This window comes from Desmodus rotundus, chromosome 10, assembly GCF_022682495.2.
Source record: "Desmodus rotundus isolate HL8 chromosome 10, HLdesRot8A.1, whole genome shotgun sequence".
NCBI lineage: Eukaryota > Metazoa > Chordata > Mammalia > Chiroptera > Phyllostomidae > Desmodus > Desmodus rotundus.
In genome coordinates, this window is record NC_071396.1 from 43,612,726 (window position 1) to 43,684,814 (window position 72,089).

Consider the following 72,089-nt stretch of genomic DNA (forward strand, 5'->3'; position numbering starts at 1 on the left):
CTTTTTTTAATAAAATTTTTAGGCACCAGGAACCCTTCTTAGTAAGTATCTTCTATCTTGGTATACATACCAGGAAGATGCCTGGAGAAGGAAGAGTGTGGTTATCAATGAGGAGAGGAAGTATAGGATTTCCAAAGGACATGCAGAAATGCTTGAGGATGAACTGATACGTTCTTTATCCCAAATTCAGTAATGGTTTCCCATATCTATACATATATCAAAAATTATGAATTGTGTACCTTAAATATGAACAATTTATTTTTTATTTTCAATTATACCTCAATAATCTGTTAAAAATAAATTCAGTTGATTGAAAGACTAAACAGAAAGAAAGTAAAGTTTTAACATTTAAATAAGCAAAATAAAAATATTTTTATCATTTTAGGATTTTCATGGGCACGAACAACAGTGGGGTGGTTGCGGGGCGTGAGGGAAGTGGGTGGTGGTGAAAGAGGGTCTGGAGGGATAAATGGTAATGGAAAAAATACAATAATATAGAACCTCTTAAAATAAAAATAAATAAATATGCAAAATACAATCACAAAAATGAAAGCTGGAAATTTTGACTATATTGTATTTTAAAGTATTGAACAGAAGTCACAATAAAGCACAGACTGAAAAAACAGAGCTTGTTTCTAGGATAAAGAAGTTCTACAATGAACTGAAAAAGTAAACAAAACCTCACTGGGAAATAGCACAGGATGGAAGTAGGCAATTCACAGAACAGGAATCAAAAGTGGTTTATTAAAGATACGGCAGCAGCCTAAGTGTGCGTTGACAGATTATTGGATAAAGAAAGTGTGGTACATATACGCAGTGGAATATTACTCAGCCATAAAAAGGACACGTGGACCCACTAAGAGAAATAAGTCAGATAGACATAAACTGATGGTTGCCAGATGGGAGGGGGGTGGGGGGATGGGTGAAAAGATGAAAGGATTGAGAAGTACACATTGGTAGTTGCAAAATAGTCATGGGGATGTAAAGAACAGCATAGGGAATATAGTCAATAATATTGTAGTAACTCTGCACGGGGCCAGGTGGGTACTAGACTTGTGGGGAGGATCATGTCACAAGTTATGTAAATGTCTAACCACTATGATGTACACCTGAAACTAATATGAAATATTATTGAGCCCTGGCTGGTGTGGCTCAGTGGCTTGAGCGCCAACCTGTGAAGCAAGGGGTCGCTGGTTCAATTTCCAGTCAGGGCACAGGCCTGGGTTGTGGGCCAGGTCCCCAGCAGAGGGCGTGCTAGAGGCAACCACACACTGATAGTTCTCTCCCTCTCTTTCTCCTTCCCTTCCCCTCTAAAAATAAATAAAAATCTTTAAAAAAGTAAAATAAAATATTATTGAACACCAACTGAAGAATTAAAAAGTAAAATCACACAATTCATAATAAAAAAATTAGAAAGTGCTTAGTAAAATGCTAAAAAGATGCTCCTCCTAACTGGCAACCATGGGAATGGAAATTAAAATGGTCATGAGTTACTGTTTACACAAAAGAGACTGATAAGAATTTTATAAAATTAAACAATGGCAAAGAAGTGGAGACACATGAAATGTGCATGTTGCTGGTGATTGGTTTAATTATTTTTGTCTTACAGGTACATCTTTTAAACGTGAAGCCCTACATTCTTTACAGCCTAGCAAATCCACTACCAGGTATGTACCCTAAGAAACTCCAGCCTGGGTGCAGAGGAGAAAGCGTTGTGTTTTCCTTTGCAGCATTTGCTTTGCAATGTTGAAAATTGTAAGAGCGCTAACTGCCTATCAAATGGGAATAAATATATCTTTCTTATAATGTGTTAAAGTTATTAAATCAGTGGTTCTTAAGCAGGGCAGTTTTGCCAGCCAGGTGACATTTGGCAATGTCTGGAGACATATTGTTTGTCACAACTGGACATGAAGATGTTCCATTGCTATGGGTACCAATAAGAGTGAGCATCTTTTCACTGGATAGAGGCCAGGGTTGCTGCTAAACACCCCACAATGTATGGGCCATCCCCCAGAGCAAAGAATTCTTCAGCCGAAATGTTAATGATGTCAAAGTTGAGAAACTCTGGTTCAGATGAACAAGCTACATTTATATGTGTCAACATGACTGTAACACAAAAGCATAATACTAAACACAAGAGACTAATGGCAGAAATATATAGATAATATTATATATAAATTTCAAAAACTTCAAATTTATGTATCATTTATGATCACGTGTTTGTTATAACTTACTAAAAACATGGAAATGATACACATTGACGTTCGAAGTGGCTTACTCTGAGGAAAGTGGGAGAGAGAAAGGACATTTAGCTATTTGTTTATTTAAAAATACATTTCTGTAGCAAATATGACAGTATATTAATTTGTGTTAAATATAGTGGTAAGTCCTTAGAATATTTTTATAAATTGCCTGTATGATTATTAGTTTTGAAATCTTTATCATACCATTGCTGTTGTTAAAATTAAAAACCAACTCATTGAATTCATGAGTTAATTTTTTAAAAACTCTAAGGGGAATAAAACAAAAAAGAGATTAAAACAGAATGAAAAGAGAAAATTTTTATTCAATACTCAACAGTAAAATCATTAAATAAAACCAAGATTATCTCTTTAGAAAAATGTAAATAAAGTCTTGTTAAACTTAATCAAGAAAAAAGGAGAAATGATAAACTAATCATAGCTGTGCAAAGGGAATAGAACGCCAAGAGAGAGATTACAGTAATAAAAACACCTGCCCCAAAAATGAAAGGGCAAAGAACATGAACAATTAGCAAAAGAGAAGGTACATGTGCTGCGATGTCCCCTCAACGATGGAACAAGAATAATGCCAGTAAACTGCAACCTGCCTCCAATAAATAATCGAAAGATGTATACGAAGCAATGAAATATTATATAGTCATTACAATGGTACAATGGTTAGGGATAGGCTTTTTAGTACAGGGAACATACTTATAATAAAAACAGCAAATACAGCATGATCTTAGGTATTTAAAATAATTATGTACAAAAAATTCAAAAGCAAACATGCCTAACTGCTAACTAGGTTTACCTGCACTTGACAGGACTGTAAGTATTTTCCCCTCTGTCTCTATAGAAGCCCTCGTGTGCTGAATGTTTTACTATATTGAAAACTGTTTTTGCCACAGGAACACACTGATAACAGAAATCTCTCCTACGTGTGCGTTGAAAATGAACTTACTGGTAATCAAATAATCTGTAGTTATTCTAGTTATAGTTAATCTATAGTTATAGTTAATCTAATAACTGTAGCTTATTTGATTACTAAATTTGTTTATGCATCAAGGAAACAAAAAGGGCCCCCGAGATACTAGATTGCCTATTTTCAGTTAATACCATTAATTCGCAACATATATGCACCACTGACTGGATCCGTCACCTTTATGATTCTGGGGAATATGACCTTGAAAGATGTTGCTTTACATCTTGAATAAAACTAAGACTTGTTTGGTAAGATTTAAAAAACAAAACAAAACGTATTTTAAGCTATATCATCAATCCTGCCTATGCAACGTAAAGCCTTACATTTTATTCTCAATTATAAAATGATTAAACCGATTACAGCGTGTTATTTTAGGGAAGGACTTGTGTGGCTCAAACTCATCAAGTGTGATGCAGATGCTCATCTGTGAAATTATGTCCCTAAATTAACAACAAAATACGTGACGTTCACTACAAAATATAATTAGTAGGAATGATGGAAAGTTCATCTTTGAGGACATTTTTTTGTCCGCTTGTGTTGAGCAGGAAAATGGGCACCGGTGCTCTGTGGGACAGACTTAAGAACCCCGTCACTGACATAAGACTCCTCCTACTCGGTGAGGCCAGGGCTGCAAGGAGCTGCGCGTCCCCGCTGGAGACCACGGGCGTGGAGGCTACAGAGAGCTGCTGAGCTGGGAGCCGGGCGGCCCTACCGATTCCACACTGAAGCTCCACAGTCCTGAGAAACAGGGGTGGGCAGCAGACAAAAATAGTGCTCCTGTGTGGCAAATCCAGCGTGGCTTACTGGAGTATACGACCAACCTATCATCATTCATTCTGGAAGGTTGCCCATCATTAAAAACTGTTGTTAAAAGAGCATTTCCTAATTTACTGGGACTCACAATCAGTGACATGAACGCCGGCATCTGTTCAAAGCCAGGCAACCGTTTGCTCCTTCCAAAAGTGTTTCTCCTTGATCTTTTGGCCCTGCTTTTTCTTGATTCTTTTATCTTATTATTAAACTGTATTAGTTTCCTTTACTGTACCCTCTTTTTCTGGCAACCTAATAATATGTATGCCCCTCCCCCAATAAAAAGCTCCCCTCTGCTCCCCTCCTCTTCCTCTCTTCCCCTACCCTCTTTTCACCTCTGCAGACTTAGGAGTATTTGCTGCGCCTTTACAATATTTCCAAACATTTTTCTAAGTGCTTTATAGGTACCATCAATTTTATTCCTGCATTTAAGGCTCCCAACAATCTTTTGAGCTAAATATTATTATCTCCTCCCTTTTAAGTGAAGAAACTGAGGCACAAAGAGATGAACTTACTTCCAGGGTTGAATGAATGGCTGGTTACAAGTGATAGAGAATAATCTGCAAATATAATGCACTAAGAAAATAAATCACATAAATCGAATATGAATTATAAATAGTACAGCATAAAGGTGACAAGGCAGGTTTTCAGCTTTTCTTTTTCAAGGTATGCGATGCGTGTCTCCCAGCATGTGTGTTCCAGCAGTGTGTCGAGCTGGTCACAGAGACCCATTCACGGGTCCTAGGCAACTCCAGTCCCTTGTTAAGACTGCAAACAGAGGTTGCTAGACACATGGGCCATCAGTGAGAAGAGACTGACTAACCTGTGGACCAGACAGTTTTCATCTTTCATCCCCTTTCCATTCTTGCCCTCATTTGCCACTGAGCTCGTTGGAGGGAGTAAATGAGTGAACGTCTTGCCAGGTTGAGGACATTTGTGTGCCATCTCCCTTGGTGCTGCTGAAGTCCAACCCCTTTGTGGTGACCATGAGACAGTGTTACTAGTAATAATACAACACTCCTACATCCATAAGTTAAGCGCCTTTGGAATGATGAGTGTCTGCTACTTAATAATCAGGCAGTTCAGAAGTTCTTCATTGAAAGGCGGTTTAATTGGGTGAGCTATGATGCGAAGTTTCCAAAATCCCATCCGGGGATGGATCTGGGGCCAAAACACACACACACACAGAATAAATGGGTAGATCTCACATCTAAAAACACACACGTAGTAAACGGAATTCAGATTAACATAGTTCAGAATACATCACTTGTTTGTTAATGGGAATTTGTCCTTCAATGATTCTCACTGAAATTACACATTTAAAAACAATTGTGTCCCAGAATCAGAATTAGTCATTGGTGTAAATGTTTTGACTAGAGCCTCTGTTGAAATCTGCAATGGCCCATTGAGAATTCCTCACGAAAAATCAATATTTAATGGCTTTGCGAGTCTTGTCCATGGTTTTGGCCTTTGATTGGTCTCCGACGGCATCTCCCCAGCTGAGAGCCACAGGGACCACTGGGTACCATAGCAAATATAATTTCAGACTTTACATTATTTCTAATGTTTGGACACTAATTAAGTTTTGAATTTTTATTCTGTTTGATTGTAAGTATTTACCCTCATAGCTCAGTTAAGCTCAGATGACTTGCACTGTAGAAGAATAAAAAACAAAAAAAGTATAAAATTTTCAGTGCTATTTCATAAAAAAGCAAAGTATTTAGGAATAAGTAGTCTTTTGTCATGAAACTGCTAATTACATTTTAAAGAAAGCCACCAATTTTTATTCAGCGTTGTCAATTCTCTTTTAAAATACATGGAAACGTAACCCTGGCTGGTGTGGGTGTGGCTCAGTTGATTGGAGCGTGATCCCGTAGACCAAACTGTTGCAGGTTTGATTCCCAGTCAGGGCACATACCCAGGTTGCAGGTTAAATCCCCCGGTTGGGGCGCATATGAGAAGGCTACCAGTCGATGTTTCTTTCTCACATTGATGTTTTCTCTCTCTCTCTCTCTCAGTCTCTGAAAGCAATGAAAAAAATGTCCTCAGGTGATCTATCTATCTATCTATCTTTGGATTAAATAGCCACCTAAGAGGAAATACAAACAATAAAAAAACATAAAATATGTAGAAATGTATAGTATTATGTTAACAAAAAAATTACTAATTATTTATAGCACTCTATAGTTTATAAAAGAATTTAATATTATCTCTTGTACAAGAGAGTTTAACAATAAGAATCATACCCAAGATTTAAAACCAGGAAATTGTTTTTTACAAGTTAACAAATATAATCTCTGCTATATGAAAGCTATTTTTGTATATTGCATATCATAACCTGACATAAATACATTTCAAATATATTAATTGTTCCATCTAAATGATACAACTTTTGGATAAGATTTCTCATGCTGTGTCACATTAGTGAACAGAAGTTAAGCTTTGTATTATATGTTAACATAGCTCATGCCATACCCGTCTAATTACCATTAGAACCACTCCTGTATTCATTATGCCCAGCTCAAGGCATTGCGTGTGGCTTTCGTCCTTTGACTTCCAGATGGGTGGTACTAAACACCTCTCTTCTACAGCCTTCTCCGACCAGGCTGTTCTTGGGGTACCAGTTCTGGCATTGCCATCTTGCTTGGCCTATGAAGATAGAGTCCTGCTGGAAAAAACTGAAAAATACATTGGAGCCACAGAAAACCTCTTTTGTGGTGGGAATGGTAACATCTGTTCTGGATTTTTTTTTAGGCACGGACATTTTTTTTATGCATAGGATCCATGTTGGGGACAGAAGAAGTTTAGGAAAAATCTTGACCTTATCCGGAGGTGTTCCCGCAGCCTATCCACAGGAAGAAGCAATCTCGCACCTCAGTAAGAAAAATTAGTCTTTTCCATTTTAATTTTTAAGGAAATTTCCTTCGCTTTCTACACCTTGTGGTTAAAGTATATTAAACACTAATGTAGAATGTCTACACTTCACCACTTGGCAGAGATCTCAACATTCACTTGCCTTGATGTAATTTCTGTAAAATACTCTTGAAAATGTTCTTTAGTAGAGTTAACCTAGAAGATGTGCTCACCATTTGTTCATCCAGATTGTTTCCCATGACAGGCAAGATGAAGTTAACGCCCTTGATTATGGCACAGCAAGACCTTCCTTTGGAATTTCCCAGTTTCATCTCTGAAAACTATTCTCAGCTAAAATAACATGCTCAAGTTATTTTGGCACATAGTTGTATACAGAATGTTATCTTTTCCTGGCATAGTATTTCTCGTTTTTATAAGATGTGAACCTAGGAACTTGGGTCCAGAAAACTGCTCTATTCAAGCAGGCTTTCCCCAAATGGCAGCGCAGATAGCAAAGGACAGCTCCTGGGAAACAACGTCTCTTCAGCACCCTTGAACTCTCCGTCAGCTGCTGCATTCACTCTTCCCTGCGCCCAGAAGAGTTTCTGACTGGCTTTACCTGAACTGTGCCCGCTTCTGGCCTGAGCCTGTAGGAACAGGGTGCTCCCATGTGATGGTGATTCTCTCGTTGGAGATACAAGACGGTAATTGGCTCTTCTAACCAGGGGAAAGAAGAGCAGTTCTCGTAGGAATAAGGGAATCCTCTTACGTGAAAACTATGAAGTGGAGGCTGGACACCCCAAAACATTTGTCTACTCTCTGCAAACATCCCTCAGGGGCCAAGGAATAATACCCTCTATATGTCCCCACTGAAGCATGTAAGGCAGTCACTTGTGCTCCCGAGATGCCTGTGGAGCATGTTTAACCACACACTTGTCGGAGCACAGTGTGCTAGCTTGTGTTCCGCTCTGTCTCCAGTAATTGCTGGGTGACAGAGGACACACCTTAGCCATTGCTGCGCGCCTGATGCATCACAGTGTTCACTACACGGCGAGCCCTGAAACCGTTCCTCGTTTAGTCACGTGATGAACACGAATCCTGTCTGCTGCTGCTCTCGCATAAGTTCAGAAGGACACATGCAAGATCAATTACTTGAGCTCTGCAAAAAGAATTCTTTGTAGAAATATGGTTTAAATAGGATTGTTTTGGCTTTAAGCAATAGATGATAGGAAAAATATTTCTTTATCTTCTGTGGAATGCTCCTGATTGCACAACCATTGTGTTGACCAATGTCCTTACTTAAAAACTTATTTAAAAGTGTATTTAAAATCTGACAGAGAAAATTACTCTTTAGAACCATGATTAACACAAAATATGTCTCTCCTTATCATCTGGTATATTTCCTTCTGCTGGATAATGAGAATTCAGTAATGTCTGCTTCCATTTCGACTATCAAGATAAAAATAGATAAAGTTTAAACCTAAATTGCCTTAGCCTAGTTTAGGCATTTTTTTCTGATGTAATGGTTTCCTATTCTGGTTCTCCATGTTATTATGTATAAAAATCACCTCAGAAACTTATCAGAATTCATGTTTCTAGACCCCACTCCCTGAGACAAATAATTATTACTTTGCATATTTTGAACTTTGATTCATTTGGATATTGGTAAATAAATAGGCACATTTTAATTCCTAAGATGTTCACTGAGAGTATAGGAACAAAGCACATTTCCAACCAAAGGGACAGAGAAGGAAGGATGAAGGACATGATTCAACCAGTCTAAAAGAAGGCAAGAAAAGAAAGACAAAGAGAAATAGATCTCCTGTGAGTGCATGGAAAGAGAGAACTCTCGGCATCTGAAAAGTTTCCCCTAGAGGACCGAGCTGAGTGTTAAGCAGAGATAACAGCGCATGCATTTGAAATATGAAGGAGGGAGTTCAGGTCAAGATGGCCGCATAGATAAATGCAGTATGCAGACCCTCCCACAACCACATCAGAATTCCAGCTAAGCTGCAGAACAGCCGTCATTGAGAACCCCCTGAAATCTAGCTGAATAGAAGTCCTATAATGAAGGATATAAAGAAGAAGCCACATCAGCACTGGTTGGAGGGGTGGAGATGGGGAAGGGGCTGCTCCCACACCCACACGCGGCGGATAAAAATCAGGAGGGCTATCTTGGCAGCAGAGGTCCCCCTGAGGAGTGAGGGATCCCAGCCCCACACCTGCCCCCAGCAAGCCCTGGGTTCCAGTGCCAGGAAGAGAAGTCCCCATAACTTCTGTCTGTAAAAACCAGCGGAGATTGTGATTGAGTGAGATGGGGGCTTCTAGAGTCCCAGGAAGTTCCTCCTAAAGGGCCTGCGCACAGACTTACTCTGACTCACTGGCCCTGAGCTCCAGTGCTGGGATAACAGCTCAAAGGCACCAGGGACACAGGGAGGAAATCACTTGTCTGATGTCAGCGCTGGAGGTGCAGACTTCTCCTAGACATCAGTTCTGACAGACTATTGTCCCTTTGCTGAGCCTTCCCCCAGACAGAGCTGGTAGGTGGGTGCCATGTCTGAGTCTCCCAACAACCTGGTCAACACTGTTCACCCCACCCTGGTGACTCCCTGACACCCCACCCCACCCAACTTTCTGGCCCCCAAAGCCATTTCCAATGGCTTTTCTATATAAACAGGCTGATTTGGCTCATGCTGCAGACCTCCCTAAAATCTCTCAAACAAGCAGCATTTGGCCTCTGAGTACCCCAGGCCCCAGCCCTGCACTAGAGGCAGCCAGCCTCAGTTCCCAGCTTGGGCTCTCCTGGGCACCTCCAAGCCCGGCACAAGTAGCAGCCACCTGCAGATCGCTCTGTGACTCATACTGGCTGACCTTGGGCAGGGCACAGGCGGTGGCTGACGTTGGTCTACACCTCCCAGGAGGCCCCAAATCCATGGCACCTGGCGGATGGCTGTCTGCATTTTGTTTTTCTCACTTCACAGTTTATCCCGGAAATCACTGTTACTAGGGGATACACCTTTCTCACCTATCCTTTTTTAAAGCTTCATCCCACCCTATGTTGTAGATGTACCATAATTTGTCCCTGTTATGTGGGCATGTAGGTCGTTTCTGTCTAACATGTTGCAGTTACAAATGACACTACTATGCAACATCCCTTGCATATGTGTTTCCATATTGCTGAAGGTATAACTTAAAGGTAAATTCCTGAAACGAGGGTGAAAAACTAAATGTACATTAAGAGTTTTATAGGTTTTACAAATTATCCTCTCCATACCAGTTAAAATATTTTGCACTCCCACCAGTAATGTGTGAGAATATTTGTTTTCCCACAGATTTGCCAAGAGTGCGCTGTCAGACTTCTCTCTTCTTTTCAGTCTGATAGGTTAGAAAAGGTATTTCAGTGTTTTAATTTTTATTCTATTGTTAGAATTGCAAACTGATGCAATTGAAATGCCATTCATATGTTTAAACAGTGTTTTGACTTTCTGATGAGTTGTCTCTGTGCTTTTCCCCATTTTTAAAAAGGAATTTTGGTTGGGACTGCTTTGGCTGTTCTTTTTTCTGTTAGATATCTTGTCCTTTTCTCTTGATTTTTGGAAATTATTTGTATAGTAGAGATAACAACCATATAAACAAATGATTTTTTTCAAATTGTCATTTATCTTTTGATCATTTTTAGTGTTTTGTTGTCATGAAAAAGTTTTGATTTTTATGATGTTAGATTTAGCTTTTGCTATACTGGATCTGGATTGATAATTATAGTGAGATTTCCTACACTCAGGTTATATTAATTCAGCTATGTTTACTTTTAATATTGGTATAATTTCATTTTTTACACCAGCTGATCTATTTGGATTTTGTTCATGTATATGATGCTAGGTAGCCAAATTTATCTTTTAGTAATTTTCTATATAGGAAAGATACACCAGAAATTAATAAAATAGTTTAATTACACAGAGTGTGTGAAAATAAGAGGAAAAAGGGGACTAAGTTACACCTTTATGAGTAAATATTTTAAAATATCTTTAGACCTGTGTTAATGCTTTATATGTTTTAAAATATAATTCTATCAGCAGCTTTGAGGAAAAACACAAAATATTTATATAAGAGAAACAAATTACCCTAAGTGTATATCAAAAAAATAATATAACCAGACAGAAGTGAAAATAAAAAGTACTAATTCAAGTAAAAATGGTACTTGACTCTATACCTTCATACTAAAGGCAAAAATAAGGGTAAATAAATCTTGAACTTGACTTAGTAAGGATGTGTTTTTGGTTAGTGACAGGCACGTATAGACGTATATGTAGGTATTACAGGGTTGAGTACGTGAGTGACTACCTTCGTGTTGTGTTCGAGGCACTGACTGGGAGAGGGCGACACACACAGGGGATGTGGGATGCCAGGCAAGAAGTGCGGTGCTGTCTGGCGTTAGCGTTATCAGCGTAAACTTAGGATATACTTCTACATATATTTCCTCTGTGTGATGACAGAGTTTGGAAAAATGACATCCATTTGCTTTCAGAACTTAGATTTTAAACCTCATTCCACACTAAAAATAGCCAGAGCTTGTTAGAGAAATGGCTGATTACAAGGCTAAGGCAAGAAGAAAGCAATCTGAGTTCTCAAAAATGAATAGGACTTCAACATTCGAAAATCAATAATGTAACCCATCACATCAACAGGCTGAGAAAGAAAAATCACGCGATCCTATCAATAGATGCAGAAAAAAATTTGACAAAATCCCATACCCACTTATGATAAAAACTCTGAGTAAACTAAGAATAGAGGGAAATTTCCTTAATTTGATAAAGGCAATCTACAAAAAATATTACAGTTAACATCATACTTAATAGTGAGAAACTCCAAGGTTTTCCTTTAAGATCAGGTACAAGGTAAGGGTGTCCCTTCTCACCACTCCTTTTAAACATTATACTGGGGAGTTGTAGCTAATTCAAAAAGAGAAATAAAAAAGGAGAGGAGAGGAGAGGAAAGGAGAGAAGAAAAAAATACAGATTGGAACGAAGAAATAAAACTTTGTTCACAGATGACATGATCATCTATGTGGAAAATAGAAATAGATTTTAAAAATCATTGCATCTCATCAGCAATAATAGCAAGATTGTGGGATACAAAATTAATACATAAAAGTCAGTCACTTTCTCGCATACTAGCAATGAACAAATGGAATGTGAATATAAAAATACAATGCCATTTACATTAGCATCCCCCCAAATTAAGTACTTTGTATAAATCTAGGAAAATAAGTATAAAATCTAGATGAGGAAAACTACAAAAGTCTGATGAATAAAATAGAAGAGAGCCAAATAAATGGAAAGATGTCCCATGTTCATGGAGCGGAAGACTCAAAATGGTCAAGATGTGAATTATTCCCAACTTGATCTATAGGGTGAACACGAACCTCATCAAAACCCCGGTTTGAATATCGACAAACCGCTTCTAAAGTTTGTATGGAGAGGCGACAGACCCAGAGTAGCCAAACAATGTTGGAGAGAAGAGCAGTCTTGCTTTTGAGGACAGTTACCTTTGCATAACAGCTCTGTGGGAGAAGAAAATTGTGTTGCTCACCTTCATACCCTTATGTTCTGATTTTTAATTTCTGCAATTTTTTAAGTGTTTTAACTGTGGTGTATTAAGTTTGATGTTCCCTTTATGGCATTATTTTAGCAAAGAATTGTAAATTAGCATATCTTTTAAGCAGTATTCCTACTTGGCTTTTATGCAAAATAAATCTGGTCACCATAATTATAAATCCTTAAGTAATGTAATCGGGATAGTTTTCAGTTAATCTTTTTTTAATGCTTCGTAAATGTGAATTGGAAAAATTACAGTATCCTGTTTTGAACTAACAACTTCATATCTCGGTGGTTTTTAAACTTCAGCGTGCAGCAGAATCACCTGGAGGGCTTGTCAGATCACGTCACAGGGCCCAGCCCCAGAGGTTCTGACTCGGTCTCTCTGTGAGTCCAGTCTGCATTGCTAACCAATTCCCAGGTCATGCTGATGCTGTTGGTCTGGGGACCACAGTTTGAGAACCAGTGCCCACCTGTTTTTGGATTCAGATACACTTGGTTCCTTTCCCAGAGCCATTGAACTGCAGAGGTCATGTGTTAGATTGGAGGTCATGCAACCCGAGTTCTGCCCTCTGGTGTGCTCAGGCTGTCGCGTTCACAGTCTCATCATCTACATAAAAAGAGGTTGTGGCCCTGCCTGGGGTGGTTCACCTGGTTGGGCATCATCCCACAAAGTGAAAGATCGTCAGTTCGATTCCCAGTCTGGGCACATGCCTGAGTTGCCAATTCAGTCCCCTGGTCGGGGCACTTATGAGAGCAACCGACTGATGTTTCTCTCTTATATTGGAAAGATAACCCTTCTCTTTCTCCCTCCCTTCCCCTCTCTTAAAAAAAAAAAAAAAGGTTTGGTCCAGTGGTCTCTAAGGTCATTTCAAGTCTAGTATGAGCTCTTTCTCTTAGGATTTAGTATCAAAAGTCAGTGAATTTTCTTATCCCTTGATATTAGCTAATATGTCATTTGCCAATATGAGTTCATAGAAACTTGATCAACATCTAATAGACTTGTGAAAATAAAGAGCCAGTAGAAATTCCATATCTAGAATTTTATTATTTTTTCCATAAATTATTGATCAAAATTAGACATTTATAGAAATGCACTTAGACATTTATTAAAGGCCAACTTTAAATGTTTAGGGGATAGGCAATACATTATGTATGGTGTGAGAGTTCACTCTATCTAAAAGTCTGTCAGGTAACTTTGACGCTGGCAGCAGTTCCTAACACGGAGTTCTCACCTGGGCATTGACAAATGTGACAGTGAGCCCAGGTTCAAGAAGTTTTCTAGACCTCGGAGACGAGCAGCTGACTTGCAAAGGCAAAAAGATTGTTTGGCTCTCCCATGGAGTAAAATCGCATAGGTGACCCGAAGGCAGCAGCCCAGGGTCAGGTTTTGCAGCCTGGCTTCACCTCCATTTGGGTTCCTTAGTGCAAATGAGCCTGGAGCCTTTGTCCTCTAAGTGGGACAAAGTCACTCTAGAGGGGACAGAATGTACAACTGAAATGGTGTATGTGGGAATGTTTCTGCGAACAGTTTGTATTACCTCAGAATCATGCTCTCTAAGGGTCTGTTAGCATCTTTATGTCTAGCGATGCCACCAGGAGAAGACGAACACAGGGTCCCCACAGAGGTCTGATAAATGATGAGAGCGGAAGCCAGACCCTTAGCCGTTTATTTCCAGCTTTGCGGCTTAGGCGTTTCAGCTTGCAATCTTACTAATGCCCTTCGGTGATTAAAAGCATTGCGGGGAATAAAGATGGCTTGAGACAAGGGAGTTCAGAATATTGATCCTTCTTTAACCATATTTTCTGGCTCCCGCCGTGTTTTTGGTACCAGGCCTGATAAATTCACTGCACGGGGTTGACATGGATGTTGTGTGTGACCGTGACTGCTTGCAGTCACGTTTCAGCATTATTAGGAAAGAGAATATTTTATCCAGTGAGTAGTAATTCTCTCCAGAGGAGCGCCAAAATTTTTTAAATACTAATTTATGAGAAAAACACAGCATAGTAAAATTTTCACTCTTAAAAAAATACATTAAATTATTTTGTGTATCCGACACCCAAAGTATAAAAGAAAACACAATTCCGCAAGTTGTTTTTAGAGCCTCTGATTGGTTCAGAACAAGCTGTTAAGAAAACAGAAGAATGAGCTCAGCATCTCGACGTCAGATTTGGCACACAGCCTCAGATCGCTCTGAGGTGGGCAGTCCGCTGACTGGTGCTTCTGTGTTCTTCTCTTCAGGCCAGATTTCATTCAGCCCTAGAAAAAGGAAAAGTGTTCCTCTGGCTCCTGGCACTGTCCATGGAACTGCCAGGTTTGGAGCTCATTTTCCTGTGCATTTTAACCCAATGCACAGAGAAAGTTTAAGTCACACCGAGCGTGTTGTATGTGTGTGCATTGTGTGTGTGAGTGTATATGAGTATGCGTGTATTTGTATATATGTGCAAATGTGTGTGTATGTATGTATTTATGCTGTGTGTGTGAGTATGTATGTACGTGTGTGTGTGTGTGTGTGTGTATGTGTGTCTGAAGGAAGGACTGGCCTCCCCCGGCCGTAGATGAGCTACTGCTGAGGCAGCATCTGGAGATCTCTGTAGCTCATAGAGGACAACCAGCTGCCGCTGCTCAGTAATGTGTCAGAACCCAGAGGAGCTTAGTATATATGGCAGGTGTCACACTAATAACTCTTAAGACAAAAAGTTCTAGTGCTCATTAAGCACACAGAGTGTCCCATCTTTTCCAAATAAAGTCTGGATGTGTGTTAGGGTCACAGAGAGAAAAAAAGCTGTAAAAATGTAGGTTCCACTTATCACTTCCAGTAAAGCCTTTTCTCTTTAGCCTTCTGCATCGGTCACAGCCTTAACTTTCCTGAGCTGGTGTAGGCTGCTCAGGTCCCTGGGGCACATGCTGACATGTACGCAAACCCATGTGCAGGAGTAGGCTGGGCCATGCCCTATAGAAAAGAGTGAAGCACTCAGAGCAAGGTAGCTGGGCCAGCACAAACACGGGTGTGCTAGAAGCTCGTGGTGATTCCTGGACATACAAGGTGTTTAACGTGTCAATTCATGGATCTATATTTAGGAATATTTGCCACGATCTAAAGGAAAAAAATCTATCTCCCACGGAACCACGGTGGAGGTCACCTCTGCTCACATTGTGTGGGGTAAGCAGTGCAGATACCGTCTCCCAAATCTTGTGCTTGTTTAACAATCCGGGGAGGGAATAGTGGGGAGGAGAGGGGTCTATAGGAGCTACTACTATAAAGGACACAAGGACAAAATCAAGGGGGAGGGTAGAGGTGGGGGAGGGAGGTGGGACTGGCTGGGGTGGGGTGGAGGGAAGGGGAGAAAATGCAGACAATTGTAACTGAATAAAAATAAATAAATAAATTTAAAAAATAAAATAAATAAAATAAAATAATGAATCTGGGTCAGCGCCCTCTTCCAATCAATTTCCGAGCACCCCAGCAGTCTCTTTACTGACAGCCTGGTGGCCTCGCTCCTGGTAAGCCCCCATCCGAGATCTTTCCCACTGAGAGTGTTAGCCTCGGGTTAACTTCATCACGAGCGCTAATTGTGTAAAAGTAGGATATGTTGTCTTACTTCATGAACTGCGGTTCACAAGATTTTCTCACTTCTCCCCTAGTAGGAGAATTCCTTCACTTTATGTATGGCAGCCTGGCTTTACTGAAAAAACATATGCACTGAAATTTTGCTAGATTATGAGTAAATATCATGGAACCAGCTAAATATAGTTAAGCTACTTGTAAGTTAGTTGGGCTATCACAGTTTTTAAAGCTTTCAACATTCTCTTTCAAGCACTCCTTAACAGTCTTGTCTTTCTTATTTTGTAAACCCCTCCGTTTGGTCCCAACTTCTGGAATTCCAACTCTCTATTTATTACTCTATATGTCTGCCCCAGTGTTGAATTTAATCTATGAAAATTATGGTGTGGTTCTGACCAGTGTGGCTCAGTTGGTTGGGCTTCTGGCAAAGCAAAAGGTCCCTGGTTCGATTCCCAGTCAGGGCACATGCCTGGGTTGCAGATTTGGTTCCCAGTCAGGGTGTGTGTGGGAGGCAACAGATCGATGTTTCTCTCTCATGTTGATGTTTCTCTTCCTCTCTTTCTCCCTCTCTTCCCCTCTCTCCAAAAAATAAATAAATCTTTTTTTAAAAAAAAAAGAAAATTATGTTGTAAAATAGATGAATTTTTCCTGAACCAGAATATGGTATATCAATATTTTATAGTTTGTAGTGTCTTGAATATCTTTTTTCAGATTTATTCCATAGTATTTCATATTTTATAAATGATATTACTTTTCATTTCAATTTCTGAATTTTTGTTGTTAAATAAATGCAATTGCTTTTTTTTTAATATTGATCTTATATCCTGCAAGTGTATCAAATCGCTCATCCAATAGCTTTTTTCTGTCAATTCTAATGCACTTTCCGCACAGCAGTCCTGTTGCTGCTGGGTCGGAGGTGTAATGGGACGGTTTACAGGTGGACTGTGACATTCCTGAAGCGTTGGTTGTCTTTAAACATGCGGAGCTGAAGCTAAGTCACAGCAGTGTGATTAAGGGCAAGCAGTTCCGATAACCTGGAGCCGAGGAAGTACATGTGGCGTGCTAGTAAGAGGCAGGTTAGGAAGTTTTCAGAAGGCCTTGATTACCAGCCTAAGAAGCATATGCCACAGATATTCCTTTAAAAATGAATGTGTGAGGCATTGTAATATTTTAGGCAATTCAAGTCTGTTATTTGTTTAAAATTGTTTCGGGCCTTTGGAGATGACTGTGGTAGATTAAATAACTTCTAATGTGAGGAAACAGGGAAAATGACTCTCACTCACGGACCCTCTAGTGGACATGGAGATACTTCATTCACTCTCCCTTGACGCGAGTGATCTGTGTCAGGGGTAGGGTCTACTGTGAGATAAAGTGACATGCACAGGCACTGTCATCTGTCCTCGTCACTTTTACTCACTTTACTAACAAGTTACTAACTTTTACTAACTTGAGCACCCCCCCAAGTGGGGTTCTAGCCAGATAACGATGGAGGGGTGCTGAGTCAAAGGGGTGCTCCTTTTGACTTTGCGGTGCATCTGTGAAGCGACAACAGGGGTCCCTGTGCGTTACCATTTTCAAACTGCAGCTTGAGCTCTGTCTGCTGTCTCCCCCCACTCCAATTATTACTCTATGTATAGATGGAAACGTAAACCCGTTAGCACACAACAAGCAGTTCCGGGCTTAGCACGTCAGGACTCCGGAACCCAGGTTCTTTGTATGGATTTGGCGTGTGACGTGTCATTATTTTGTCACTGTCGCAGAGGAGGCAGCTCGGGTTTTTCTCTTGGTCTGAGAAGTCCTATTTGTTTTTCTCTCGAGAAAGACTCTCTCCCCTGTCCTGGCATTTCGGGAGTGGGTCAGAAGTGGCAAGTACTTGAGAAAAGGGGTTCTTTGGGCGAGGGCCAGGTGAGAGTGTACACGCTGCTTGCCTTTGGAACAAGATCTCGCGTCTGCAGCACCCCTGCACTCACAGAGGCTGAGCTATTACCGTGCTATGAAGAGCGTCTTTGGCTTTCGTGCAGTTGTTAGAACGACTCTGTTTTGAAATACCAACAGCTCCTTCCTTTGCATTCGTGAGCACCCTGCTGTGGGAACACATTTCTTCCCTCCAGGTGCTGCCACTGCCTCTCTGTCAGCCAGCATTTATTGGAATATATGCCAAGTATTATGAAAATGATATTACATATAGTATCTACATCACTTTATTAGTATAAGAAGTTACACCAAATCTTAGCAACTTAAAACAATGAACATTTGTCGTCTCAACTTGCTGAGGGTCAGGGATCCGGGAGCCATTTGGCTGCGTGTTTCTGGCTTCAGATAGGTCTCTCTTGTTTGGAATAAAGCTCTCAGCGGAGCGGAAGTCCTTTGCAGGCTGGAGGATCAGCTTCCAAACTCACACACGTAGCTGGGTATCTGACTTTATTAGATACATACTGTTAATGTTCCGTATTATACATAAGGAGACCAAGGTCCAATGAGGAACTCAACTCAAATCCAATGCCATTGCCTTTGTTTTAACCACTGTGGTTAAAACTGCGGGTGATTGGAGAAGAGAATTTGGAGTATTTACAACAATTATTTCTTTTGTTAAAGAAAACATCTAAATTTATTTTTTTTAAAGAGGACTTTGCTCCTTCATTCATCTGAGACATTATTTGGGTACTGCTGAGTCTTTACTATTTGTATTTATTTATTTTATCCTGAATGCATACATGAGGTATTCTGGATCAAAGATAGATTTCTTATGAAATACCTCACAATGAATAATAAGTGAGCCCTTCTCCCTTTGCCCTGATCCCCGCCTGCAGAGGGGCAAGATGAGACCCAAGTCTGTCGTCTTCCACAAGTGGCCGGATTCGCTCATCACAAGGGAGGAGAGAAATGACTTTTCTGGATTTAAAAGTGGTAGGAGATAGATGTCCACTCATTTCATGAAAAGGTCTCCTTCTTACCCCAGTGCTTTGGTAAATAAATAAAATCTTTCCAGAAGCCAGAGACTGTCTCTAAGTTCCTGGACTTCATTCCTTCTTGAAATAAAAACCCTGAGAAAGATAGCAGTTCCGGTCTTCCTGGCACATTGGGGGATTAACATAAGTACCTAGTCTAGGTGGTAGTCATCAGCCCTCTTGTCAAAATAATAGTTTTATTATCCTTTGAGTCAGAACAGTTTACTAGACAGATGGCCATAGATCACATCCTCAAGGCGTGTGAAAAGTCTCGGGGGGCTGTGGCTTCTCCTGGAATGCGGAAGAAGCGAGGGCAATTTTAGTTCCCCAGACAGGCTTCTCTCTTTCCTAAACGTCTTTGTTTTTCCCCCTGAAGTTGTTTGTTTCTTTTTTCTTTTTCTGATAAAAGGTAGCTCTTTTTTAAGGACCTATCGATTTCCACTTACCTATCACTTTATATATCCGAATTATTTGAGGCATATCTGGGTCAAGTGCATCTTTTATCATCAAAGCAGTCCACCAAATTTTTGCGCATTAGTCACTTAAATATTTGTTATTAATTAAGATGGTTGATAACAATATCTCTAAAGTGACTTCCTGATCTGTAACATTGTGGCTTAATCCCATTTTGTAAATAATAGCAATAAACTAGCAAACGTTTATTTGCCACTGACTATGTGCCAGGCACTGTTCCGAGCTGAGATGTGAACCCAGGCACTTAGGCTCGAGTTTGCAAGCTCCTAACTATTATACGAGTTATATGTGACTCACTGTTTCACAGACAGACATTTTGCACCTTCCATAAGCCAAGCATTGTTTTAGGCACTGTGGATATGTCATCGAACAAAATATTCAAAGCTTCAAACTTCATGGAACTTATTTCCTGGTTAATGCTAGAGTAGGGCAGGTGGGAAACAAAAATTAAGCCAATAAACATGTATCATACCATGTTAGATTGATAAGTACTACGGGAAAAATTGGACAACAAAGTGGAGGCCAGAAGGAGCTGCTGTTCAGAGCCGCCAGGGAAGTCTTCACTAAGACATGTTTGAAGTGCAAGTTGCTACCCAAGTGGCAGAAAGCAACTTTAAAAAAAAAAACATAGAATAGAATAGACTAAAATCAATTGGAAAGGAAGATAGTAGAGTTTATTGCATGAAACAAACATAGTTTCCATCTTTATTGCAAACAGCGTCGCTGTGATTGGCCTTGTAAAGGCCGGTGAGCCAGGCGTGCAGACACATCGATAGGACGCATCGTGACCGGGGAACTTGCCGGCTCACGGGGCACATAGATGTCCATCCTCGGTGTTTGAAGCTTCTGGTGTGAGCTCACCTGCTTGCTACAGTGTATCTGTAGCTCCAAAACCGCCCCTTGCCGTGTTCTCCTGGTCGTCTGTGGGTGCGTGCCGAGGGACAGGACATTCGAGTGGCCTGACGTGGATGTTCCCGGCTGTGGCTGAACAAGGCAATGCTCCGCCTTCTTGTTTCAGCTCGTACCCTGGAAACAAGTGTCCTTTTGAGATCTGTTTAGTGCCACCTTTTTTGTTTTTCATGTTTGCGCTTTTGCTGTTTAAAAGGGCTTCCAAGCCTCACGCCGAAGTGCTGACTAGTGTCCTAAGCACCTAGAGGCTGTGCTGTGCCTTACGGAGAAAATACGTGTTAGATAAATAAGCTTCGTTCGGGCGTAAGTTATAGTGCTATTGGCTGTGAGTTCAATGTTAATGAACCAACAATATATATTAAACAAGGTGTCTTTAAAGGTAAAAACACACAAAACAAGTTTATGTATCGACCAGACGAACACTGTGACCAGAGGCTTGCAGAAACCCAACTCCGTGCTTCCCCTGGGAGCAAAGACTGGTTTATTACCTGCCGATTCAAGGTTCGCAGCAACTTACAGACCGTGACTACCACAAGTAAGTGAGAATTGTCCATATTTACAATTGGGATTTTAACAAAGCTTCTAAGATGTCACAGCAATTTACACACTAACCAGTGATGTACGAGTGGTGACTTAGTCCCACTTCACCCACAGTGTATGCAAGGAAACTTTTAAATACTTGTCAGATAAGTTCCAAAAAGTATCTTACTGTTACTTTAACTTTGTGTCCTTAACTATTTGCGTATGTGTAATTGTGTGTGTGTACGTGCCAAGGACGTGTGTGTGGGAAGGGTTTGCACATGTCCTTTCCCGTGCTAAACATTACACTGTTTCTGTTTTTCTTGTGGAGTTCCCAGGGCAATTTATGTACTGATGAAAATTATCCTTCTACTATCCTATTGGTGGGCGATATTTTTCTCAATATATCATTTATCTTTTAACTTGAAGGTTTTTGCTTGTTTGTGTGTTTAACCGTTAAAAACTCTTTAAGCTATTGCATGGTGAAGTTTACTACTCTTTTCCTTTCTGGTTTATGTGCTTTGCTTAGAAAGACCTTCTCTAATGTGAAAAGAAATTCTAAAGGGTCTTCCATGTTTTCTTCTAGTCCTTTCAAATCTCAGTGTTTAATACTAAAGTATTTGATTCATCTGGAATTTGTTGAGTGGTAGTTCCAGCTTTACTTTTTTTCCTCTCTATTTTAAATGGCTAGCTGGTTGAAACACCCATTTGAAAAGCAAATCCGTTTTCTCCATTAGTTTGAAGTGCCATTCCGGCATCACATATTAAATTCCTGCATATACTGAAATCTATTAGTTTTGTTCAGCATATTTCCAATTTTGTAAATTGTACTTACACAAAAAAGGAGAGACCAAAACAAAAAACCATTGACATATTTACACCAAATAAATGAGTTGGGCCCTAAGTACTGAGCCTAATTGGGCTTCCTTGTGTTCTTATCTAAACGTTTTAACCTATCATTTCTGGGGGAGGTTCTGAAACCTGTGAACAATTAGGATCAGATGATGCTTCAGTCCTTAGGGCTCTCGGCTGGAAGTGAATCAGAAGTGTCTTAAATTTGCTCATGTAAACTCCGTAAACTCCCTAATTTTGTAAATGCCTCTAACAGGACCCTGTGCAGTGGAGCAGCTCAACACCAGCGTTCTAGTGTAATATTCAAGGGCTTTGCAAAGTGTTCCCTTTCCCTCCTTAAAGCTCACGTTCTTTGGAAATGGTGGTTTCTTACTTAAAAATCCACACCAACCTCCAGGGCAAATAATAGCCTACTAAGCGTAACAGACCCCACACGTCCCTATGACTCTGCAAATTAGTGGTTTCAGAGAGAGAGAACCACTGCCATGGTCAGGAAGCCCCAATTAGCCCTCTCTGCCGGCCTGATTGAAAGCCAGGTCCATGGGGAAGCGACAGAAGTTAGCGATGCTGAGCACTAATAGTGCTGACCCCGCTGACAACCCTCCACATTTAAAAATAATTGGGTACTTTATATTCAGTTTTTATGTGGCATTAAAGGCTCACAGCTCCTTAAGTAGGTAAGTGACACCATTCTTGGGGGACATTTAAGGGTTACCCTTCATACTTACCGAACCCCAGAACCCAACCACAAAGGCAATAGTACCAGAAGATCTTATGGAAGGTTTCACAGAGAGGCTTCCTCAGCTGAGGTTGGCAATGTTGTAATTCATTTTTGCTGAGAGCTATGGTCTTGGAGGTAAGTCCATTTTTTCCATCCGCTTACTGATCTCTGTTTTCACCAGCAAATGAAACTGGACCGAAAGCAGGTCATCAGCCCAAGTAGGCTCTCTGATAATTAGTGGGGTCTCTTTTCACACACTTAACAACTCTTTTTTTCAAGAGTGAACTTTTTTAGCAGATCCTGGTTGATTCTGCACCAGGTTTGATGGACCTGAATTCCAGGTACACACCAACCCTTCTCAGTTGGAGACCTGTGGTTCCTTGGGATTTTGTTAGGGCAGTGTCTTCACTGGACCTAGGATCCTACATATCAGAAGGCATTACATATTCCTCTTTCTTCATTCCGTTCATTTGGGCCTTCTCTTGGGCTGGTAGCTGCTGGAAGTATTTGGTGTCAAGGGCATTTGATGAATCTATGTAATGACTGAGATGCTGTGTTTCAATTTCTCGGAACATTGGATAGAGAAATGTCATGTTTTATGAGACATGAAGTAGAAAGAAATGAATGCCGTGAAAAGTCAGAGAAAGTACGATGGGAACCCAGGGGACAGAAACGGCTCATTCAGGCTGGGGGGCTGGGGCCAGAGCCCACTGTTGTGGAAGTCTTCCAGTCACAGAAGATACAAAGAAGCTGTAGACAGGTCCTCGATGCAAAATCTGCGTCTTTTTGTGAGATCAGAGTTTAGCTCAGCTGATGAAAGAGCTTCCACTCAAAGCCCTTCGGGCCAGCCATCATCACCTCTGGCTCTTCTGCTGCTGTGGCTGAACAAGGATGGGCCTTTCCTAAGAGCTGGCTATGACAAACATTGTTTTACATCCCGAACTGGTCAAAAGCTGCGCTCCGACCCCAGTCCCGATGATTGCGGTGTGTGTGTGCCATCCTCGACCGGCAGTGGCTGGCAGCGGCTGGCAGCAGGGCTGCTGCAGGGGGTGGACAGGTAAGGGCTCGGGAGCAGCTCCGAGCTCTTGGCATTCTTTGACAATGATGCGGAAATGTTCCAGGGAAGTGAATGTTTTTAGAGATTGAAGGCTACATCTATTAAGGATTACAGTGAAGAGGTCTCACTCATCTCTGTCTTACAAGAAGAAATGTGTCTTTTAGGAAAAATTATAGTGTAAATTTTCAAACATACACAAAGCAGAGGGAGGCGAGACTAATGACTCCCCAGGCGGCCGTCACCCCCAGGAGAGGGCTCCGCGATGGTGATGTAAGCACACTTCATCTCACTGTCTCCCTCTGCAGAAAGACAGATTCTGAATGAAAAACGGAGTGATGCTGGGACAGAAATGCACTCTGTAGTATTCTGGCTAAGAAGTCCACTTTAATTTCAAAGGTTAGTTATGATGGAATCGCTTGTACAAAATTCCTCCTGTATTCAATATGAAGATGCATGATGTCTGCTGAATCTGAATGAATGGCTGACTCCATTCTTCCATTTACACATTTAAAAGTTTTAAGCATATGGAATTAAATGTATCTCATTCTCAATTCTTGCAGCACGTTTGTCGAGTTGTCATTAGGCCACAAGTGAATTTCATCAAAGGACAAACAGGCGGTGCGCGGACTTCCCACTCCGGCAGCGTGTGCTGTCCTCTCTGAGTTATTCTGCGGTCAGATCCACAGACTCCCTCATCCTCCTTTCCTCTCGTTTCCCTCTGGGCTTTCAAATTCACAGTCCCTCATTCATCAAGGAAGAACTTTGTCAAGATGAGGAATTTAATTCAAAACAATCTATTTTGTACCCTTTGCCATTTCTCTGAAAATATCTGGAAGAGCTAGTAATGAAATCTCCGGAAGGCACTGGATGTTGGCAGTTTTACCTCTTGCCCGAAGTGGGAGTTTGCGGCCTGTGGGAATTTACGCCTGTTGGCCAGGACAGCCACCGTGCCGTGTTATGTGCAACCGCAGGTGTCTGCAGACAAAGGCCAGGGGGTTCCAGGGCTCAGCCCTTTTGAAGCAGGACTCAGAGGACAAAAGGAGAATGAAAATGGAAGGAGCACCGCCCTCAGGCCACCTCTCCCAGGAAAGGGCCAGGTGGGGGAGTCAGCAGGGTCCTGTCCCCAGGGTCAGCTCTGCAGATGGCGCGCCATAGTAGACTCAGGCCTCAGACTGGAAGCTGGCCTGCGGCAGGTTGTGTCAGCTGTCCTGCGTGGGTGGGCTGTGGACTGAGGCTTTTCTGGCCCCAGAAGGACAGGAGCGCTGAGTCTGGCCTATGCTGTCCCACAAACAGGGTCTAAGAAAAGCAGGGGTTTCTGGTGCTCTTAAAGGAATCTTAGGCAACGTTGACGTGCTGAGGCACATGTTAGGCACATTTTGGGCAGCTTCAGAAACCCGCTATCGGTTTTTCTGATCAGGTTAACAAATCTATATATTAAAAAGCTATAAATAAAATTTACAGTTCACCTAACCACAATGCAGCAAGCTAAACTCTTAATGTTTGGAAAATTCTACAAGTGTCTGAAAAAAAGTAGGATAGTCATTCAGTTCCAGAGCCCCGTAGGAATGAGAATGTGTTTGAATAGGGCTACTTTTAGGATAATGTCATTCAAATCCTCTTTTTAAACTATGAACAATGGAGGGAAAGCAAGAGCTGCCAGCAGCAATTATACATCTTAGGATGCCATCTTTTTCATTGTTTCCTCCCTTTAGAGTTGGAGAATGGGAGAGAGAGAATTCCTTTTAACAATAGCTCCACGAAATGTCTTCTGAGAGCCCAAAGAAACCCTTGTTTTCACAGGAGAGTTCGTCTCAGGTCTCAGAGCTGCGCACCCTCTGGTGACTCCTGCCCACCGACCACGTGCCCCCTTAGCAGAGCTAAAACCTGTCCAGAAGTTGGGGCCACTCTTGAGAAGCCAAGCTTCTTTTGATTGCTGGACTGAATATGAGAATAATTCTGCCATCACGGAATTGACTGACAGGAGTTTGCTTTTTTTCTCCCCAAGCGTTTCTGTGTTTGTGGGTTTTTGGAAGAGCACAATTTAGAGACTCACATGCGAGGCCTCGATTCTGCTACCGGAGAGAAGAGGAGAGGATTCGTCTGGCTCTGTCCCCCTGAGACCCCGGCGTTCTCATACCACGGAGCCGTTGAAACGGTTAGATCCTGCCAGAGGTGATCTCTTCCCGAGGAGGTTTCAGGTTGGTGAATAAATGAGAATCAGTTTTGCCGTCCAAGTTTCAAGTTCTTGAATACATCATATTTTTAGAGCCTGAAGAAAAATGGCAACCAGGTCTCCTCTTTCCTGAAGCAGTTTTTATAGCAGAAGGCTTTTTTCCCCTGCAGTATTTTAATATAAGTGTGTGTTTGGGAGTGAGAAAAAGCAGGCAAGGAAAATCATACAAATAATTGTTCAGAAGGTGTCATCTACCATATATTCAAGCACAGGCCCTGTTTTTGGAGCCATTCTCTTGTTTCACTAATTACTAGAAAAATATGGTAAGACAGGTGAGTCTGCTGATGGAGTTTAAATGGAGTTTCTTCCTCCGCTTTTAATATCCCGTCGAAGACCACACCCAGCACCTCGGGCACCGGCACCGTGGGGCGGTGTTTGAGCAGATGCCCCAGGTCCAAGGCCGCTCCCCTGTCATTGTTGGGAAGGGCAATTCCAGCGTTTTCCTCACCTGGGCGATACAGAGCGGATTCCCAGCATCACACCTATCAGCAAACGAAATCACAGCATATTGCACCTCCTTTTCTGAAATCCCTCACTGTCGGAGCAGGAAGAGACTTTCTGTTGCCAGGGAACTGATGTCCAGAGAAGGGAGCGATATGGCCAGTTCAGAGGTCCGTGGCCAGTTAGCAGTACAGCCAGAGCGGCTGGAACTACCACCCAGATGCCCTGACTGGTCACTTCTGCACCCGCAAGTCTGCTTGGCACACTTATCTGCTCAGCCTTCCTCAGACCCTGGGTTTCCCACATTAAGGAGCTGGTCCCTGTCGTTGCAGAAAACCTGCCCTGGTCTGCTCTCCTATCAAAGTACTCAATTTTCAGCTAATTTTCAAACCATCAGGGGGACAATTTTTATTGTCACGTGGAATTGACAGTAGCAATCAGAGTCCAGTTTCTCTCTGCCTCACCACCAACTTCTCTCTCAGTCCTGGGAATGGTGATAGAAAACTTGGAATATTTATAGGTACACAATGTAATTTTATTTGGAAAACCCTCTGTGCATTTGAGAGCTCTCTAAACGATAGCGCGGCGGGTCCACCCCTGCGACCTCCGCCTGGCTGTGGCTCTCTTTCCGGTCCAGCTGGGTCCTGGCTTCAGCACGGCCTGCTGTTGCTCCGGGCACTCACTCCTCCGCCACTCACAGCCCGAAGACCCAGTCGCTGCCCAAGAAGCCAGTGCTTTGATTAAGCAAATATTTATATAAAATGTGCTGCAAACACATTTTATAAAAAGCTTGAATGTTGACCAGCTGCACGAATTTTGCCCTTTTTCTTGCATTTTCTCATGTGTCAAGATACGCATTAGCAACATTTCCATTTGAAGACAGATTTCTGAAGAATTTACACAAGGGCATGAATTTGAGGAGCAAGATGTTCCTTAATTTCCTCGTTAGGCGGTAACAAATTTGAAGGTGCCACAGGTTAGCAGTACCCTGGGGAAAATGGAGGTAGGAGGTTCAGAGTAGAATCTCTGAAGACAGGGGTGGGAGCCTAAAGATAGGGGGCCGCGGGGAGGCTGAGAGGCGGAGGAGAGATGTGAGAACTAGGATTTGAACCACGGGACATGCACAGCAAAATGACAAATGAATTTGGCTTCTGAGAAGTAAAAATGGAGCTAACAACAGCAGAGCTAGGTTAGGGGCAATTTATTTGCTTGCTTGTTACATTCTATCACAAGCCAGTGGATAAATACTGAAAAGGAAAAATCCTGCACAGCAGACTGTGGGGTGATAATGCTAATACTCTCCGTGCCCCTGAAATAAACGACTACTATTTTTAGGCTTGAAAGTCTGGTTTAGTGAACAGTCAGAAACTGGTGGGTGGGGCAACTAGAGCAGTAGTTTTCATTTTGTTCTCATTCCTACCTTGGTTTATATTCTTCCCAGTCCTCCTTTCCCGACCCCCGCTACAACATCTCAGGCAGATTCACAGCCTTGTGTTCACTTTAAGCGTTTGAGAAATCTGGTGCATGCCGATCCAAGCCCCTGGAAAACGCTGAGCGCATCCTAAATGGCGCTTCCCTGGCCCAAGGCTCCTTCCCGCACTGGAGACGGCACGCTGTCACTTGGCTCCCCTGGCAACGCCATTCCTCATTCCGCAGTGCTGTCACAGAGAGTGAAAACCAGACGGCATGGGCTAATTGCTTTATGACTTCCTTTCTCACTGAATCTTGGGTTTTGGAGCCTCCAGCAGCACTTCGCTGAGGTTAAGCAAGGTTGTGTAAACAGGACGGATTTCAGGTTCCAGAAGTAATTCTAATAAAGCTGGTGGATGAATGGCTCGGCTGTCTGAAGTGAAGTCCAGAGAGCCTGGGAGGACCAATCTTAGCAATGCAGCCCAAGCCAGCCCTACCTGCGCCCCCAAGGAACTTAAAGGCTCCATCGTTAACACAGAGGGTGGCAGTGCTTCTGGGCCAAGGTAGAAACTGTGGGAGGGAGGGCCAGAGACAGAAAGCAGAAGCCCCTCTGGTCCTTTGAAATTACAGACCTTGGGTATAACCTTTTTTTTTTTTTTTTTTTAAATATATTTATTGATTATGCTATTACAGTTGTCCCATTCCCCCCCCACTCCACTCCATGCTGCCCACCCCCCTCCCTCCCACGTTCCCCCCCCATAGTTCATGTCCATGGGTCATACTTATAAGTTCTTTGGCTTCTACATTTCCTACACTATTTTTACCCTCCCCCTGTCTATTTTCCACCTATCATCTATGCTACTTATTCTCTGTACCTTTACCCCCCTCTCCCCCTCCCACTCCCTTATTGACAACCCTCATGTTCTAGTTGTTTGCCTAGTTTGCTCTCGTTTTTGTTTTATGTGTGGTCGTTAATAACTGTGAGTTTGCTGTCATTTTTACTGTTCCTATTTTTGATCTTCTTTTTCTTAGGTAACTCCCTTTAACATTTCATATAATAAGGGCTTGGTGATGATGAGCCTCTTCAACTTGACCGTATCTGAGAAGCACTTTATCCTCCCTTCCATTCTAAATGATAGCTTTGCTGGATACAGTAATCTTGGATGTAGGTCCTTGCGTTTAATCTTGGGTAATGTAATTATGGTGTGCCTTGTTGTGTTCCTCCTTGGGTCCAGCTTCTTTGGGACTCTCTGAGCTTCCTGGACTTCCCGGAAGTCTATTTCCTTTGCCAGATCGGGGAAGTTCTCCATTATTTGTTCAAATAAGTTTTCAATTTTTTGTTCTTCCTCTTCTCCTTCTGGCACCCCTATAATTCGGATGTTGGAACGTTTCAAGGTGTCCTGGAGGTTCCTAAGCCTCTCCTCATTTTTCCAAGTTCTTGTTTCTTCATTCTTTTCTGGTTGGATGTTTGTTTCTTCCTTCTGGTCCATACCATTGATTTGAGTCCCAGTTTCCTTCTCATCACTATTGGTTCCCTGTACATTTTCCTTTGTTTCTCTTAGCATAGGCTTCATTTTTTCATCTGTTTTTCGAATAGATTCAACCAAGTCTGTGAGCATATTGATAACCAGTGCTTTGAACTGTGCATCCAATAGGTTGGCTATCTCTTCGTCGCTTAGTTGTATTTTTTCTGGAGCTTTGAAGTGTTCTGTCATTTGGGCCATTTTTTTTTTGTTTGTTTGTCTTGGCGCCTCTGTTACTTTAAGGGGCGGAGCCTTAGGTGTTCACCGGGGCGGGGTAATGCTGGTCACAGCGCTGTGACGCTCGCTGTACGTGGGGGCGGGGCCGAGAGGGAGCAATGGCGCCCGCTTCACTCTCCTCCGGATTTCAGTCTTTCACTCCGCTACCCACAATCAAACTGGTCCCCTCTGGTGCTGGTTCCCGAGTAAGTGGGCCTGTGCACACTCTAGGCCCCTGTGGGTCTCTCCAACAACCTCTCCTGTGAGGCTGGGAGTCTCTCCTGCCGCCCCAACCCCCAGGGGCGCTTTCAATCAGAGGTTTGAGGCTTTATTTCCCTGAGCTGGAGCCCTGGGTTGTGCAGCGGTCTGCTTCTCTGCCCGCCGTTCGTCCGGTTTATCTGTGGGCGAATGTGGTGCCGCAGGGTGCTACCCGCCTCTCTGCCTGCCCCACTCTCCGCCACTCTGAGTCCGGCCCTCTGGGTTTATCTGTGCAAATGTGGGACTGCAGGGTCTGCTAGTGCTCGGACTGCCTGCGCCATTTGTCCCACACTCCGCCAGTCTCAGTCCCGCCACAGCCACGCGAGTCCTCTCCACCCCAGTGCCGTCTCTGCCCCTCCTACCAGTCTGGATGAATGATTATTTTCTGTTTCCTTGGTGTTGGTCCCCCTTGCCGTTCGATTCTCTGTCAGTTCTGGTTGTGCGAGGAGGCGCAGTGTGTCTACCTACGCCGCCATCTTGGTTCTCGACCTTGGGTATAACCTTAATGAGACTGGCCAATGGCTCCAGAAAACAAATATCCTATTCTGATTTTATGTAGTCTCTCTTCACCGGAGAAAACATAGAATGAAAAAAAGAGTGTTATTCAAAAGCTACCCGTGGAAAATGGCAAATCATTAGAGGAAATCATTTCCTAATTATTTATATACTTGATATATTCGAGTAGCTCACAAGCCAGGTCTGGCAATACCCCCAGGGTCTCTCCACTCACATAGAAAGTATCATGAAACCGCTGTGTTTTACTTACTTAATTTCATAAGTGATTTGTCTTATAAATTACTATATTCAGAATTTACTATATCCTGATTGTAGTGGTGATGATACAAATCTATACATGGGTTATAATTCATAAAACGATGTACCAAACAAGTTAATTTTCTTGTACCTTAGTTAAAAATAAAAATAAAACAAAATCAGGAAAAATAAATACTGCCTAGCCTATAAGCTCTACTGTCTTCCACACAGTTACTTTTCAAGTTCAAGTCAGTCCATGCTGAGCTGGCCTTTGATTTCTCTGAAAGGGTGTTACAGAGTACGTCATTCATCATTTGGTTCCTATCGATAATAGAACTCACTTCCTAGATCAATAATAGTCCTCAGAATAACAGAATTTGCTGCCCACGTCATTTGTCACTGGGCACTTATCAGTAATTGCTTTTGCTTGCAGCGCTCAGGTGAGTACATCTTGTTTCTCTAGAAAGAATGGAACTAGCATTTGCTGTTATGTACAATACTATTCCTTCTTTGTATGCATACTATTTTATCTTTTATTTAAAACAACCCAGTAAGATAGTGTTAATATTTTTTTTTTGGATGAGGAAACAAAATCTCATAAAATTACAGCAAGAGTCTAGACACACAGCCATGGATTAAGAATGGTCCTGACTGTCCTGGCTGGTGTGGTTCAGTGGATGGAGCGCTGGCCTGTGAACCAAAGTGTCACCGGTTCGATTCCCAGTCAAGGCAATGCCTGAGTTGTAGGCCTTTGTCCTCGGTTGGAGGTACGTGGGAGGCAACCACACATTGATTTACTTATTTCTCTCCCTTTCTTTCTCCCTCCTTTCCCCTCTAAAAATAAATAGATAAAATCTAAAAACAAAAACAAAAACCTTAGTTCCAAAGGCATCTGCTTCTTTGCTGGGTGTTTTCTCAGATAAGAGTAAAGCAAAATAAAAGCACACAAAACATTGTGCTTTTAATAATAATAAACCCTCAGCAAAGTTTAAAGTCAGGGTTTTCTCTGAAATCCCTCCTCTTAGTTATTGTGCCACCGCTGCTGCTGAAATATTCCCAAGTCCAACGTAACAGTACCTCGAGATTTGGTGTTTCATCGACATCCCCGTGTCTTATTGTTCCCTCCACTTTGTTGCCATTTCATTCACGTGCGAATGGCTGCTTCCTTATCACTTCTCTCTCTCTCCTCAGCATCTGCCATTCCACACCGAGTTTTCCCAGACTTCCCTTATGCAGAATCGTCATGTTTGATCCAATACGGAAGTTGTTTATCCTGGTTCCGAAGCCCATTTTCTCTTTCCGCCTGTCATTTCCACGTAGAACCTTTGCATTCTCTGTCTGTCTTCATACCACGGGTGCCTCCTCTTGATTTTGTATCATTGGCACGTGTAATTATTTCCCTGCTTACGTTTTTTGGTTCATTAACAAAGACATTAGACAAATGTACCATATGTCACAACTTCTTCTGTAACTTTCCATGTTTACTCTTTCTACCTCTTCTTGATATTTTCTCTAGTTTCAACATTCAGTCTTAAAGACCCTGACCTCCATTCCGACTGTAAGCGCACGGCTGGCCTTATATGGGAGGTCGATTCCTGTCTGGATTGTTTATGGAATACGGGGAGATCCCTGGCCTCAAAGTGGCATCCCTTTTAGTATTCTCTTTACTTTTAAAAACTGCTTGGAATTCTATCGAGTGGGGATCTAAATATGCCTGGAAAATAAACTCTTTACATGTAAAGTACTCGGAGCACTACTGAGGCTAATGACCTTGACAATTAGTGAAGCTGGACGGTAGCATGAAGTTTCAAGAAGACCTGAGGAGAAGCAGAGTTTTGATGAGACAGGGGGAGTGAGAATTACTTCTGGGGCGTGGGCAGGGCACCGCTGCGACAGGAAGGGAGGACAGGGACCCACGTTCTGGGAGAGAGGGGAGAGGAGAAAGAAAAGATGCTGGGAGATGGGGAAAAATGGAAGCAAAACCAGTACTGAAGGTGAATGTTCTGGTAGTTTCTTCTAGGGCTCAGAGTAAAGGCATGGCCAGGAAGGGAGGAGGAGAAAAGTTGTTTCCATGACTGTGTTTATTAAAAAGGTCCCACCTCAGCCTACAAGATAAAAGTGTAGTGAGGGGGAGCTTCCGCTTCCAGCCATAGTGTAGGCTGGATAGGTAACGAACACCGAAAATGCTTTACACATACACAAACTCTCCGACATGCATATACATCTCTTTACATGCATAGCTGGGTCGGCAAGGATGTAAAACAAATTCTGAGTTGAAATTGGTAAGTAGAAATCGTTACATACAGCTGTTACTGAAGCCAGCAGCTGCCCTGGGCAAATCTGCAGACTGCTGGTGTCCTGCAGCTTCAGGTTAAACTTGTCAGAGAGAGGGGCACACGGAGATCTGTGGATTTACCAGATACTCTAGGAGAAAAACAACATTCTAGAAGAGTAACTCCCAGTAAAAGAGAGAACCAAAAACCAAATTTCTGCAGAACCAGAGTAAGGAATCTCACATGTCTTTCTCTAAAAGCTTTTTTCTTTTTTTAAATTTGAATTTATTGGGATGACATTGCTTCATAAAATAATATAGGTTTAGATATACAGTTCTATAACACATCACCTGTATATTGTATTGTGAGTTCACCACTCCAAGTCGAGTCTCCTTCCTTCACCATTTATTCCCCCTGACCTCTCCCACCTTCCCCCACCCTCCTTCCCCCTGGTCATCACCATACTGCTGTCCATGTATGAGGTTTTTTTGTTGTTGTTTTTGCTTAATCCCTTCACCTTTTTCACCCATCCCCCAAGCTACCCCCTGTCCGTCTGTTTTCTGGGTCTGCAAGCCTGTTTCTATTTTGTGTGTGTGTTTACTTTTTCACTAGATTCCACACGTGAGTGAAATCATACGGTATTTGTCTTTCTCTGCCTGGCTGGCTTCACTGAGCGTAATGCCTTCCAAGTCCATCCATGCTGTCGCACAAGGTAAGATTTCCCTCTTTTTTCACAGCTCCAGGGTTCCATTGTGTACATGTGCCGCAGCTTTTATCCACCGTCTCCTGATGGGCACTTGGGCTGTTTCCAGGTCTTGGAAATAGCACTGCTATGAACAGAGGTGCATATGTTCTTTTGAATTGGTGTTTCGGGTTTCTTAGAATATACACCCAGAAGTGGGATCCCTAAGTCAAAAGGCAGTAAAATTTTTACTTTTTTGAGAAAACTTGATATTGTTTTCCACAGTGGCCACAGCAATCTTCATTCCCGCCAACAGTGCAGAAGGGTTCCCCATTTTCCACGTCCTCACCAACATTTGCTGTTTGTTGAGTTATTGATGGTGGCCGCTCTGACAGGTGTGAGATGATGTCTCATTGTGGTTTTAATGTGTCTTTCTGTGATGATTAGTGATGCTGGGCATCTTTTCATATGTCTATTGGCCATCTGTATGTCCTCTGTGACAAGTGTCTATCCAGGTCCTTTGCCCATTTTTTAACTGCATTGCTTGTTTTTTTGGTGCAGCGTTTTGTGAGGTCTTTATAAATTTTGGATATTAACGCCTTTTCAGATGTATCATTGGTGAATATGTTCTCCCATTCTGTGGGTGTTCTTTTCATTTGGTTGATGGTTTCCTTTGCTGTGCGAAACTTTAAGTTTGATGTTGTCCCATCTGTTTATTTTTTTTTTCTTTTGTTTCCCTTGCCTGGGGAGACATATCAGAAAAAAAAAATACTGCTACGAGACATGTCCAAGATTTTACCGTCTATGTTCTTCTAGAATTTTTATGGTTTCAAATCTAACATTTAAGTCTTTAATCCATTTTGAATTTATGCTTGTTTATGGTATAAGAAGGTTTTCTAGTTTCATTTTTTGCACATCTCTGTGCTTTCCTCCTTTGTCAAATATTGATTGACCATACAGGCGTGGGTTTGTTTCTGGGCCTTCGTTCTCTTCCACTGATCTGCGTGTCTGTCTTTAGGCCGTGGCCATGCTGAGACACCCACGACGATGACTCTGGCCTTGTAGTGTGGCCTGACACCAGGTAGCGTGATTCCTCCAGCTTTGTTCTTCTCCTTCAAGATTGCTGTGGCTATTTGGGGTCTTTTGTGGTTCCACTTAAATTTTTGGAATATTTGTCCTAGTTCTGTGAAATCCACCATTGGCATCTGGACAGGAATTGTGCTAAACTTACACATTGCTTAGGGTAGTAAGGACATTTTAATGATGTTCATTTTTCCAGTCCATGAACATGGTAGGTGCTTCCACTTATTTATATCTTCCTCAATTCCTTTTTTCAGTGCCTTATGATTTGCCAAGCATGGTCTTTTACATCCAGGGTTAAATTTATTCCGAGGTATTTTACTTATTTTATTTTATTTTATTTTTTTGATGCAATTGTAAATGGGATTGTTTTCTTTGTTTTCCTTTCTGATAGTTCTTTATTGGTGTATAAAAATGCCACTGATTTCTGGTTATTTAGTTTGTATCCTGCTACTTTACTGAATTCATTTATCAGTTCTAGGAGTTTTTTGGTGGAATCTTTAGGGTCTCTATATAGAGTATCATATCATCTGCAAATAATGACAGTTTTACTTCTTCCTTTCCAATTGGGATGCCTTTTATTTCTTCTTATCTAATTGCTGTGTCTAGGACTTCCAGTACTATGTTGAATAAGAGTGGACATCCTATCTTGTTCCTCATCTTAAGGGAAGTGGTTTTAGTTTCTGTCTGTTGAATTTGATCTTGGCTATGGTTTTATCATATCTTGCCTTAATTATGTGGAGGTATGTTCACTCTATTCCCACTCTGCTGGGAGTTTTTATTATAAATAGATGCTGATTTTATAAATTTTTTTCTGCATCTATTGATATGATCATGTGGTTTTTATCCTTTATTTTGTTTGTATGGTATATTACATTTATCAATTTTTGGATATTGTACCAACCTTGCATCCCTGGAATAAATCCTACTTGACCACAGTGTATGATCTTTTTAATGTATTGCTGGATCCAGTTTGCTAACATTTTATTGAGGATTTTAGCATCTGTGTTCATCAGGGATATTGGCCTAGGATTTTCTTTCTTTGTAATGTGTCTTTATCTGGGTTTGGAATTAGGATAATGCTGGCCTTGTAAAATAAGCTTGGGAGTCTTCCCTCCTCTTAAACTTTTGGAATAGATTGAGAAGTATAGGTGTTAGTTCTTTGAATGTTTGCTAAAATTCATCTGTGAAGCCATCCAGTCCAGGACTTTTGGTTTGGGGGGAGTTTTTTGATTATTGCTTTAACTTCACTAGGTGTAATCTATTTATTCAGATTCTCTGATTCTTCCTGATTCTGTATGGGAAGATTGTATGTTTCTAGGAATTTATCTGTTTTTTCCAGACTGTTCAGTTTGTTGGCTTTATAGCATTATGGTCAGAGAAGATGCTTGATATGATTTCCACCTTCGTAAATTTATTGAGACTTCTTTTGTGTCCTAACGTGGTTTATCCTAGAAATGTTCCATGTGCACTTGGGAAAAATATATATTCTGCCCTGGCTGGTGTAGCTCCGTGGATTGAGCACAGGCTGTGAACCAAAGGGTTATGTGTTCGATTCCCAGTCAGGGCACATGCCTGGGTTGCAGGCCAGATACCCAGTAGGGGGCATGCGAGAGGCAACCACATTGATGTTTCTCTCCCTCTCTTTCTCCTTCTCTTCCCCTCTCTAAAAAAATAAATAAATAAAATCTTTAAAAATACATATATTCTGCTGCTTTGGAGTAAAATGCTGGGAAGAGATCAATTAAATCCATTTGATCTAGTGGCTGCTGATTTAAGGCTGCTGCATCCTTGTTGGTTTTCTGTCTGAAAGATCTATCAGTTGATGTCAATGGGGTGTTGAAATCCCCTGCTTTGATGTTATTTCTGTCACTCTCTCCCTGTGTGTCCATCCAGATTAGCTCCGCATACTCAGGTGCTCCTATGCGGGAGCATAAATGTTTACTAGGGTTATATCCTCTTGTTGGCTTGTTCTCTGTCACTGTGTACTGTCCTTCTTTGTCTCTTACTATAGCCTTGGTTTTAAAGTCCACTTTGGCTGATGTAAGTATTGCCGCCCCAGCTTTTTTATTTTTTTCTCATTTCCATTTGCATGAAATATCTTTTTCCATTCCTTCACTTCTGGTCTATGTATATCTTTAATTATGAGATGGGTCTCTGGTTGACAGCATGTATATGGTTATTGGGTTTTTTTTTTTTTTAATTCATTCAGCTATCTCCTATGTCCTTTGGTTGGAGCATTTAAGCCATTTATGTTTAAAATAATTATTGATAGGTACTAATTTATTGCCATTTTATTCTCTATAACTCTGTTCCTCTGTGTCTGTTTCTTCTTCTTCTTGAAGAAGAAGATCTTTAAGATTTCTTATAATATTAGTTTGGTAATAATGAACTCCTTTAGCTTTCTCTTGTCTGGGAAGCTCTTTATTTCTCCCTCAATTTTAAACGATAGCCTTGCTGGGAAATGTAGTCTTAGTTGTAGGTCCTTGCTTTTCATCACTTTGAATATTTCATGCCAATCCCTTCTGGCCTGAAATGTTTACGTTGAGAAATCAGCTGACAGTCTTATGGGAGCTTTTTTAGATAACTAACTTCCTCTTGCTGCTTTTAACATTCTCTGCCTTTAAGCTTTGCCATTTTAATTATAACATATCTTGGTTTGAGCCTCTTTTGGTTCATCTTGTTTGGGACTCTCGTGGCTCCTGGACTTGTGTGTCTTTTTCCTTTACCAGCTCAGGGAAGTTTTCTGTCATTATTTTTTCAAATATTTTTTTCATCCCTTGCTCTCCCTCTTCTCCTTCTAGCACCTTTATGATGTGCATGTTATTACATTTTGTGTCATTCAAGGCCCCTTAAACTGTCTTCACTTTTTTTAATTCTTTTTTCTTTTTGCTGCTTTGATTGGGACTTTTCAGCTACCTTGTCTTCCAAATCACTAATTTGATCATCTGCTCTATCCAACCCACTATTTATTCTTTCTAGTATATTCTTCACTTCAGATATTGTATTCTTTAATTGTGACTGGTTCTTAATCATGATTTCTGTGTCCTTTTCCATTCATTTGAAGTCTCACTAAGTTCCTTGAGCATCCTTATAGCGATTTGTTTGAACTCTATATCTGGTAAATTGTCTCCATTTTATTTAGCTTCTTTTCTGTAAATTTCTCCTGTTATTTCATTTGGCACCTGTTTCTTTGTCTCCCCATTTTGACTGCCTCTTTGTATCACCTGTCTGTATTAGGTAGATCTGCCATGTCTTTAAGTCTTCATAGTGTGGCCTTATGTGATAGATGTCCTGTGGGACACATTGTTGCAATCTCCTTGATCACCTGAGCTGGGTGCTTAAGGAATTTCCCTTGTGTGCATTGTGTGAGCCCTCCTATTATAATTGAGTCTTGACTGCTGTTGGCCCATTTGTGCAATGGATTGACCCTCAGGCTGTGAGGATTGTGAGGATTGACCCAAGCCACAGTGTACACGCTGCTGTGCAGTTTCTGACCACATGAAGTGGAATTCATCCCACATGACTCTCGTCCATTCCATCCTCCCTCTGCTGAAGCTCAGGGTGAGTGGCTGTGAATGAGATTTTGTGTTGGCCCTTTAAGAGAGTGCCTGGGTTTCTAGCTGCCTCCTGCCTCCCTGAACAGACAGAATCCCCACTGCTTTTCACAACCAGATGTTACATGGGCTCTCCTCCCAGCTCTGGTGCTTTGGGCTGGGGAACCTGGCTTGGGTTTGAGACCGCACATCTCTTAGCGGGAACCTTTGCAGCTGAGATAACCCTCCAGGATCTCAGCTGCAGCCTGTGGGAGCGGGCCCGGTTCTTTTTTCCCCTCCACCCTTCCTACCAGTTTCAATGTGGCTTCTCTGTAAATCCTTGGTTATAAAACTTCTCTTCAGCTAGTCTTCGGTTGGTTACTCAGGTTAATTGCTCTGTATTTTAGTGGTAGTCCTAGTTTGGTCGTGGGAGGAGTGAGTGCAACTTCCACCTACTCTGCCACCGCCTTGGATAGATTTGGAATCTTGTGTGTCTTGTTTGTGGTTCTGATGCAGGAAAAACTTGCTCTGTGAAAATCTGTAACTGCAAGCTGGCTCTCACAGGGATTTGGGAACCAGAATTCACTTCACCTATGTGACCCAGAGAAACCCCAAGTCAAGTATTTTGTCTAACCTGGTTATGCAAATACAAAGGATGATACACTCCACTCAGGCTTCCAAGAAATCTGAAAACACGAACTTCTCTCTCTCTCTCTCTCTCTCTCTCTCTCTCTCTCTCTCACACACACACACACACACACACACACACACACACACCAATCACAAAGCACATGGATAAACAAACAACTGTAGGTAAGAGTTAATTAGGAGAACCAAGATGGTGGCGTAGGTAGACACACTGCGCCTCCTCGCACAACCAGAACTGACAGAAAATCGAACGGCAAGGGGGTCCGACACCAAGGAAATACAAAATAAACATTCATCCAGACCGGTAGGAGGGGTGGAGACGGGCACCGGGGTGGAGAGGACTCGTGTGGCTGTGGTGGGACTGAGACTGGCGGAGTGTGGGACGAACAGCGCAGGCAGTCTGACCACTAGCGGACCCTGCGGACCCACATTGGCGCACAGATAAACCGAGAGGGCCGGACTCAGAGTGGCAGAGAGCGGGGCAGGCTGAGCAGTGGGTAGCACCCCATGGCCCCACATTCGTCCATAGATAAACTGGGCGAACGGCAGGGAGCAAAGCAGACCTCGCAACCCAGGGCTCCAGCTCGGGGAAATAAAGCCTCAAACCTCTGATTGAAAATGCCCGTGGGGGTTGGGGCACCAGCAGGAGAGACTCCCAGCCTCACAGGAGAGGTCATTGGAGAGACCCACCCACTCGGGAACCAGCACCAGAGTGGCCCAGTTTGATTGTGGGTAGTGGAGTGAAAGATTGAAATCCGGAGGAGAGTGAGGCGGGCGCCATTGCTCCCTCTCGGCCCCTCCCCCACGTACAGCGTCACAACCCAGCGACCGGCGTCACCCCGCCCCAGTGAACACTTAAGGCTCCGCCCCTTAAAGTAACAGACGCGCCAAGACAAAAAAAAAAAAAAAAAAGGCCCAAATGACAGAACACTTCAAAGCTCCAGAAAAAATACAACTAAGTGAGGAAGAGATACCAACCTATCGGATGCACAGTTCAAAACACTGGTTATCAAGATGCTCACAGAATTGGTTGAATCTTTTCGAAAAGTAGATGAAAAAATGAAGCCTATGCTAAGAGAAACAAAGGAAAATGTACAGGGAACCAATAGTGATGTGAAGGAAACTGGGACTCAAATCAACGGTGTGGACCAGAAGAAAGAAAGAAACATCCAACCAGAAAAGAATGAAGAAACAAGAACTCATAAAAATGAGGAGAGGCTTAGGAACCTCCAGGACATCTCGAAACGTTCCAACATCTGAATTATAGGGGTGCCAGAAGGAGAAGAGGAAGAACAAAAAATTGAAAATTTATTTGAACAAATAATGAAGGAGAACTTCCCCAGTCTGGCAAAGGAAATAGACTTCCAGGAAGTCCAGGAAGCTCAGAGAGTCCCAAAGAAGCTGGACCCAAGGAGGAACACACCAAGGCACATCATCATTACATTACCCAAGATTAAACGCAAGGACCTACATCCAAGATTACTGTATCCAGCAAAGCTATCATTTAGAATGGAAGGGAAGATAAAGTGCTTCTCAGATAAGGTCAAGTTAAAGAAGTTCATCATCACCAAGCCCTTATTATATGAAATGTTAAAGGGAGTTACCTAAGAAAAAGAAGATAAAAAATAGGAACAGTAAAAATGACAGCAAACTCACAGTTATTAACAACCACACCTAAAACAAAAACAAGAGCAAACTAGGAAAACAACTAGAACAGGAACAGAACCATAGAGATGGAGATCACATGGAGGGTTGTCAATAGTGGAGTGAGAGGGGGAGAGGGGGGGAAAGGTACAGAGAATAAGTAGCATAGATGATAGGTGGAAAATAGACAGGGGGAGGGTAAAAATAGTGTAGGAAATGTAGAAGCCAAGGAGCTTATGAGTATGACCCATGGACATGAACTATGGGGGGGAATGTGGGAGGGAGGGGGTGGGCAGGATGGAGTGGAGTGGGGGGGGAATGGGACAACTGTAATAGCATAATCAATAAATATATTTAAAAAAAGTAAAAAAAAAGTTAATTAGAAATAAGTAATTGCAGAATGAGAAGAGAGGGTGAATATGCAAGACAAAATATAAGCTGTGATTTCTTCTCTGATTCATTGGTTATTTAAAAGTGTATTAATTTACTCAAATTTGTGAATTTTCCAGTTTTACTTCTGTTATTGATTTTTAAAGTTATCCCATTGTGTTCAAAGAAATACTTTGTATGATATTTATCTTTTTAAATCTCTTAAAACTTAATTTGTGAACTAATATACAGTCTATTCTTGGAAATGTTCCATGTGTATGCTGTTCTGGATTTGTCTCCTAGACTAGCTGGTTTATTGTGTTGTTTAAGTCCTCTATTTCTTTATTTACATTGTGTTTTTTTCTGTCCATACTGAGAGTGGAACATTGAAGCCTCCAACTATTATTGTAGAATTGTTGATTTCTCCCTTCAATTCTGTCAGTTTTTGCTTCATATGTTTTGATGGGTTGTTGTTAGATGCATAAATGTTTATAATTTTTATATCTTCTTGCTACATTGAATTTTTATTAATATTTAATGTCCTTTGTCTCTTGTGAACTTTTTTGACTTAAAGTCTGTGTTCTGCAGTATTACTATAGATATCCCTGTTCTTCTTTGATTACTCTTTTCCCGAAATAGTTTCTTCCATCCTTTACTTCCAATCTATTTATGCCCTTGTATCTAATCTCTTGTAGACAGCATATAATTGGATCTTTTTTAAAAAAAATTCTTATTCTGCCAATCTCTCTTTTGTTTGCAGAGTTTAATCCATTTCCATTTCAAACAATCACTGGTACGAAGGAATTTGTTGTTTTACTATTTGTTTCTGCATGTCTTACAGCTTTTTGTCCCTCATTCCCTGCATTATTGTCTCCTTTTGAATTTAGTTGATTTTTTTTTGTCATGAAACATTTAAGTTCCTTTCTCATTTTCTTTTGTATATATTCTGTAGCTATTTCTTTGTGGTTACCATGGGGATCACATTTAACAACAGTGGCCAATGGCCCTTCTGTCTGCACTTTTTGATCAGAAGCAGCAGTCAGTGCACAGATGCCCCCGATTTGGAGGACAACGTACGTTTTGCTCACCTGGACTCCCACAAGCTGTGCGCAGGCTGCCGCAGGGACACCGGCCCGGCTGCCAGCCATGGTTTGGGCTGGGGAAGCCGCTGCTGTGCTGAGAGGTAAAATGGACTAAAATTAACCATTTTACCATCCAGTCCTTTCCCTGGGAAGTGAACACTTTCGATAGACTCCAGAGTTAACAAAAGTATAGGTTCCAGGTTCTGTTAGTGTAATTATCATCTAGGTGCTTCCAGCTTGTCATCGTCCCCGAATAATTTCTTGATAGAAAACTTTAGAGGAAAAATTCAGGGCCATACTTAAAGGGGGTTCACATTGCAATGTGTTTAATTGTTTCTCCCTCTTCTGTCCAGTCCCTGCTAACTTCCCCTGGATTGTGTGTGCCGTATTTCTGGTAGCTAGAGCAAAACTGAGGGTATGGTAGGACATGTAACACCCTGCAGGGAGGGAGCGAGGGAGGGGGGAGGGAGACAGAGAGAGAACATGTGAAGCACATATGTAAGGAACATTTTTAGTGTAGCCCGCACAGCTTTACATAATATAGCTTCTACTCGCTCACAGTAATTTCTTGCCAGTGATGTTTTTGTCAGCTATTAAATACATATTGGAGTATGTCTCCTTGCATACTGTGCTCTCAAAGTCCTACTACTTGCATTTAAAGGAACAAACACACCACTTTCCATGTCTTCCTATTTACAGGCTTGTCACTCCCTGTGTTGGTAATGGTCCTCTTCCCCATGACCACTCAGCACATCCCAGGGTGACCTTCAAGCAGCACAAAGGTCGTGTTAAACACGAGCCCTCACCGCCTTCATTTCCCATGCGAGCAGAGCAAGGAATTCTCCCTTCTGCTTTTATCTTCCTGAGTTTGTTCGTGCTTCTCTTCCTTCATCATCACCCCGCAGAGGTGACTATCTGTTTGCCCACCTGTAGTTTGGGCTGAGAGGGCATTCTTGAAGGGGAGGGTCTGTCCTCTTCCTACAGCTCTCTGAACAGAAAGAGCCTCAACACATGGTGGAAAAGAGAATCGCTAACTCCCTTTTCTGTATTACAGAAGAGCCAGGACATTTGGAAAACATGAGCATAGGTAAAATTAAAAGATAAGACTTGCTAAGATAAGCAATTAAAAAGTAATTAAGCACATTTGGAAAAGGTTGTCAGTTATAGGAGTTGAGATAAAATGGTTTGCTGTGTAATCCCACGTTAACCAAAATATAAAATCAATCAGACTTCCCTTGCCCCAATAATCAGGAGAGTTGGGTTACAGTACTTGCTTTGTCATTCACTAGCTGTATAATTTTAACAAAAATATTCATTGTTGGGCCCTAGCTCCCCACTCATAAAATTAAGGAACCCCATCCAGGCCTCTGCGCTGGACCATTTCCTCAGCTTCTGAGAAACAGGGCTGCGTGCTGGGACTGCCGCCCTTGCTGACAGCGGACCACGCTGGGGGTCCACGCGTGTGCTCACAGTTCCCGCTCGCAGTTCCCGGGTGAGCTGAGCTCCGGAAGGGAGGCCACACTGCATGTTGCCATTTTCGGAAGAACAGATGCTTTCTGTTACTGTTGGACCTCAGGGAGGGAGAAGGCTCTCGGGGGGATCTTTAGACTACTCATGTAAGGCAGGGAGTTTATGAAATTAATAGATCACCTTTTTTTAGAAGCAACTCTTATGGAATGACAGTGGAAGGGAAGTTAACTTATCGTGACTAAAAGCCAAGAGTCAGCAGGAATAGGTTTAGTCCCTGAGGCCACAGCGACAGGCGTGAAAGGACACCTGGCCAGTGATTTATTGACATCGCTATGCTGTGTGGAAGCAGATGGTGGTAATGACCCTGGAAAAAGACCTGGGATCGGGGAAGAGAAATTCCCCTAAGTGTGGAGATAATACCAAGAGCGAGACAAAGAAAGGACCTTTCTTGAGCCAATCAGGCACTTCGGAGAGGGAAAGTTCTGTCTTTCCAGCCGTGACTGCGGGCGTGTGGCAGTGGGAAGTCCAGAGTTTACAGAAAGGGGCGGAAGAGCGTAGACCACTGGGGTTCCTGAGCGGGTGGTTATGAACACCGCCGTGCAGGTGACTCGCCCTTAGCATTTTGTGACATGATAGTTTCGTGAGGTTCGATTTTGCCTTTTGGCTACAAGAATGATTTCATTGCCATGGAAGAATTTCTAGTGAAAAGTATTTTTCTTAATTTTTAAAATTTACTTTTAGTGCCTTCTTTTCCATTACCATTTATGTCCTCATGTCCTTGCCCCTATTTGTTGTTCATGTCCAGAGTCCTTTTTCCTTTATTCTTAAAGGTGAAATCTTAACAATAAAGGGTCAGCTAATTAAGCAGGTTAGAGAAGAGGCTGATGGTATGAGTGACCTAGCACTGGGAAAGGCTGCAAATAAAGGTGTGCATGACCTCTACTCTGGCAGCAATAAATATAGTACATCTCTCCTGGTAAAGCTGAATACGCTCTGGAGACAGGCTTTCTTGTGTGGAAAGTCTTTTGCTCCAGGCAGAAAAGCGGAGGCCTGGTATACTTATCTCACTAATTACCAGTTGATAGTATGAATGTTCTCAGACAGTAGAAAATACCCTCCTGGAGGTCTTGGGCCAAGGGGAGTGCTTAAGGAGATGAACAGAAGCCCTTCTATGATTGGTGTTCACGTAGTGTAATAAAGTCGGTGGAGAGAAGACGCGCAAGCAAGATTACAGATAAGGGAGAAGTGAGTGATAACGGGACTGCTTTGCTTCAGGTAATCACAGCACCTACAGAGGGCAGCGCAGCAGGCGGGAATGCAGACCTCCTCTGGGGTTCCCTGTACAGCCTCGCATACCTGCGTCATCCCCGGACTCCAGGAGGATCAGATAGGGTTGCCTGTAGTGCTGAGCTTCGTCCAGTTCCTCCAGTTAAGCTGACATTCCTCTGCCGGGGGACGAGGCCTTGATGGCTGCAACACTGCGGAAACGACTACACACCTCGCCACTCAGGAAAAGCTTCTTTCATTGAACCTTTTTCCTAAGATTATATTTGTTTAAGTACGTACACATCAAGTTGGCTTTTTCCTGACTACCTTCCTAATCTATCAGCCACACTGCTACTGAATTTCTGTGATGATAGTATGTGTATGTATGAGCTTAGGAGTTCTAGGAACCACTCTCAGTAGGCCAATCACAGTAGTAGATTCTTTATAAAACCTGAAGAATCTTTATTTGTGTGTGTGTGTATTTATCCTTTTCTAGGAATATACCTGCTACGTTGCTGTTGTCTATAATTATTCAAGATTGTCAAGGTGTGTGAGCTGCTTGGGATGACAGTGCACGAATGTTGTTATTAGCAACTATTACGTGTGTTTTGTTTAGTGGGCATTTGAATATCTTTTCACCAGGACCCCAAATCCACCTGAAGTTTGTTCCAGGAACCTCAATTTCTCGGCTGATGTAAAGAGGCCGGTGTCACACACTCACGCGGTGGGACTGTATCACACGGAGGAATCCTGAGCTGAGAGAACCCCAGTCTTTTATAAGGGGCAGCAAACCCTCCTGCCCTGTGCTTTGGAGGGGACACCAGCTCTGTTAGCTTCTCAAGCATTTCTGAACAGTTGTCCAGAACGAGCTGCTGGTCACAAGCTGTGTGGAATCGTGGGATACCATGGAGAATCCCATTCCCAATGTGATTATTTTGAACATTTCTATTCTTAACTGTCCTCAATGTTGTAAGATGCTTACTCCGTAGGAAACAATTGTTTTTAGCTTAAGCAATTGAAGATACCTTCTCACGTGAGTTTGCCTGACGGAGATTTAAGTTCAGACTTAACCGAGGGCTTGCTGGCAGCCCACGTGGAGGATGTCACAGCTCATGGGCCCTGAGTGCACATCGCAGGGTACACACAGTTCCTGGGTCTGACTAAGATAGTCTTCAACTCCCCTGCAAGAGCTCTATCAACAGATTGAACTTTGTGTTCTTTTGACTTCTAAGAAATACAAATATCTTCCTATCTGTGAGGTCTGTCCAGAAAAAGTCCTGCTATTGTTAATATAATGCGAACAGTGTGTGCAACATCGATGTAACCTGGGAGCCAAGGAGAGCGGACTGGAATGCGCACGTGTGAACAATGACAACTTCACTGTACTAGTCAGTCGGGGCAGCAGATGCTGTTGAGTGAGCATGTGTACTGTGTAGCTGTTGCATTCAAAATGACTGAGCAAGTAGAGCAACGAATCTCCATCAAATTTTGCATTAAGCTTGAACATTCCTCCAGAGAAACTACTCAGATGATTCAGAAGGCCGCAGCTCTGGGCAACTGGTGATTGGCAGCTTTATCACGACAATGTGCCTGCTCATGCATCATGTCTCATGCAGAGTTTTTTTGCAAAACATCAAATTACCCAAGTTATTCAGATCCTTACGGGCCAGCTTTGGCACCCTGAAACTTCTGGCTTTTTGCAAAACTAAAATCATTTTTGATAGGGAAGAGATTTCAGACCGTCAGTGAGATTCAGGAAAATATGACGTAGCAGGTGATGGCGACTGGGAGAACTGTGTGAGGTCCCAAGGTGCCTACTTTGAAGGGGACTGAGGCATCATTGTCCTGTGTACAATATATCTTGTATCTTCTTCAATAAATGTCTCTATTTTTCATAGTACATGGCTGGATACCTCCTGATACATCCAGACCTCGTATATCTAAAAGAGCTTTGAACTTGATGGAATCTTACATTTTCCTTCTTGTGTATTTTCTGTTTTGTAGAGGCACATAACTCTGGATAATAAATGATATTTGAAATTTGGAGATTAATCGTAGTTCTGTTTGATGCACTATCATATCTTCTAAGACTCTTTGACATTAATAAAATATATTTGTTTTCAGAGGCCCCGGTACTATAAACCTCAAGAAATAATTTCTTTTTTAGGCTTGAGTAGCTTTTTTAAAATGTACATAAAAAGGAATAATATTTGTTGAGGTTGTTTTCTTTACATGAGTAACAGCCTTTCTTTCTCATCTTTCATGAGAATATAAATCTAAAGTGTAGTCACTAACTTCATTGAATTCCGAGTTTGTATTTTCCACCTCATCTTGTACCAGCGTTTTGGCAGATAGCATATAGGATTTGTTTAATATGGTTTTACAGACTCCTTGGTTTCGCTGATGGGTGTCTCTAAATCACTGCCACCTGAAGTTCTAATAAACCTAAGAGGAACTTCTTTCAAAAATTCAGCTTTATTTTCAGAGGCAGAGCTGCCACATGTTGCTTGAAATACAGTTTCGGGTCGATAGCACGCTTTGTCTTATGCACAGTGAAACGTTTAAACAGAACAAAGGGAGTAAACTGAGGAACATTCTCCCTCCCACGGTGGGTTCTTTCTATCAGCAGCTACCTCGATAAAAAAGAATTCTATGCGGTCTTCCAGAAATGTCACACATGCGCACACGCACACACTCACACATCTTCTATATTAACACTTTGAAAGTTCTAAACACATGCATTTTGCTTTTTTTTATATTTTCATTTAATGATTTTTGACTGTCATCATTTATATAAAATAAAACACACAGACCTCAAGTGTCTAGTTCAATGTACAGATTTTTAAGAATTGTATACACCTTTGTAATCACCTTCCAAACCAAGATGACAAAAACATTTCCCTAGCTCCAGAAAGTTCTTTTATGCTCCTTCACATCAATTACTCTCAGTTCCCAACCACTTTTTAATTTCTATCACATAGATTAACTTTGCTTGTCCTTGGATTTCATATGAATAGAATCACACCCATCTAGAGAGAGATTTTTTTGAGATTTGGTCTTTTAAGCTTCCAAGTTTTACTTTAGTGCACAACATGTGGTAGGAATCTATTAAAATTTTCTAAACATTTAATAAATAGATGTTATTAAATAGCCTCTTCTTTTCCCACCGATTTATTGAGATGTGGCCCCCATGTTGTATTCCACGTTTTCAGAGGAAGCAGTTCTTTTTCCGGACCCTCTGCTGTGATTGCCTGTTACCGTACCCACCTCACACTCAATCATTTCTGTACGTGAAACCAGCTTTTCCGTGTGCTAAGGCAATCTCAGGACCTTTCTGTACTTCAAAATTATCCTGGGTATTCTCTACTTTTTATACGTTAGTGAATTTGAGACATTTTGCTAAATTTTAGGTAAAACAATTTTGAAAAGAGATTATCTTTCAAAAAATAACATCTTTACAATAGAGTTTCCCTTATGTGAATGTGGTACAGATATTGATTTATTCAGGCCTTCCTTGATGATCTTTGAAAACATGTTGCTCCTTAAAAGTATTGGGCATATTTTGTTAGATATGTTCCTTGATATTTTATAGGTTTTGTTCTGTAGTAGGGGCAGAACAGTGGCCTCCAAAGACATCTACATTCCACTCTCCAAAGCCTAGGAATGTTTCAGGGGTCTCCAACCTCCAGGTCATGGACCGGTACTGGTCTGGGGCTGTTAGAAGCCAGGTGGCACAGCAGGAGGTGAGCCTGAATGTAATGCTCTTGAATCACCCCGAAACCATCCCATCCCTGCCTCTACCCCTGCTCGTGGAAAGATTGTCTTTCACGAAACCAGTCCCTGGAACCCAAAAGGTTGGGGACTGCTGGTTAGGTTATATGGTAATGGGGAATTAAGATTGTCAGTGGAATTAAGGTTGCTCATCAGGTGACCTTGAGAAGGGGAGACTACCCTGGATTATCCAGGGGGACCTTTGTACTCACGAGGGATTTTTTAAAGCAGAGGAGGGAAGTGGAAGAGAAGTCAAAGTCAGAGGAGGAGGTGTGATGACATGCAGAGCAGTTCTGCGTGATCCGTGTAAGAAGCATCCAGCTTGTTCCTGCCTTTGATGATGGAGGGCGGGGCCGTGAACCAAGGGCTGTGGGCAGTTAGTTGCTGGCAGCTGGAAAAGCCAAGGACGTTGGTTCTTCCTGAGGGCCTCCAGAGAGGACAGCAGCCCTGCGGACACCTTGATTTCTGCCCGGTGAGACCCATGTTGGCCTCGTGACCTCTGGCTCACGATAATAAACTGTACTGTTTAAAGCACTCGGTTGTGCTATGTAGGAAATTAATGTACGCTACCACTGGGATTACCTTTATTTCTCTTATAATTTCTAATTTTCTATTTGGTTATTGCCAGTATGTAAGGAAAAGATTGATTTTTGTGTGTGTAGGGTATCTGTAGTTTTATTTCCTATTAGTTTGTAATTTTCTTGAGGGGCAATAAAGTTCAAATGAAGACAACAAACAAAGAATATTGAGAAATTAATGAAGCAGAAAACAAACAAATAATGGAGACAAGCATAAAAATATAGCAATAACCAAATAGAAAACTTATATTTTATATACATAAATTTTGTATATTACATACATCACTTTGCGGGCACAAATTAATTCCAAAGGGCTAAATAAAAATATAAAAACAAATATGTAATGTAAAACATGCATATTTAAATATACATATGCAGACTCAAAGGAAATAGCAAATTCACTATATAATTTAAATATGTTGTAGTGTAAGAAACATTATATTATATACATCATCAGAATATAAATGATTGTCGAGCAGAAAATGTTTGCAGCACACATAAGAGATTAAATATCCTAAATCTATGAAGAACTTCAAGGCATTTATAAATCAAGAAAATCTTATACCCTGGTTGTTGTGGCTCAGTAGATTGACTGCCAGCCTGTGAACCAAAGGGTTGCAGGTTTGATTCCTAGTCAGGGCACATGCCTGGGTTGCGGGCCAGGTCCCCAGTGGGAGCCCATGTGAGAGGCAACCACCCATTGACGTTTCCTTCCCTCTCTTTCTCCCTCCCTTCTCCCCTCTCTTAAAATAAATAAATAAAATCTTTAAAAAACTTTCTAAAGAAAATTTTTAAAATAAGAGATGAGTCAAACCAATAAAAGTATATATAAGTGTGCACATATAATATGTATATAAAACCTTTCCACCAAGCATTTCTTATTTCTTAAATTTGAGCGTGATTTTTTCTATTTCTTCTATAATTTGTCAACTAAAAATGTATTTTAAGGCTCTGTTATAAAATTGTAAAAGCTCATGGCAATTGCTCACTAGTAGGCCCCAAAGGAAATGCCAATGTATCTCAGACTCAATAGTATAAATTTTGTTTTCCATAACCATAATCCAATAATATTTGAAGTCAATAATAAAAATAAAATACCTATAAACATATTTTGGGAAGCTAATTAGCATTTCTGATTAATTCAGTTTTTTAATTTAATTAATTAATTTTTTTATTCAGTTACAATTGTCTGCATTTTCTTCCCATCCCTCCACCCCACCCCAGCCAGTCCCACCTCCCTCCCCCACCCCTACCCTCCCCCTTGATTTTGTCCTTGTGTCCTTTATAATAGCTCCTATAGACCCCTCTCCCCACTATCCCGTCCCCACTCCCCTCTGGCTATTGTTACATTGTTCTTAATTTCAATGTCTCTGGTTATATTTTGTTTGCTTTTTTCTTTTGTTGATTGTGTTCCAGTTAAAGGTGAGATCATATGGTATTTGTCCCTCACCACCTGGCTTATTTCACTTAGCATAATGCTCTCCAGTTCCATCCATGTTTTTAAATTAAATATATTTTATTGATTATGCTATGACAGTTGTCCCATTTCCCCCACTTTATTCCCCTCCACCCTGCACAACCCCCTAACGACATTACCCCCCTTTAGTTCATGTCCATGGGTCCTACATATAAGTTCTTTGGCTTCTACATTTTCTATACTATTTTTAACCCCTCCCCCTGTCTATTTTCTACCTACCGTTTATGCTACTTATTCTCTGTAGCTTTTTCCCTCTCTCCTCCTCCCATTCCCCCGCTAATAACCCTCCATGTGATCTCCATTTCTGTAATTCTGTTCCTGTTCTAGTTGTTTGCTTAGTTTGTTTTTGTTTTAGGCTTGGTTGCTAATAACTGTTGAGTTTGTTGTCATTTTACTGTTCATAGCTTTTACCTTCTTTTTCTTAGATAAGTCCCTTTAACATTTCATATAATAAGGGCTTGGTGATGATGAACTCCTTGAACTTGACCTTGTCTGGGAAGCACTTTATCTGCCCTTCCATTCTAAAGGAAAGCTTTGCTAGATAGGGTAATCTTGGATGTAGGTCCTTGCCTTTCATGACTTGGAATACTTCTTTCCAGCCCCTTCTTGCCTGCAAGGTTTCTTTTGAGAAAGCAGCTGATAGTCTGATGGGAAATCCTTTGTAAGTAACTGTCTCCTTTTCTCTTGCTGCTTTTAAGATTCTTTCTTTCTCTTTAATCTTGGGTAATGTAATTATGATGTGCCTTGGTGTGTTCCTCCTTGGGTCCAGCTTCTTTGGGACTCTGAGCTTCCTGGACTTCCTGGAAGTCTATTCCTTTGCCAGATTGGGTAAATTTTCCTTCATTATTTTTTTCAAATAAGCTTTCAATTTCTTGGTCTTCCTCTTCTCCTTCTGGCACCCCTGTGATTTGGTTGTTGGAATGTTTAAAGATGTCCTAGGGTTTCCTAAGCCTCTCCTCATTTTTGTAAATTCTTGTTTCTTCATTGTGTTCTGGTTGAGTGTTTCTTTCTTCCTTCTGGTCCAAACCATTAATTTGAGTCCAGGTTTTTCCTTCCCTTCACTGTTAATTTCCTGTGCATTTTCCTTTATTGCACTTAGCATAGCCTTCATTTTTTCCTGTAATTTGTGACCGAATTCAACCAATTCTGTGAGCATCCTGATTACCAGTGTTTTGAACTGTGCATCTGATAGGTTGGCTATCTCTTCCTCGCTTAGTTGTATTTTTTCTGGAGCTTTGAAGTGTTCTGTCATTTGGGCCTTTTTTTTTTTTTTTTTTTGTCTTGGCGCGGCTGTTACTTAAAGGGGCGGAACCTTAGGTGTTCACCAGGACAGGGTGGGGTAACGCTGGTTGCTGTGCTGTGACGCTGTACATGGCGGAGGGGCCCAGAGGGAACAATGGTGCCCGCTCCACTCCTTGCCGGCTTTCAGTCACTTCCCCCATTACCCACAATCAAATTGGGCCCCTCTGGTGCTGATTCGCAGGTGGGGGGTTTGTGTACGTTCTAGGTCCCTGTGGGTCTGTCCGGTGAACTCTCCTGTGAGGCTGGGAGTTTCCCCTGCTGCCACCTCAACCCTGACAGGTGTTTTCAATCAGAGGTTTGGGGCTTTATTTCCCCGCACTGGAGCCCTGGGTTGTGGGTCTGTCTCGCTCCCCCGCCATTCCTCCCGGTTTATCTGCACACGAATGTGGACCCCCGGTCCTCCAGCCGCTGCCTCTCTGCGAGTCCTCTCCATCCAGATGCCCGTCCCTGCCCCTCCCACTGGTCTGGGTGAGTGTTTCTTCTTTAACTCCTTGGTTGTCGGACTTCCCTACAGTTCGATTTTCTATCAGTTCTGGTTGTTTTTTGTTTTTACATTTGTTGTTGTCATTTTGGTTGTGCGAGGAGGCCTCCATCTTGGCTGGAAGTCTATTTCTGATTAATTCTCATTTAAAATAAGAAAGAATGGTTGTAATTAAGGTATATTTAATTGAAGGATGAAGAAATTATCACTATACATCAAAATTTTTGTGATGCAGATAGGCCATCCTTAGAGGAAATTAATAGACTTAAATACTATTTACAAGCCATGTGGTTTAGAGTAAAGTTTAAACTGTTATAAAAAAGAGCCCAAAATGTGTTTGCTTAAATCGGGACAGCAGTGAGTGGTCTGAAGCTGGCAGCCGCGCGGGTCCTCATTACTTCCCAGGAGGGGAGAAGGAAGACGGACAGGCCGAGAGAGGCGGCTCTGTCTGCAAAGGGTTGACACAGAAGTCGCACCCAGCACATGTGGACTCAGCACTAGGCACAGGCTGCATGAAATGCAGAAGGAGGAAAACTGAAGGATGGATTCCTTGGGACAGTGGTTTCTGTCTCACACGAGGCTAATTTGAACTTGATACTAATGGACAAAAGGAAAATGCAAATTATATTTTAATAAAAATAACTTCAGAAGATAGTAAAAGAATAGCAGTAAACTAAAGAAAGCAGAGGAATGAAATAATAACACAGCAAAAATGAACGAAAATCAAAGAAAATATGGGAAAATCCAGCCTTAGATCTTATGGGTAGGAGTTTTCCTCAAGTTTGTAACCATGTACATCAAAGGGTGTTTCCTCTTTTTCAATTGAGGGGTGTTAAGGACACCATGCTGGATATAGAGGCTATACCAAAACTGCTTAAAATTCGGGGGATTTAAATGGGTAATTTATCCATTCGCTTATGAAGTGTGTTCCTTGCAGTATGTTATGCTCTGGGCATGCAGGGGTAGCCAGCGGTGGGCAAAGCCGACCCAAACCCTGCCCTCCAGAGACTTGATTCAGCAGCTTCTTGTGCGTGGGGGCATAGCCTAACGTGTCCTAGTAAGAGACAATTCCACATTTGCCTCTTCAGCTATAGAATGTGATTTTTCTAATTTTTCAGGGACATAATCTTTGGTAAGTTTTCATTAAGGTGAAGGGGCACTTGCTCATTTTCTGTATAGGAAATTCAAGCAATCTGTAGGTTTGAGAACAAAACACATGCCATTCTGTATTATAACATTCAACAAGAAGTTTTGCTTTAATTTAAATGTGTTTTAGGTTTAAATAGGTGACTTATTTCCTCCTCTAACGTCATGAAATAGCCTCTTTTGCTCTGTGTGAATAATGCGAGCTGAGAGGTTTGGAAGGAAAACAGCTCTGGCCGCAAGGTCTGCTGCGCAGAGGGGCTACATTGCGCCCACCTGCTTTTACCTGCTGACTGGCTTGAACGTTGTCCTTACCGGGAAATTCTCTGTCTTGGGGCTAAAATTTGGGTTTATCTAGAGGGTCATCATCCCCTAGACACATTTTCTTTCAGAGGAATTGAAAATTTTAAGCAGCTATTTGAGGCCCGAGCTGGAGGTGGAGGAGGAGTTGGGGAGTGAGAGTGAAGTTCAGATTTCTGTTGTATTCTTCTGCTGCATCGGTTCGCGATCTGGAATTGATCTTAATTAACTTCTTTGTGTCTCAACTTCATCTTGTGTCTGTTTCTTCATCTCTGAGTGGGGATGATAAAAATAGTGTCTACCTCACAGAATTGTTAGTATTAATTGAGTTCATATTTAAAAAGCACTTAGAATATGTCCTGGGCCAGAGCACATGTTATATAAACGTTAAACAATAAATTTGAAATGTCCATACATTTATATGCTTGTTCTATTTGATTGTGTTTGAAAAGCTTTGAGGTTTATAATGAAGATAGAAGGAATTACTTTTATGGAATTGAGGGGATATATATATATGACATAGAAACTCCACTTTTCCTAGGAGCTTTTGTAATATGACACAGCCTTTTTTTTTTTTTAATCAAATGTAACATTTGACTCAGTATTCATTTTTGTGTATGTGTTTTCTGGAGGCTTTGCTGGTTTAGGGTGATTTGGCATAATGGCAAACCGAAATGACAGATCTTTATTTAGACACTTACAAGCTTTGGAGACATTAGAATTAGGCTGACAATCTTATTATGAGGCATTCAGTGTTCTAGAACTAATCTTTTGTCTCTGGTTTGGCTCACATTGTGAAACGTCCCCAGGGATTGAAGAGTGGCAAACGTATGCGGAGGGAGAGGGAGCCCTCCGCTCACTTCACCACGAATTCTTTTTCTGAGTCGATGTGCACATCAGAGGTTGGAGGTAGGACACTGACAATGTGAACTTTTTAAAAATGGAATGCGCCATTTGTTTCCCGAGTTATTTAATACTCCTTTCCACGTGTGTGAAATTTTAGCTACAGAACCTTTAGGTTGTCAAAACTTCTCAATTAGAACTGTGAAAATACCCCTAAAACATTTGCGTACCAAAAACGTGTTCAGTTTCATCACATGGTTCAAAGTTTAGTAGCTCACGGAACGCTGGCATGTTACATGGATCCACATAACAAGAAAGCACCTAAGACATGCCCTGATGAAAGACTAGCTTGCCAAGGTTTTGTCAGTGTTAAAATGAAAAAGATGACATTGGCAGAAAGTAAAACTCCAGGCTTTGAGATCTGCTTCCAGTAGGAAGCTACTCTGCCTTTGATTTTATTTTCTAGGTCATTGTTTCCCGGACTAGTTGCTGAACCCCTGTTGGGACTGTGAAGATACTGTGAGTGTCCTTGGTGATCAGAGCAGGGAGGGCTGGCAGCGGCGGGCCGCCGTGAGGGACTGCAGCGCCAGCATGCCTTGCCAAAAGAGAGATGACTGCTGGAATTTTCTCTTTGTTTTTTCCCTTTCCTGAATAATTAGAGCTAATGACTATTGAGCAATTATTTTCTGCCAGGAGACAATGCCCTGACTGAATTAGACAAATTATTTCATTTACACCTCCGCATGATTCTATGAGATAGATGCTATACATTTTTTTCTCCAATTCATAGAGGCTTGGGGAGTTTTAGTGATTTCATATAAGGTCATTCAGCTGAAAAGAGCTGCCACCAACTTTGAACACAGGCGTCCTGAGTGTAGGACCCACAGTCTTTTCTCTGTTTCCTCCTTTGGTTTTCATCAGGGAATCTTACTGAGTGAAACGGTCTGAACACCGTTCTTCTATCATCATCAACGAGACTGAGGACGGGGAGTGAGCCACCTCAGTGGGGCATCTTAGAATATTCGGAGAAGCTTTTCAAATGCTTCCTACAGAGATTTAGAAATGCCCTTTAGGACTCTCGAGCTCTGCTTAAGAACTACTTTGTCTCATGAGAGAAAGAGAAATTATTTTTAAAATGCAGGAGCTATGAATGCCATAGAGGTTGACTGAGGTTGAAGAATATTCTCAGTTCATTCTCTGGCTTCCCAGACGACTTTGACACAGTTACTTGTTTTTGGTGAGAGGACATCATACCTGAGGGTTCTTCCGTTTCTCTTGGAGAAAGTGGCTGAAGTGTTTCCCCACCTCTTCTTTTCTTCCATCTGCTACTTCCAGCTTCTCATGGAGATAACCATGTAATAATGTGGTTATCGTTGAGAGCAGACCCATTTAACAGCTTCCAAATGAATGCTGTAATGAAATACAAATGGGATTTCCAGTAATGGTGGCAAAAGAGCTGGGATAATTTCATCCACAAATAAAATTAAAAAAAAAATGAACAATGCTATTAAAGATAATTAGTTGAAGGCTCTGGAAAATTTCCAAAGGTAGACACAAATTGAGAAAAAAATATTATGGAAAGACTGTTATCACATTGAGTAAGAGCTGTAGGTTGGTGACTTTCTCCCTTGGGGTGCTTCCAAAACCCAGCTTGCGGTCTCAGCGAACCTCATCCTTCCTGGTGTGACTCGGGAAGTGCCCCAGTTTGGAGCAGCAGGCGCTACTGCTGGTTAAGTTACAGGGGATTTTGAAAACAAAGCAGCCACATTCACCTGACAAGTTACCTTGTTCCCCTCAAATGGTCTTTAGGTTGTGCCTTCCGGCTGACAGCCACCTCTCAATGCTCTGAGATGGTCTAATCCATTTGTGCTCTATTTTGTCTGTTTTAAAACTGGAATTTCCTTGAGAAACACCGCACATGTTGGGATATCTAGGGCACAGCGGGCTCGTCGAGCCTTTAACTTTGGTGGTGGGCAGAAGCCCTTTGGGCGGTGAAGGTTTAAGAATGTAGAGGAAAACACATTTTCGGGAAGAAGAATTTGCCTTTGACTGTTGTTAATGTGCTTTTCGTTGTTCACATACGACATATCTACCAGAATCCACTGGGCGCCCAAGTGTTCTGACCCATTAATTTAGGTAATTCCAGAAACAAGCTGGGGTGACACGTACACACAGGATAGATCAGTGGCTTGAAAGATTGAAATGTTTGTTGGAGTTGCATCAGTTTGGGACCTTTTCAAGATCTAGACACACCTAGAAGAGTTGGAAAAACAGGGATCTAGCCTGGTGTGGGCTCTTTTTTTTTTTTAGATTTTATTTATTTTTAGAGAGAGGGGAAGGGAGGGAGAAAGAGAGGTTGAGAGACTTCAGTGTGTGGTTGCCTCTCACATGCCCCCTACCAGGGACCTAGCCCACAACCCAGGCATGTGTCCTGACTGGGAATCGAACCTGTGACCCTTTGGTTTGCAGGCTGGCACTCAGTCCACTGAGCCACGCCAGCCAGGGCTGGCCTGGGCTCCTAACTCATCCTCTGCACACCATGACCACCAAGTTAACTTGATCTACACATGTAACTCCCTACTAGAAACCAAACTGGCCTCCCTGGGTGACTGTGTTAGTTAGGGTTCTTCAGAGAAACAGAGCCAATCAGGTAGGTAGGTAGGTAGGTAGGTAGGTAGGTAGGTAGGTAGGTAGATAGATAGATAGATAATAGATTAAAGAAAGAAATTTATTATAAGAAATTGGCTTATGCAGTTATGGATGCTGAGAAGTAAGCACGCTGGAGACCAAGGAGAGCTGATGACATGATCTAGACGGAGTCTGAAGGCCTGAGAACTGGGACACCATGTAGTACAAGTTCTAGTTTGAGTCTGAGTCTGAAGGCAGGATGAGACCAGTGTCCCCGCACAAAGACAGGCAGAAGGAGAGGTCTTTCCCACTCAGCCTTTGTGTTCTACTCAGGCTTTCAGGGCCTGCATGAGCTCCACCTGTGCAGAGGAGGGCCTTTGCTTTACTCAGTCCCCCAACTCCTATGTTAACCTCATCCAGACACACTCTCATGGGCACACCCACAATAATGTTTAGCCAGGCATCTGGGCACCTTATGGCTCAGTCAAGCTGACACATACAATTAACCATTACAGTGACTCAAAGCGAGGTAGGTCTATCTGGGAAATCTCCTTGGCCAAAGACCTGACCTTGGTTAGACAAGTAGCACATCCCATAACCTCATGCTTCTGATGGGGCATAGGTTGTCCTGGGCCAAATTCTTGTTACCTGAAGGTTCAATAATTGCTATGGCGAGGAGAGTACAAAGCCACCCAGGCAAATAATATTCCTGCTTTATACTCATCCAAAAGGAATACGTCTTGGAGATAAATGTCCTTCAGCACGCTAACCTCTAGGTGGAGAAATACCAAACTGTAACACAAGACAACCTTCATAAGGGCTGTAATAGAGAAAAAGAGTGTTAGGAGAATACTGGGTGGGCGACTGAGGAACACATTTTAGTTCTGACCTAAACTTTTTTCATCATTTATCTTGGCCTTTGCTTTTTGAGGAAGCTTTTTAACAAATGAGGTATAATTCACATACCTTAAAATCTACCATCTCAAACTATATACTTCAGTGATTTTCAGGATATTCATATGGTGGTGCAATCATGACATTATCTAATTCCAGAACACTTTTTTCACCTGCAGGGGGGCTTTCTGCAGAAGATAATGTTTTCTTAAATTTTATACTAATCCTACAATTGCTGCAGCATGAATTCATAGGTGAAAAACGTTGGCTCATCAGCATATTTCATAGTTGCTACCTAAGGTATTACATGAAGCTTCTTGCCTCGCGTGGCGGGGCATTCATAGTGGTCCGCCTGTACTGTCTGAGCGTGGAACCTTTCCAGTTCTCCACACTGTATCTTGTTGTAACATCTTACTTACTGTGACTTTGTATATTGCTCGTATTACATTCTCATCAACTGTTTGACTTTTCCTCTTTAGGGAAATAAGTTCTGTTACTAAATAAGTTGCTTCCTGAGCCTTTTTACTGAAAGCTTCAGTCTGTTTGGGGATTCCAATTGCCATTTAAAATAATCAGTATCTTGTTAAATGGCTGGAATCTGTGGTTCAGTGTTTGATGGGGCTCTCACAGCATTCGAAAGTGCTTTGTCCCAGGTCACATGCACCGGAAGAGCAACTTAGGTTACAAGCCATGTCAAACCCATTTTTAAGTAGCTTTTGTTACAAAGATGGATTTGGGGCGAGAGGGTGAGGTCTGTGTCTTTTGTTGCACTGGAGCAGCAAAATGACTCAGAAGATTATAATTATTTATTACCAGCCTTGTCAGAATTGTCCACAGACCTAGGCCTCGAAATCTCCTTTTCCATTATCTCAGACCTTCAAAATTTGTCACTTAGGACTGTCGGGCATGTCTGCAAAACACATTAACGGTACATAAAACAGAAGGATGTAAGACGTAACCACACAAGAAAATTTCAAAAAAAATCACAGTACAGTTTCCTTCTAGTTGATCCAGCCTCCATCTTGCAATGTTGGCAATGCAAGGTGTGGAGGAGAGAGCGGGGCCGCAGCACGTAGACATGCCTTCTTTGGAGGGAAGGCCTCCCTCTGCGTCTCTGTGACGCCGGTAGCAATCGCTGGTGTTAGGCGAAGAGAGGCCAGGGAGGTGATGGGAGGCGGAGGCAATCCTCAGTCCACTGTCCCTGCTTCTGTGCCATGTCACGTCCCTTTCTGGTTTCAATATCTGAAAAGGCCCCGACCAAGGGTCCTGTCTTACCACTTTCTAATGCTGTGACAATGAACTTATTTAACACTCAATGCTGACACTGTTGAGCCAATACCATAGGTTATGCATTTTGTGTTATCTTTCTACTGGTGCTATTAAGTCCCATCTGAGTCGCTGAGATGTCTTCCCCTGCGTGATGTGCTTAGCTGTGAGCAGCCTAGGCCTTAGTATGCCTGACCTCCGAGGCAAAGGTCAGATGAACAGAAACCCATTAGAACCTTGCACTAGCCTCCCTTTAGTACTTGCTAACTCTAATTGTGTGCTTCCATGTCTGTTTTCCCCACTGAATTGGATGTTCCACGAAGGAAAGTTTTTTTTGTCATTTGCTATTAATTCCCCGGAACGTTATATAACACCCTACAAACGGCAAACGTTGCAGGTGCCTGCATCGCTAGCTGACCTCCCTAAAACATCTTGCGTCCTCCCGCTTCATACTTATTTGTGAAGACAGCTGCACTCACCAAGTGCTCATCATAGTCTTATCTTAATAGCAGCAAACCCCAGTAGATGCTGAATAAGAGCTTAACTCTTAAAAACTCAATTAACGTCCCAGTCACTCTATTGAGGGCAGAGTGAATCTAATTTTTTTCTGGTGAAACAAAAGTAACTCAGGTAACACCCAGTATTTTTTTTCATGTATATGCTTTGGCCTGTGAGCTACAAACAAACTAAAAGTCATTTCCTCCCAGCTAAACAATCACCTTCAGGGAGTCCCAAAGCCTGGCGTATCCTGCACTGCTGGAAATATCTCAGCTCTTGTCTTCTTCAGACACACATCGGTGTGGTGATTGCCCGAGGGAAGGGGGACTGCGGTGGGCAAAACAGTGAAGGGAATCAAGAGGTACATACTTCCACATATAAAGTAAGTAAGTCATGGGGATGTAATGCCCAGCGTGGTGACTGTAGTCAGTAATAATACATTGCAAGTTTGGAAGTTGCTAAGAAAGTAAATCCTAAATGTTCTCAACATGAGAGAAAACAATTTTGTAGAAGAGGCTAAAGGGGGGATAAATGGTGATGGAAGGAGACTTAACTGAGGGTGGTCAGTACATGATACAGTATACAGATGACCTATTGTAGAATTGTACACCTGAAACCTATATAATTTTATTTACCAATGTCACTCCAATTAATGCACACACACACACAAACAAGAGAAAAGAAAGTAAAAATTCAATGTTCTGGACACAAGAAAAAAATGTGTAACTTTGTGTGGGGACAGATGGTAACAGGACTTATTATGGTAATCATTTTGAAGCATATACAAATGTCGACTCATTATGTTGTACTCCTGAAACTAATAAAATATTGTATATCAATTATACTCCAATTAACAAACACGTTTCTGGTAAAGGATTTGCATTCAGAATATATAAAGAACTCTGAAAACTTAATAGTAGTAAAGCAGCAATATAAATTTGGAAGTACCGCTGTAGCTTGAGCTGTGCTGGTGGGGATCATTTAGTTTCTGTGACCAGGCATCACAGGAAGGGCACAGAATACTGCCCTTCTCGTGCCCCAGGCTCTGGGGATATTTGCAGGAAATTAGATACTTGACTTCTGAGAAAATTCATTGGCTCCAGTTATTTGTTTCCTAGTTCAAAGCATTCCTTTGCCTGTGACATGGGATATTATGGAAATTCCCCGGGAATTTTTTAAGTATATTTTATTGATTATGCTATTACATTTGTCCCAATTTCCCCCTTTAGCCCCCCTCCACCCAGCACCCCCCTTCTCTACAGCAATTCCCCCCTTAGTTCTTGTCCATGGGTCATGCATATAAGCTCTTTGGCTTCTCCATTTCCTATATTATTATTAACATCCCCCTTGTCTATTTTGTACCTACCAGTTATATGTTTTTTAAAAACTCGGAGCTACCCCTGTTTGTCTTTTCTCCTCAAGAGCAAGTCATGCCATGGGCTGACAGTTAAGAGCCAGGTGAACCTTCCCTTGTTCTTATATTGGGCTCTTTGCCCGGCAGTGACATGCTGCGACCTATCCCAGCTTCATTTAGTTCAATTTAGTGCATTTGTCTTCCTTACTCCCTATGATGTCTCTCAGATCAGATTCTTAATAAAGTCATCGTTGCTTTTTTGTAGGTCTCTATTCCTGTTTCTTTGCTGGTATTTCTTGTTTACGTGTCTTGTGTTGATTATCTTTCAGGCTCACTCTTTCTATTCTGATATGGTATTCCCTTTTTTAGGCTCTTTCATTTTCCTTTCCTACCTTTTGGATTTTTCACTTTAAGGATTGTACTTTGCATGAACTCTCACGTCAGGTTGACGCACATCTCACCTGAGCTCTTGTTTAAGATCCACTTGACTGAGGAACTCCTTCTGGAAAATATTATACCTAGATTATGTGGGTGACAAGAGAAAAATATTTTTTGAGCTTCAAACAAATTTTTAAAAGTCTGCTGTGTCTATTTCTGTTTCCTGAAATTGCTCAGCATTTGCCAAACCATTCTTTGCTCTGTGTGAACTTGACCTTCCTCAGAATGGTGAGAAAGATGAGAGGGAAGGAATAACTCATCTTTTCTCTTACATTAAAAGTGAAGTGAAAAATCCTCAGGAAGTTCTATAACATAGCTATTATAAGTGACACCATTTTATAGCAGAGGTAACCAAGTTCTAAAAAGGAGGTTAACCTTTAGCCTACACAGCTAACAATGGAAGGAACCGGGATTTCAAGCCAGGCAATGGAATTTCCAGTCCCAAACTCTACTACTAAATGTGGTTTTGATCTCTGGGGTAGGTTTAAAATAAATAAATTTTCCAGTGATATAGTTTTAGAAATAATTAGGAAAGGAGGTAGGGAAATAACTAACTGCCATAATCATATGTGAACATCTTATTAAATATTAATTGGGTCCTCCTAAGGGCCAGCGCTCTTGGATGCTGGGGATAGATGAGTGGACAGGGCAGCCCAGCCTTGCTATGTTGGAGTTTACATTTAAAAAGGAGGCAGATGTCAGCGGACAAGTAAACAAGTAGCAAACAAGAAAATGCCAGATAATGGGCAGAGCTATGAGGGAAATAAGGGAAGGTGATTGGATTGTAACTGTGGACTGAAGCTACCTTAGGTGGTGGCCTGGGAAGATCTTTCAGAGGAAGTGACAGTAGAGCTGAGAAGTGAATGGTTGATATCTTACTCATTATTATTAAAAATTAGAAATAAATGTTTTCAAGTGTGTTTAAAAGTTTGGGAGAAAAATGAAATCCACAGCCAAAACAAAACCAAACCTAAGCGAAGCGTTCTTTTATTTTACCCCAGATAACTGTAGAAAAACAACTTCCAAGTCTCTTCTCTCTCTGAACTTTATCTATTCTCCACTTTTCCATTTTGTTTGTATCAAGTTACATATATAAAAGTGTAAAGGTCAGTCAGTTCTGAAAGAGCTGGAAAGGAAAGGGGCCTGTGTTCTGCTGGGCCTGTGCCGCCTGCAGGGCCTGAAGCGCGGAGGCAGCCGCTTTCGATCTTTGTTATTTTCTTAGATTGTTTCCTCCATTACTTCAAAATTACAGCTTTAGACACTGTTTCTTGATTTTTCAGTTTTATATGGTATTTAGTGATTTATTGTATTGAAAATGATATTTTGTCCCATTTTTCCTCCCACATCTCTCCCTCTTTCTTTTAAAAATAGTTATATCATTAGTTTTAATTTGATTGATTTAGATCTGTTAATCAGTATCTATTAGGTGTTTTACCAATTAGCTTATTAAGCGGTTGAGTTTATATCATGATGGGGCATGATTAAATATTCACGTACGAGCCATGTAGTTTACTATGGTTACATTCCCTGTCTTGGGTATCCTTTGTCTTGCTAAGTGCTGCGGATCTACTCATTTTACAGTTGCATTTGTTTTTAGGCACCTATCACTGATTCATACCCAAACTCTCCCCTAGAGCCATAAATCTCTGCTCAAACATTCAAACACATAGGCTTTCAGTTTCAACTTTTTCTTGGAAATCTTGCTCTTGGAGCCTTCCATCCTCCTGCTGTAATCTGAAGTGGTTGATTTTTCAATTTTCTGAGACCCCCCTTCCTGATCTTTTTAAATCAGGAGCTCTGTTTCTTAGATTTCATGTCTGTCTTTTTCTTGGGTATTGCAGGCTGAATAATGACACCACAGAGATTCGCACATGTCACCCCTGCAACCTGTATACGTGCTGCTTTCCACGGCGAGAGAGACTTGGGAGATGTGATCAAGGACCTAGACGGGGAGATGATTCCGCTTCTCCAGGTGGGCCCGGTGTCATTGCGTGAGGCTGTGTAAGTGAAGGAGGGAGGCAGTGTAATTGCAGGAGCTGTTCAGTTGCTGGCTTGGAAGACGGAGGAAGGGACCAGGGGCCAAGGAAAGCAGGTGGCTTCCAAAAGCTGAAAAAGGCAAGAAAAAGGTTTTCCCCTAGAGCTTCCAGCAGGAACACAACTCTGCCTACACCTTGATTTTAGGACTTCTGACATCGACTCTAAGATAATTAATTCGTGTTCTTATAAACCACTAAGTTTGTGGCAATTTGTTCCAGCAGTGACAGGGAAGTAACACAGTGAGTTACTCTCTAACTTCAGTGGAGCACCTCCTCTAGCATCTGGAAAAAGAGCGCCTAGAAGATAAACTTTTCATGCCTCGTGTATCCGAAAATACCTTTAGTTTTAAGAGTTCTTTAAGGGCAGACATACTTTTCCCTCAGGATTTTGAAGGTGTTTCACAAGTGTATTTTTACATCCAGGGAAAGTTTAACGCTATTCTGATACCAGATCCTCTGCTTGTGCCCTGTTTTATTTGCTATGTTTCTCTTAGAAAGTTTCTAATATATTCTTTGTATCCTCAGTGTCGAGAAATCTCTTTATGATACGCTTTTGCTTTAGGGTGAGTTTTCTTCTGCCTACTGTATTAAGCGCTCATAATGCGGAAACTCAACTCTTTCAGTTCCGGAACATTTTCTGAATTATGTATTTGATAATGTCCCTCCCTCTCTTTCTTCTGTGCTCTCTTTCTGGAAGTCCTGTTACTGCGCTGGTGCAGATTCTGCACTGGCCTTGAAGTCTCCTTTTCTCCCCTCACGTTTTCTGTCTGTCTTCGCTCCACTTTCTTGAGATTGCCTTAACCGCATCCTCTGACTCTCCTCAAAGCTCGTCATTTCTTTTTAATTCCAAGAGCTTTTGCTTGATCTTTGAGTGTTCCTTAAAAATTTGCCGTTCTTTTTCTATAAATATGGTGTTTTCTCTTCTCTTTGAAGAGAATATAATTACAACATCTGGCTCCCCTTGTGATACTTATTTCTGCCTTCCCAGTTGGCTTTGGTAATGCGTCGCATCGGGGGCATTTCCGAAATGGCTGACGCTCCTGACTCACCTGTTCACTTTTGAGAGCGAGGAAATGCAGCCAGTAATATCGTAATAACGGGGTATGGTGCTCCGCGGGTGCTGGAAGTGTCAGGGGGACACTTTGTAAAGTATGCGATTGTCGTACCACTGTGCTGCACACCTGAAACCAGTACACAATAATGTTGAATGTAAACTGTAACTGGAAAAAATTAGACATAAATTTTTTAAAGACTGAGGCTCTAGAAAGCTGACCGGGGCTCTGTGCCAGTGTGTGTGTGTGTGTGTTGGTGGCAGAGACACAGGCTGTGTTTCCCCTCACTGAGGGGTTCTTTGACTTGGCTCTCTGAGGGAGGCGATGTTGATGGGCATTGTAGGTCACAACCCCCCCATTTGATTGCACTGATTGGTTACTTCAGGGACAACCCTTTTACTCTCTTGTCTGGAAGATATAAAGTGTCTGCTAGTTCTGTGGGACAAACGGGAGAGGGGACCCATTTGAATCTCATTATTCAGTATATAGACATTCACTTAATCCTTCTGCTTTTCAATTTGCCTGGGGTCCTACAGTTTCTCTGATTTAATCTGTCGATGTCCTTTGTGAGGATGGAGGACAGAATCTGTGTTTTTACAGCTTATTCAACAGATTCTTTAACAACCTCCTGCGTCAAACCCAACGGCACCCCTGTGATGCCACTCAAGTTGTGAGACTTTCTTGCTCCTGAGGGTCCAAGACAGCCAGCGTCTCATTTCCTCCATCGGGACCTTCCTTGAGCTCTTATCTTCCTCCTAGCTTCCAAAACTGGGTCACCGCCATTCCCTCTAAGGTTCACTTTATTCTTATGAATCTCTTTAAATCTTTTCACTGTCATTTTAGAGAATTTCAGAAGAGTACAGTGGAAATGAAATGTACCGTATTTTGTCGTGTATAATGCACGCTTTTTTGCCCACATTTTTGAGGGTAAAATAAGGATGCACATTATACATGGGTAGTACTAATTCCCTATCTATATAAATGTTTTTAATTATTTTATTTCTGCATATGTGTTAAAAGTTTAACTCTAGAAAGCAATAACAATATCCATATGCAAAATAATATCCTGGACTATGATACTCAGTTTTTTCTCCAAATATAAATAAATTAAAAATTGTATTAAAAATTAAACAGAAAGATTTTTTTCTTGAAAGTTTGGGCCAAATATATGCATGTGCATTATACATGGGAGCACATTATACATGGTGAAGTATGGTATTCCATTCTTCATGTGTAAGTGAAGTTCAAATATGTATTAGAGTCATATTGGTTTTTAACAAACGTTTTGTGGACTCTGGTGCTCAGCCTCCAAGTGAGAAAGTTACGCCCTTGTTTACTCAGGCACATGACAAAGGAACCGATGAGCCTGCAAAATTATGTGGTCCTTCGGCCCGTTTTCTGGCTATGCTGGCAACTGGTAACTTAGGTGTCCTGGCAGCACAGAGGGAAACGTGCCCTGTCAGCGGCCTGTCTGCGTGTCATACAACAGCTGTTTGAAAATGAATGGTTCAGAATGTAGTGAGCTTGTCCTAGAGGTGCATTTTACTCAAGGCCTATAAAAGGTACAATTTTTTTCACGGTGTTTTGAGAAAACCGTTCCATTGTTTTTTCTTACTTTAATAGAAGTTCGTTTTTTAAAGAAGTGATTTCTAAGAATTTTCCTGAAACTCCAACACAGCACAGTATTATTTGGTTTCTTAACTTTTTGTTCCACACTCTTCTGAACCTGTATTTTCTGATTAAGTGGAGACACATTTCATATTGAGCCACTTGCAGGGGTGTCCAACCCGTGGCCCACAGGCCACATGCAGCCCAGGGTGGTTCTGAATGTGGTCCAACACTAAGTTGTAAATTTACTGAAAACCTTTATTTTGCTCATCAGTTTTCATTAGTGTTTGTGTATTTAATGTATGGCCTGAGACAACTCTACTTCTTCCAGTGTGGCCCAGAGACGCCAGAAGGCTAGACACCCCTGATCATAAAGGATTTGTCCCAAATTTATTTTTTTTTAATTTCAAGAGAGTGCCTACTTCTAACACTTTGGGATAAATTGGAGAACTCCATGCTTACCTTATCAATGTTTTTAAGATTTATCTCCCTGGCTGCTTAATACTGGTCTTTTCATAAAGAGACTCTTAATTATTTTAGTCTGTGTTCAAACTGATATCTTTATCTTTTTAATTTTTGTGTCTTTGGACCTTCTCCAGCTTCATTATGTGTGTTTTGAGGTTCATTAACCAGAGGGTCACACGGCACTTCTGCTGTGAATTCTCTATGACTTGAATCAGGAGAGAATGTTGTTTTCTGTTTGTCTCAGTGGGTGTATTTCCCATGAGGCACAGAGATTTTCTGGTCGTGGGCTTCATTCTGAAGTCTTCAGAACACCTGCAGTGGTAATTGGGTTGACTTCCAGGGCAAAAGTGTGATCTTTAGTTCTGTCGTTTTTATTTAGATTAAACGATGATCAAGGGACCATGCGTAAAGGATGCATGGACGACGCTGAAGTGGGGTAGGACTGAGGGTGGAAGGTGGGGATGGGAGGGGTGGAGGGAAGTGGGGGGGGAGGTGAATGGAGGCAACTGTACTTGAATAACAATAAATAAATAAATAAATAAAGCCAGGAAAAAAATGAGTAGGAACCAGAAGGTTCTTTAGAAGTCATTCCTCACAGTTCCATGGGAGGGAACAAACCTCAAATGGAGCTCAAGTGTCTAGGGTGTATGGATTGTCCGAGAGACCTGGACTCTTGGACCCTAAACAAGCATCTTCTCACTGCTCGCTTCTGCTTGGTAAACAATGTCTAGCTTACCTAAAGTTAAGTAACTCCTTGGTGCAGATGAATTAGGAGAGTCCTATGTACCACACTCTTCTTCCTTTCCTCCTATCACCCCCAGTATTTGTATCGTCCCCAGTTGGCTTCCCCCTTGTCTGTCTATACTCTTGACCATTTCTCTTACCACCTTGTACTATTCCCATACCTTCTGCCAGACCTGCCTCCTCTGAACCCGCTATCATCTGTGAATTTTGTCCTCTCAGAGAACAAGGGGATTAACGGCAGGACCTCTGGTCTTCCTGGTTTCCATTTCCGCCCCACTGTTTTCTGTGCTCCGTGCAGCAGCTGGAGTATTCTTTACAAAAGCCACCTGCAGCACAGAGGGAAGAACAGCCCTGACTGGTGGGGTTCGGTTGCTTGGGCGTCGGCCCTCAAGGTGAAAGGTCCCGGTTTGAAAGTGAAAGGTCCCGGTCGGGGCGCAGGCCTGGGTTGCACATGCAGTCCCCTGTTGGGGGCGAGTGAGAGGCAGCCCATGGATGTGTCTCTCCCTCTCTTTCTCCCCTGCTTCCCCTCCCTCTAAAACTAAACAAGTAAAATCTTTTTTTGAAAAAGAGGGAAAAGAGCAAAGCAGAGGCACTGGGATAAGCAAGGACTGGGGCTGGAGAGAAAGCCAAGGTGGCTCTTCAGTTCTTCACAGGACTCAGCTGGGTTCCCGCCTACTGAGGTTTCACAACAGCCCTATATCCTTACACGAAATTTCCCTTCTGTGCTTAAGTTCATACCTACTACTGGCAACTGAGTGACCCTAGCTAATACCGTATGTTTAAATAAAATGAACTATTTGAATGTTTATTTTATGTCTTAAAAAGAATTTTATGAGCTAAAATTTGTATGTGAAACACTACCTATAACATTGTTTCTATGGGGAAAATGTGTGTCCATATAAGTAAATGACTGGAATAAAACCTGATTCAAAATTTGGGATCACCGTTTTTACCGGTTACTTTGTCTCAGTTATCCATGTTTTTATCCGTTACACTTCTGAAAGCATGCACATCTTTCCCTGCCCCTTAATATCCCCGCTGCTCTGGTCCTAGGAGGCAGTGCTTAGCTGCTGTCACTGTTGCAGCTCCCCCTCAGCCCTCAGTCTACCCCAACAAACCTACCGACAGTGTCAGAGTCTTTGAAGGAATAATTCGGTATCAGTTAAAAGTCTGTCGCGTGAAGAAATAGCACAATGCTGAGGGAGAAAAGGCCTTTGCGGCATCTGTTTTTCTCAAAAGAAGAAATCCACTAACCCCAAGTTCCTTTTTGCCATAAAGTTTTTCAAATACAAAGCGGAAGGAACAAAGACAGACATCTTATTTTTAAGTCGCATCGCCTGGCTCAGTAAGTCTTCCCTGACTGTGCCGCCGTGCTTTCGGGCCGCTGAGTTGCGTGGCGTCTGCGTGTGTGGGTGCCCCTGTAGGCTTTGAGTTGCCAGGAAAGCATTTTAAGTCAGATGAGGAAGGAACAGATAAACACAGTCTGTTAATTGCTTAGGCGATATCCAGTGAACATCAATTAAAGCAGAATGCTCTGAAATCAGGGGGAAATAATTTTAAAGAGAGCTATTGTTTTCCTTAATTACAGTGTAAGAATGAGGCTAATTCACTGCTTCCTTCAAACCCCCAACCGTAGATAAAGAAATCTCAACAGCATATCATTCAGTACGAGAACTTTACCATCAGTTTTATTCATCAGGAAAACCGGAGAAACAATTGCAGAATGTTCTCTTATTGTTTAGCATGGAGTGCCTTTATAACTTTATGTCCTTGTCTGACATTCTTCCTCGTTTGTTGCCATTAAGTTCTTGGCTTTAAGTCGCACCGCGCAGTGCCAAGCGAGTCAGTGCACAGGGGTCTGTGTTACATTTCTTTGAGGGTTACAGCAGTGTCACCTCTTGTGTGAACAGTGGATCAACACTGCCTACCAAGTTGGGCATTATAGGGGGACCCACATAATACAAGGTCGTTTTGATTACCATGAGAAGCAAAATGAATAATGAACTATATAAAAAGTAATATTTAGAGTGAATTGATTGGTAGACTATCAGATTCTATGAATGATTTTATATTTAAGACATAATAATATCCTATAATATTCTGTGGTCATAACATATTAAAAATTACTCCCTCTACCCCACTGCCTTCGTCTCTGAAGTAACTAACACAGAAGTTGAGGCAACGCTTCTGTTTGAGGGGAGAGGGTAGTGTGTTTCTACTTTCTTATATTTGTCAGCTGACTTTTCTGTACACAGGAAAATGCAACTAACTTGGGGAAGGCAATCACCTGCTCTCATTTTCTGAATTATTCCAGTGTGACTTTCAGAGCATCTTTCATTCACTCAGTGGTAATGCTTATGCAAGTAGATAAGCCCGAATTCCTTGTGTGCTTTTACCATTTGTAAGGACCATCTGGCAATGATACGTTTGGGTCTGCGTTCTCTAAGACACTTCGGCTGTCTGCCCCTAACCATATAATGTCTTCATTGCACTTGCCTTTCACCTCCCTCCTCTAAGTCTTGTGTTTTGGGGTTGGTTTCTGGATAGAATTTCAACAGCTTGCTTCGGACGGTGGTTGTTGGAGGCGGCACGCAGCTTGGCAGTTAATTCTCTTTCTCTCTCTGTAGACTCTCTGTGGAATGTTCTTGAAATAGTAATGATGCATGACTCTCTTTTCTTCCTTATCCAGGATATTTCTGGTGATTTTTAATTATGTTATTTCTAGATGCATGCACAAGAAACACCTGTATTAATTATCTCTGCATATCCTTTCTCACCTCTAAAATTAAAAGAACTAAATTATAGACATGGGAAAGTTTAACTCTGAATGCATCTGGGTTTTAAGTAAGTCCCTCCAAATAATTGCTTTGTTTTTAATGCACAGGGGTGGGCAAAAGTAGGTTCACAGTTTGTATGGAAAATAATACAAAAATTAATAAATAATAATACAAGAATAAACTCAAGTTCCTCACTCACAACTGTACACCTACTTTTGCCCACCCTGTATTTTCATTTGCAAGCCTGTGTCATGTTTTACGTACCAGAATTGACTGGTTTCCATTTCAGTAATAAGTAGTCAATTGGGGTGCATTTGGGGGATTGATATTTCTGTTTATATGGGTTCTGTGTTTTAAAACATTGATATAAGACTGTATCTGGATGTTTTTTTCCTTGGGTGATTATTTCTGTAGTTTCAAATGCCAGAAGTTTCCTTTTATTTAGAGCTCATTATCATGAATACAGGTTTTGGTCCCACTTAATACTACCATATTTTAGAGGTTCTCTTGTGTTAGGATGAGAACGACATCTTTCTGCCAGCTAAGAATTCGTTTCCAGAGGCCTGCATCATTATTGAATCACTAAATATTTCTTGAATCCACCTATACTACCTTCCTCTAGTCTGTTCACTCTCCCACACTGTTGGATGATGATTTCATACAATGCTTCCTCCCTTCGCCCCACTGGCAGCCTCTTATTTCACTGAGAAAAATAGAAGCAACCAAAAGAGAACTTAAGCTACTCACTACATCTGCGCACCTACTTGTCTCTGTCCCCATATATTCTGCCTTCTCTATGTTTACTCTAATAAACAATTTATGTTCCCAGCAAACACCGACACCTCTGTTCTACTAAGATCCCTTTTTTTCTCACCTATTTGAAGAAATTGTTTTCACAATTCTGTGCTCTCTCCCCCCATTGGGTTTTCCCTCTCAAGTAGATCTTCCTCCTCAGCCTATAAACAGGTAGACATATCTCCCACCTTAAACAACTCTGTTGACCCCACACCCTCCTCTAGTTAGCATCCTGTTTCTTTTTTCGAAAATACTTTAAAGTTTATATAGAGTAAAATTCACTGTCATGTCAGTCTTTTACCAGATCAACTGTATTATTTTGCATTCCCTCCAGCAATGTATGAGATTCCCACTTGCTCTGTTTTCTTGTCAGTACTTGATATTTTCAGTTTCTTTTCCTTTTTTCTTTTTTTCCCCTTTCTTCTTTTCTTCCTTCTCTATATTCTCCTTTTTAATTTTGAACAGTGTTATAGGTATATAAGGATATCACAGTTTTAATTGGCATTTTGCTAATTACTAATGATGTGGAACATCTTTCTATGTGCTTCTTTGTCATCCCTGCACTTTCTGTGGTTAGGAGTCTGTTCAGATCTTTTGTCCACTCTACATTGCTTGTTTTCTTACCATTGAGATTTGAGATTTTAATATGTTTTATATACCAGTCCTCTGTTGGATATGTGATTTGTGAATACTTTATTCTGGTCTTTAGCTTGTTCTCTTTCGTTCTGTTAACACTCTCTCTTGCAGAGAAAAAAGTTTCTATTTTGAATAAACTAAATTTGTCTTTATTTTTTTTACTGAATTGTGCTTTTTGTGTCAAACCTAAAAACTGTTTGCTTAACCCAAGGTCAAGAAACTTTTCTTCTATATTATCTTCTAAATATTTAATAGTTTTATGTTTTATATTTGGGGTCTACAATCCATTTTTTGTTATTTATTGAACAGAATGTGAGGTCTAGGTTAAGGTTTAATTATTTTATATAGATGTTTAGTTGTTCCAGCATCATTGATTGAAAGGACTATACCTTTTTAAGTATATTTTATTGATTATGCTATTACAGTTGTCCCATTTTTTTTTCTCCCCTTTATCCCCCTTTGCCCTGCACACTCCCTCCCACCAGCATTCCCCCACCTTAGTTCATGTCCATGGGTCATACCTATAAGTTCTTTGCCTTCTCCTATTCCCATACTATTCTTAACTCCCCCCGCCACTTATGCTTCATATTCCCT